We start from the raw sequence: 67,816 nt of genomic DNA on the forward strand, positions 1-67,816 counted from the left end.
ATATGCCTTAAAATCAATACTTTTATTTATTTTGTTACTCGAATGATCCCTAATAACACTGATTTTGAGCGTGTAGACATATGATCAGTATTGCTTTGAAGTTATTCTTGTAATTCTTATTAAAATAAAAGTTGTACTCCTAGCAAGAGCAGTCTTTGGTGTTAATGGTGTATGTTTTCTTTATGACGTCATCGTAAACTGGACGCGTCTGACCAGGACGAAAAGTTCACTTCGCTTTGTGGTCAAGCCGAAAATTGAAAAAAAATATAGATAAGGGTGAAGTTAAGAGTTTTTTTTAAAGGTAATTCAAATAAATTATTCCAAAAATGATATGTCTTTTTATTCCGTATAAAATAAGAAAAAAATAAATAAAAAGTTTTGTTACAACATTTCAAAAGATCGTGGCAGAATTAAAGATTCTTTGAAATTTGTATTTCCGTCACAAAACCAAAATCTCGCATATTTTTTGGAGCTCTTCAAAATTCGAACGAATGCTGCAGATCCAAACCACAATTTACATATCCACCCTTCCTGTGTCAAAATTATACAATAAATATACAACTTTCTATGTCTTCAATTCGTAAGTATTGTTTTAATTTTGTCCTAAATTGTTCATTCTATCAAATCCGTTGAAATGTCACACTCGCTGTTTTCTGACGATTTGGCTTATTTGTTAAGTTTCTTATGAAAAGTAATAGGCAGTTGCAGTCTTTTCGACGATATGAAATTTTGTTCAAACGTGAAAACTTTTTTTTAAGTGTATGAAAAAACATTGTGTCGAAGTTTTAAGAGAAAATATTGAAGAAAAAATAAACGCGATCTTTTTGTTTTTGTCTAGTTAATATGTAACAAAACGACGTTTTTTTCATTTTTGATACAAGTATGCCAAGTCATATTGTACAGTATTGGAGGGCGGAAATTTTGAAATTATAACAGCACAACAAATACTATATAACATTGAAATCTACTGTTCAGGGTTTTTTTTTAACCCTTTTTCGATTACAAAGTCATGTCGGAAGTATTAACGACACAGTCAGCGACTACTTTTGTCTAGTCATAATGTCACACCATGCTTTTTTACTTGTTTTGACGTTACATTCTGTAAAACTTGACATGTAGAACGTTGAAAATTGCGGCAGCCTTTACGTGCCATGCTAATTAACTTCTTTCAATTTGATATAACGAATTATGAACTTGATATAACAGAAAATGAATTTGCTAAAACAAATTATCAATTCGATATAACAAATTATCAATTCGATATAACAAATTATCAATTTGATATAACAAATTATCAATTTGCTATAACACATTATCAATTTGATATAACAAATTATTAATAAGAAATAACAAATTGTCAATTTCTCTACCAATAGTATGATTTAATTATAATAATGAGATTGGTTGAAACATTGCGTAACCCAAATTGGTGCATTTTTTGTGTATTGATTCATTGTTTATCTGACGTCCAGCGACAAATATGTCATTGAATGCTTATTCAAAACTTTCTTAACAGGTTTAATGTTTCTGAAACCCTCTCCCTCCCCTTTTATCTATTATTTGAGGCAGTTTGGGGGACTAGTTTGAATGTTCTCTATTCAGTACATTGGACCTGGTGTCTTAGAACGAACGATTATAATAGAAAAAGGATCAATTTATATTGCACAATTTCAAATCAGAAAGAAATGCATAATCGACATGGAAAATGAATGTTTATAGGAAGAAAAGGATTACAACTACCATGCATCAAAGGTGGGGTGTGGGTGGGGGGTACAATCTTTACGTCTTCTAGATTCGCCACTTATCTTATAAAGTGTATACCGAATTAAAATATAGTAAGAATTAAGAAAAAAGGAACACCCGAGAAATCGGATTATGTGTGTTTGATTATGTTTATTATAAACATTCTCATTGATATTTTTAAACAAGCGACACTAAGTGATTCGAATTCATAGCGTTTTGAACTATTTGTAAAAAGCTGCATATGTCAAAAGTAAGAAGGTTTGGCTGTAACATATACAAGTATGGGACACAGATCTAACGAATCTGTTTTCCTATTTGCCATATGTCCATTGCCCTTGACCTGATTTCAATATTATTTTCCTTTGGCCACAGACCTTCATCATAAATTGAATTGCGACCATTTAAGCATTTGTGACATGTCAGTGCGTACACTTAAATATAAATAATATGTCTTATTTTTTTTATCGGAAAAAAAAACGCCAGTAAAATTGTTTTGCTATGCCCGATCCGGCTCGTGAAATTTGAAATTTTCAGTTGTTACACATTTTTTTTTTTTAAATTCAAGAACGGTGTAATTTTGTTTGGAATTCTAGATTGTTTGTAGCTCACTTGACCCAACAGGAAAAATTGTTTTTTTCATCACTTGGCACCGGTCGACCGTCGTTCATTATCTTTCAATACAATTTTTTACATAAATGTTCACATCTAATATTACTAGGCTGCCTTTAATCATATGTCTTTTTTAATTATAATTAGGGTATCTAGTTTTAAAGTTTACTGGGACCCGCTTGTCAACCAAGATGGCCTTCATGGCTAAGAAATAAACAAAGGTGGGCATGCAAGTGCATGATGTCAATTATTTAAAAACAGCCGTAGACATTGACAATTCGAAAGGGCCAGATGATTATCTTCAAAATGTTGAGCTCTACCATTTGTCCATTTACTATAAAATTCTCACATTAGTTCTTAAAGGAGTTATTGCATTGCCCTTAAATGACGAATTTGAAGTTCCGTTTATCAATTTCTATCTATTAATTTCAAACATATGTATAAAAGTCATATAGCAAAAATGACTTAGGAAGTCAAGAAGACATACAAATAAATCGACTTGGCCGATATCCTAATAAAACTTATTCACCTTTAATTAAGAGGTCTTTTTTCCATATCATTTAAGAGATAACTGTATTGTATTTTAAGCTCCGACGGCATCAATTGGGGATTAGCGTTAGCGGAGACAGTAAACGGGTATTTGCGAACATCAAATCCCAAATTGATGCCGTTGGAGCTTAAAATACAATATTGTTATCTCCATTCTCATGAAACTGACAGAAAACAACGTTAAAACATGTATTTAAAATATGTCATATGCCGTCTGCGCTTGCGCGTACGTCCCATATCATCAATTGTCAATTGATGCCATGTAAGAAAGTGACGTTATCCAATCAAAATGAACGTTACAAACGTTGTTGCATTAGAATGCGTATTTACAGCCCGACACAATTTTGACAGGACTTATTATTGTATAAATCCGTCCGTTCGTCTGTTCTTCATTCCATCCGTCCGTTCCTCCATCTATCAGTCATTTTGTCCGTCCGTCCGTCTATCTATCCGTCTATCCTTCTGTCCAGAGTAAACATGTCGCACCGTAACTTGAGAACAGCTTATCTAGTTGTCATGAAACTTAACATAGTTATTTCTTGAAATGGTCATACGATCTGTAAACCTTTTAGTGAAAATCAAATTAAATCTTTTTGAGTTACAGAACTTTGTAAAACAGGAGTGTGGTTTTTTTAACATGTCGCGCCATATTTTAAAAACGATTTATCATAATTGCATCAAACTTTACACACTTCTTAGTAATATAAATCTTTACTTCTGTATACTTTTTGGTGAGGTTTTAAATTTTGTTTATTAAGCGCTATTTAGTGGGTTTTTTTGTGAGAAAAAAAATGGGGGTTCACATATTGCGATGTATCTCAAAACCTTTTTAAAAAATATAATAATGTTCATGTTAAAAAAAAATAGATATCAGTGTTTGCTATTGAGTATATATATTCCATTTAAAATTAGTTTGAAGATCAGTGAAATAACGGATTATACGCCTTTCATTAGGAAAATGTGTTGTACTATAATTACCTATGTAGATAAATGTTAACACGCCAAGTTTACTTTATAATAAATATATATTTAAATTCTTTCGAAAGACAATGATTAGATCCGTGTAAACGTTGCTTTTCATAAATTGTTGGTTTTAAAAAAATATAAAAAAACCCGATGATATGTATAGACGAAACCGGGTGATTGTGTAGAAACAACAATGACGAAAAATAAAGGCAACAGTAGTATACCGCTGTTCAAAACTCATAAATCCATGGACTAAAAACAAAATCGGGGTAACGAACTAAAACCGAGGGAAACGCATTAAATATAAGAGGAGAACAACGACACAACACCGAAACGCAACACACACAGAAACGGACCAAGCAACAGAAAAAACACCACGAGAATAACAAATATAACATCAAAACCAAATACATGAATTTGGGATAGACAAGTACCGTGCCACGTCTTATCTCAATATCTCAAAAATAAGAGAAAACACAAACGACTCAACTTTAAAATGCAGCACACACAGAAACGAACAATATTATAACAATGGCCATCTTCCTGACTTGGTACAGGACACTTTTAAAGGGGAATAAAAGTGGTGGGTTGAACCTGGTTTTATGGCATGCCAAACCTCGCACTTTAATGGCAAAGTTAAATATAACTTATATACCGGTGTATTTTAATTTGACATGACCCATCTCTTTCGTTCCATACACAGAAATACAAGTATTTAGATGCTCATAATTACAAGTTTTGCAATCTCCGTATCAGTATCTATCTTCCCATACATTTCTTTCCGTACAATGTGAACAATTTAACGAGAAATTAAACAATTTCGAGGCAAGGTTCACTCAATTCGTCATTTTGGCATGCATTTTTACTTAGTTCTTCGTTAATATAGAACGGTTGTAGAAAATGTTGCATACCACAATAGAAAATAGTTGTATATGTATATATTTTCAATCATCATTGAAAAATAAGAAAATAAGGAGAAACCTAGCTTTCTTCTGTCTATAAATGTTCCGTCATTATGCCGGATGTTAGATACCATCGAGTCCGAACAAATTTTGCCGGTGTTGTGGGTACCCTAAGAAACAACAAAATTTTGAAAAACGTGACCACGGGAGCATACTACATTCATGATTAAAAAATGTAATGATTTTCCAATCGTTTGCATATAAATACAGCCGTGTGTTATTCGTTAACTTAAATTCGTTTACTAGACATCTTTTTCGATACTGGGCACCCTACTTATATCATATGAAGACAGTACTTAAACGGTCTTACACGGACATTTTTTATGAATAGAATCACTCGTGCATGATTAGTGAGTTCATGGGGCACTTTCAATTGCAAATAGATTTGAACTTTTTGTTTCACCAACATATTTCTTCTTTTTCTTATTAAAATATTTACGTTGGCATCAATTACTGTATTTTTTCTCCAAACAATTCCAATATATTAATACTACTCATATTAGCACACTTAGGGATTTGACCATTTAACTTAAGAGGGGTTATGTTGTTTTTTTTTCCTCGGACCCCCAATTTTATAAGAAAAAAATATAAAGTGGTCAAGCAGATGTCAAAATAATGTTCTGATTCCTGATTTCCAAATACCGTATATAACACTTCTATTTTAGAAAAAAGTATTTGGGTGATAGCATTGAATAACTAATTGACTTTCTTATTCAGAAAAAAATGCCCCCCCCCCTTTTTTGAAGCTAAATGGTCGGTCCGTAAATGTGTTTTAGAAATACCCATACCATTTAGTCGGCTATACAAGACCATGACAAAAAATTACGAAACCGTTCAATATAGGAAACTAACGGCCTGAATAAACAGGCATAGCTGCCACTAGGGTCCTAGAGTCGTTAGTGGATAGATTGTTTCATTGGATATGACATCACATGTCCATTTTATACAGTCATTTGCTCATTTCAAAGTGCTCATCGAGAAATTGTTGGTTTTTGAGACATTATTCCAATACAACAGGAATTTATAATAGATAAAAATCTTTCTTGAAACCCCAATCCGTCTGTTGACGGATATAAAACAGGTATGAAAGGCGGGGGTCATAAGGAAGTTTGCCCATGATTCAATAATTTCTAGTTTTTCAACTTTACATTAACAAAAATATACAAATTTAAAACATCTTTCCATAGATATATTGCGATTGTAAATAATTATAGGTTTGTTTAAAAAAAAAGAGGCATAGTTCAAAATTTTTAATTAATCTATTCAAGGTAATCTAACAATGAATTGTTATAACGACTATGAAATAACCAAGTAAGACTTTGCTCCGAAAAAAAACCGATTAAGTTTTGTCTTAGTAATACATATAATTAACAAACAATTCATTATATTGGTAAAAAAACAGGCTCAAAAGTTTCATTTTTAAAGACACTTCAATCTATAAATCAGTTACCTTGTTTTCACTTTCAGTCTGTGTTAACGCACAATAGAGTCAAGTTTACTCCCAAAATAGTTCTTATATAATTTGTTACGCTTCCCGCAAGGTAAGATAATATAACAACACTTGAGAAGCAAGAAGCAGTTTCCTAAGTATTAAAATGGTATGACTGGTAAATACTTGCTGTATTATTCATGATCTGGAGTATTAACAGGGCATTTATCTGGTCGAAAATCATCAGATTCCTCTTCATCTAGAAGACCGTTAGGAATTTCGTTCCATGTTGGTTTTATTTCAATAACTAAAGATCGACCGTCATTTGATAAAGCTCCATGTCGATCGGTCGGTGTATTGACATCAATGACAGATTGTAACACTCGATTGTCTCGCCCAAAATGTGATAATACGGAGTCATTGCCATTTCTCGTGCATTCCCGACTACTTAACTCTATTTTCGTTTTTACCATTTCTAGATATTCTTTGTAAGCATCGGCTGATTTATATTCCTTGTTAAAATATGGGAAAACAGTTCGAAATGTTGAATGTTTCCTGTGAAGACGGGAACCATGAGGTCCCACTGTTTCGTATTTAAGTGGCCTTTCTGTTCGGAGCTCCAGAGGATGATTTGAGTTTCGATTATGAAGATCTGTTGGTTGTCTTACAGTAAATAAAAAATCATCATTCCCACTTTGAATCTCTTCTAAATGAGATTTTATCTTTTGTACTTTTAAAAATCCTATATCAACTGTTGTTTGAATATTCTTTTGTTTTTCGAGTTTAGAATCTAACACACAGTGTTCTTGAAACTTTTCTGGCATATGCTCATTATCTTTAAATGTTATCTTTTTCTTAGGGGAAGTTGTTTTAGTTTTGCTAACACGTGGAACGGCAGTTTTATTCTGACAAGCAATGCTGGGCAACGTGATTGAATGATACCTCAGATCAGGTGAACCACAGTATGTGTTGCGGTATAAAATATCTCTTGCATCAAGTTTTGGACTATGTTTAGATCGCTTCCATCTTAAATCAAGTTCACTTGCACTTCTAGAGCTCATAGCAGATTCGTCATGTGACCGTAACGATCCATCCGGAAGTAAAAACCTTATGGATCTAATCGTATTGCTTGATCGGTCGGAAAAAACGACGTTACTGTTTTCTTTCTCAAAAGGAATATGTGGTATAGCAGTTTTACGCCCGGGACTCTCAGGCGATGTGGTTTCGGTCGAATGTATTTTTTTGGCGGCTGGTCTGACAACGTCCAAACAACAAGACTGTCCGAAATTAATGTCGGACAGCAATGGCGCACGCACTCCATCGGTAAAATATCTGCTGTGTGATGATTCAATTGCGACTTTCCTATTTCTGTCTTTACTTTGTTTCAATCTTGATTGTGCTCTCTGTCTCTCCACCATTAATTCCTCATTCCCTAAATAAGCTTTGAATGGAGTGTTTGCCACCTGAGTTGACATTTTATTGTATTATTTCATATGACAAAATAAACTGGATTCTTCTTCTTCCATTTTTTTGTGAAAAATAAACCACAGCTGATTCACGACAAACAAACGAGTTTTACTATTCCATATCTGTTAAATTTTTCAATTTTAAAACTCCACTTTGTCTGTTTTAAAGTCCCTTTTCTTTACACCTGCAATTTAAAATTAAATTCTCGTCATATATGTGTAAAAGCATTGTAAACTAGTTGTATAATTCATAACCAAACCACTTTAATCTGCTAAAGTTATTGTCCCATCGTAAGCCGTCTTTTCAATGTTTGTAGTTACAAATACAAAGGGATATGAGAAACACAATGCAGAATATTAAATAAGTAATAGTTCTTGCACTTTGTATATGTTTGTCTGACCTTTAGAAAATAACACAACAATTTCACATCAAGAAGAATCAAAAACGTACGTGAAATGTATATATGTATATATTATGTTAAGAAAACAGCCAATCTCTCTCTATTCTTCACATTTTCATACCATATAGTTTGAAATTAAATATCTTATAAACCTTGCATCAAATACTTTAATACTTCTTTTCATTTAAATTGTTTATAAATGATTAATAAAATATTTGAATTTCCAACATTCGTCCGAGCCAGTGAGAAGTTAGATTTAACAACAAAAGATTGTCTACTATTTTGATATTTAAATAAACACAGATTGACTTTGTCATATTATTTATCTTCACCAAGTCTTATGATATTCACATTATATTTAAATCTTTTACGAAAGGACGGGTGTAGGAAGTTAAATAGAAAAAAATTAGACATGTAGCGTGGTTCTCAGTTCACTTTAGTTAAAAAAAATAAGTGGGGGTTGAAGGTAGGCTGATTTGACTGTAGACCATTATTCCGTCGAATAACTGTTTTCGGCCGTTGCAAAATTGAATGTATATATATATATAAACGAGTCTAAATTGAAAACTACGTTCAAACCTATGATTGCGTTGGATAAAAACCGCAATTTTTATACGTGTGCATGTAAACAAATTTCGTTGTAGAAGGGTCTAAAACAGCACAAACAACATTTTCCAAAAGACCATAAAGGTGAAAAGGTATATTTAAACAAAACGCATTTGACTAGCAGGTCGAACAACTGATGTTCTTAAACCCTGCTGACTGCCATTGGTGATTGCCAAATAAAATTGATCACAAGATGTAACAAAATGGATCTTAATATAAATTTAATACTAAACAGAAATAAAAGTTTAACTTGTGGCCACGATATTATGCCACAAACATACGGTGTCAATATTTTTTAAGTACACAAGATCCGGATTTCGACAATCAATGTCTCTTCAGTGATGTTAGGGATCGAAACGGTATTTGGAAGGCCATATAACAAGTACCCTCATTTTTAGAAAAAGTACCCTCATTTTTAGATAAACTCTTGAATTTTAAGAGTCAATATAAACTCTTGAATTTTAAGAGTCAATATAAACTCTTGAATTTTAAGAGTCAATATAAACTCTTGAATTTTAAGAGTCAATATAGGATGAACGGATCATATAAACCGGAGGGAAAATATGATACAAGCCCAAACAATATATAATATATATCATTTTTACGAATGCACCAAATTGATTCGTTAGACTTCAATTCCATTAAGGAATTAAGAATCTTCCATAAACATGATATAACAAACAAGGCTCCCCTCTCGATAAATTGATCCCAGCCAAACAATGTACAGTACCTGGTCAAAAGTATACGTCACTTGCAATTAATTTGCTTTTTTCATATTAAAGTACATTTTTTCAAAAAAATAAATTTTGAAGGCATCTTTTGTTACATTTTTATAAAACAAGCAGTTGAAAGACGAAGAATTTTCTCAAGAATATTTGTTTATTTGGCCATAGTTTTGTTTTGTCATGACCTCCTAGAGTTTGCCTACAAAATGTTTTTTTTTAAATCAATCTAAAGTGAATTTATGCATATTAGTTTTTCTTTAATGGTTCACTTCCTGATGATTGTTATTTAAATAAATAAATTAGCCGCGACTAGTTCGTTTGCACTCACTTTCTTATTTTCAAAATATCACTATTCATTGGTAGACTGAGCACGTTCGAGCTTTGCAAGCGAAATTTAAACTTTTTTCATCAGTAGCAAGTTGATTCTCTTTACCTTGCAACCCCTCGAATCTTTCAACATTTGCTTTTCTGTACGTAATAACAGGATACATCTATATGTTATGATAAAAGATTCTAGTTTAAATATATTTTCATATCTAAAATTAAACAGATATATCTTAAGCATTACCAATAAATATTTATTGATTAAAAGATTATGAAAAGGGCGATTAAATATCGTAAATATGGATTGAAATAATACTTATGTACATGAACTACAGTACTGCAGATTAATAAAGTATGTTTGATCTTTAATCTATATACACGAATTGGTTGATCTTTTAATCTTGTAATACCCCTATCCTCACACCAACTGCCTCCAACCCCTACATCATAAACATAACATAATGCAATTTTCCCTCTAGAATATATAAATGTATACTTGCATCGCACAAATACCTGCGCTTAGCTTATCCACGGACTGTCGATTGTAAACGCAGCCGCTTATAAACGTTTTTACGGTGGTACCTAACACTACATGTAGATAACTCTGTAAATTTAGCTTTACGTTTTAATCACGTTTTATTGTCAAGGATCTTTTATCAAAACTAGTGCTATTCTTAATCCTCTGATTATAGATATATATACACATCGTCTAAACATCAACCCAACAATGTAAGATCTGTAAATTTGCTTTCGCAAATTTTTGGTTCTTCCCTCGCCGGGATTCGAACCTATGCTACTGTGATATCGTGACACCAAATCGTCTGCACTGCAGCCGTCCCGCTAGACCACACGACAACCTGGGCTCTACAACAATAAAGCTTTCAGTGGCCGTGTGTTACCTTTCCTCGTCAGTTTTAATCTAGCGGCGTACTACAGTACATGATATATAAGGCATATAGATGTTATTGTTACAGATCAGCTCAACTATCTATAATAAAGGATCCTACAAATTAATGTAAGATACATTTACAGAAAATAATTATATTTATAAGTACGTCTGACTCAGACGTACTTATATATATATATATATATACATGTTAAGACGAGTTGTATATATATATATATATATACATATAACTCGTCTAAACATCAACCCAACAATGTTAGACCTGTAAATTTGCTTTCGCAATTATATAGTAATATGTAGATTGTGTCTCAATAATCACTAGAGGGGTTACGGAGAACTTTTTTGCGAGTATGGTCTTGAGGAAACGATGATAGTCCGTCGGACGGGGACGATAAATGGCTGGCCTGTGTTAAGAGAGAGCCATATCTCTTGCACGTTAAAGACACCCTTGTAGATTTCGAAAAAGAGTAGGCTAATGCCGCTACAAGGCAGCACTCGCACCCACAAAGTGGAAAGGGATTAATATAAGTTGTAAAACTTGTTTCCCAATCCACTATAAATAAATATGTTTAAACTAAAACTAAACTACGGAGAACTTAAATGCCAAAATACGCGTGAAAATTCAGAAATAGCCAATTTTGAATAATGAAATGGATATTTTGAGTAATGGAAGTGACTGCTGTGGACCCTTCAGCTTCTAATTACAGATATACCTTATACCTCATTCAAAAGCTCATTCATATGGCTGACGGGTCTCAGAAGTCCATTCCATTATTTGAAATAAGCTATTTCTCAATGTTCACCCGTACTTCGACATTTAGGTTCTCTGTTACTCCCCTAATAGGCGTTGCAGAACATACGGGCTGTAATCTTTTTGTATCTCTAGTGATAATCTTTCGAAACAAGAGGAACACAAAAAAAATAATGGTATTCAGTAATAATGTTGATATTGCATTGTAAGGTGCTTTTTAAATCACAATTGTCAACTAGATGTTTCAACAGTATAAATATTTACAGAAGGAAATGCAGTATTGGTTTATCTAAAGACTCATTAATAAGAGAATATTAACTGTGTCGTCCCGGGTCGATAGAAGTGTGTTTCTTTACAACAGCAATGAATCCTATGCTTTAGTATTGAACGGTAGGAAATCAACGAGAATTTGCAGCGTGATATGACAATAAAGAGTCGAGTTGGTCTTATTTGAATTGACTTCCGAACGCATCATCACCTGAATTGACTTCCGAACGATGATGCCTCACCATTGTCGTCACAACAGTAGTTAAGACTATTGTATTTCTGACCAAATATTTTACTTTTAAATAATCACCTATTAGCATTATATTTTAGAATAATTTGTTTGCGTAATGTAAGGTGATAGTATTGAACATAATAGAAAAAAATAGTTCTTTAGCAGTTAATGATCAACTGCATATGTGTACAGAAAATTCTAGGTTCTAATTGTATACTCAACCATCAAGTTAAATCAGAGACATATATACATGTGTATATATGTCTCTGGTTAAATTGAACATTAATTTTGAATAAAAGAACAACATGACTTAAATAGCCAATTAATATATAAAAAAAAAATAGTCAGTTAAGAATTGCATCCTTCACAACTGTAAACTTTTATTAAAACATTACTAAAAAAAAGACTGTCTATCTACTTACCCTTTTTCAAAAGAATAAATCATTTAGATATAATTTTATTTTGACCTAATATATGTTTCGATCAGTAAATAGTCAGGGTTAGATATAATTTGAATGAAACACGCACACGACAATTTCGACCATATCACGCAAGAATATTTATTCAAAACAAATTATATTGAACTTTCGATCTGAATAGATAAAAACACTTTCTATTTTGACATAGAAGATTGGTAATTTGTAATTAAAGAAAAATCACGCATGCCAAGACAGTAATGATTAGAAGTGATATCGTGTGACAAAATGGTATATGACTATTTATAGGGATTTACAAATAAATCAAATGCGAATAAGCAGCTATAGGGAGTGAGCTCCTCCACTCCCCTATATGTTAAATAAGTGGATTTGTTTAGTGCATCTGTCTTAGTTAGGACTTCCGCTGTCACGTCGAGGCTTTCAGTAATCAGTTCTAGTACAAGTCTGAGCAGAATTGTTTGTTGATGGTGATATAATCATTACCATGGAGTTGATCGAGAAAACCATAACCTATGAAAGTTGTATATGTCGTCAGACTTTTTGTTGATAATCAAGTATTAGAAAGATATTTACAAATGAAATTACATACCTCTAAGGAGTAGATACACATGATTTCCGAGTTGCAAGATATGTGCCTCTTTTGTTATTTTCATGTATAAATATACTTGTTTGGTTTATTTCCAATTTCAATAGTCAACAAAACTGTCGTCTTTTCAATAAGACTTTTATATTTTCCGTCTCGGCTTACATTTTATGTGAAAACGTTTAATTTGTCTACTTCAAACTAAGAAGATATAAAGACGGGAATTTAAAAGTTGTGATGAAATAAAATTGAGAATGGAAAGACTTTAACTGAAATATTATTTCTCTTAAATTTATTTTTTTAATTTTCGACAGTTAATAAGAGCTTTTTATGGCTATTTTCAATTACATTAAAAGTTTTAAACGATAAATGTTTAATACTTACAAACATTAAATGCATCGCTTCAATCCGAAATACACAAACAAGTCCTTTGATAAACATATATTGGATAAAATGTCATGTTTGTTACCTTATAAAATACAACATTATATTGCATGCAACAATTCGATCTCCGATCCAAATCTCGAAACATTATATTGAAGTTTTATCATTTGCGTGATAATTCAGTAATTAAAGTATCTATAAATGCATTACCGAACATAGCCAATACACATTTAATTATAATGATCTAATGACAAGTAAAATGTCAATAACAATCTGTTAATGTCGAAATACACTCACAATATTTTCTTTCAGCTAAAATTAAATGAAATCAATTCGTGTGAAAAATGTATTAAGACAAGTTTTAGTGATCATTAAAGGATTTTAAGGCCGAAATCGACCGATTTAGATTTCGTTTTATTTGATAGAATATGAAAATACAACATGGTTGGTTGTTCACGAAAATTACAATATTGAGTGTTAAAATGTTCAATTAAAGGTACATGTATTTAAATCTTCAATAAATATATAGACACAGAATTATCAATTCATTCTGCACAATTCTGATAAGTGTTTTTCAATGGATCTCGCAGAGAGGTTAAAGCGAAACAGGAAGATAAGAAAAAAATCTTTTTATTGGCATCTAAACTGAAATAAAACTGACAATTTATTTTCAATATATGTCAAACATCAAAACATCAATTATGTTTTAAGGGAGAGCTTGTCATGTTTTGGAATTTTGGTTAGATTTTCGGAATCCTCTGGTTTTATCCATTTGAATGCCTAAACAAATTTTGACCGGTGACCCCCATTTTTCTTTTTAGAATTCCTTTATATGTATAATGATAAGCTGCCTGTTAAAGCTTATAAAATTTTAATTATTTTTTAATAGTTTTTGAGGACTTAAACTTGTCAATGATAAAGCTATGAAAAGTCAAGAGAGAACATTTTCCCGCCAAAACTTTTATGGCTAATATCTCGAAAACAAGCACGGTGACCTATATATTTTTTTGGCTCTTTTGATTTCTTTATTAATCACTTATCAATATATCTATAGGTGTAGACATGTTGATGCCGCTGATTTATCGTCCAGTGGCAAATGCTGTAGGTGTATACATGTTGATGCCGCTGATTAATCTTCCATTGGCAAATGCTATAGGTGTATACAAGACTAAAGTTGATGCCGATGATTAATCTTCCAGTGCCAAATGCTATAGGTGTATACATGTTGATGCCGCTGATTAATCTTCCAGTTTCAAATGCTATAGGTGTATACATGTTGATGCCGCTGATTAATCTTCCAGTGGCAAATGATATAGGTGTATACTATACATGTTGATGCCGCTGATTAATCTCCCAGTGGCAAATGCTATAGGTGTATACATGTTGATGCCGCTGATTAATCTCCTAGTAGCAAATGCTATAAGTGTATACATGTTGATGCCGCTGATTAATCTTCCAGCTTCAAATGCTTTAGGTGTATACATGTTGATGCCGCTGATTAATCTTCCAGTGGCAAATGCTTTAGGTGTATTCATGTTGATGCCGCTGATTAATCTTCCAGTGGCAATTGCTATAGGTGTATACATGTTGTTGCCGCTGATTAATCTTCCAGTTGCAAATGCTATAGATGTATACATGTTGATGCCGCTGAGTAATCTTCCAGTGGCAAATGCTATTGGTGTATACATGTTGATGCCGCTGATTTATCGTCCAGTGGCAAATGCTATAGGTGTATACATGTTGATGCTGCTGATTAATCTTCCAGTGGCAAATTGCTATAGGTGTATACAAGTTGATGCCGCTGATTAATCTTCCAATGGCAAATGCTATAGGTGTATACATGTTGATGCTATAGGTGTATACATGTTGATGCCGCTAATTAATCTTCCAGTGACAAATGCTATGGGTGTATACATGTTGATGCCGCTGATTAATCTTCCAGTGGCAAATGCTATAGGAGTTTACATGTTGATGCCGCTGATGAATCTTCCAGTGGCAAATGCTATTGGTGTATACATGTTGATGCCGCTGATTTATCGTCCAGTGGCAAGTGCTATAGGTGTATACATGTTGTTGCCGCTGATTAATCTTCCATTGGCAAATGATATAGGTGTATACAAGTTGATGCCGATGATTAATCTTCCAGTGCCAAATGCTATAGGTGTATACATGTTGATGCCGCTGATTAATCTCCCAGTTTTAAATGCTATAGGTGTATACATGTTGATGCCGCTGATTAATCGTCCAGTGGCAAATGCTATAGGCGTATACATGCTGATGCCGCTGATATCCATACAAATATAAACGTTGCGTTTTAAACAAATTGACCAAATGACTAAACCAGATTTGTTACGCGCTGGATCACTATTAACGGTCTGCATTAAGATATGTGGCCCTACATCGACACATTATTACATTTATTGCTCTTTGTTCTTTCCCGAAATGCTTCGAGCATTATAGAAACATAAACCAATTTTAAGTCTTCCCTTTGATTAAACGTTTATAAAACCTCCAGAGCTAGCTTGTCTCAACATTTTGGAAAGCGTAGCCTTACGATGCATTGATTTTCACACGACGGGTGCCGTATATTGGGCAGGATCTGCTTACCCTTCCGGGGCACCGCAGTATTTTACTGGGGTTCGTGTTGAGTAATCTTTGGATATCTATATTGTATATTTGTATACTTTTGTTTTAACTTTTTGTCAGGTTTTTTTTTGTTATGGTATTGTCAGTTTGTTTTCGACTTTTGAGTTTTAATATCCATTTGGTATTTTTTCGCCTCTTTTATATCTGTTAACAAAACTTTGACTTGTTTGAAATATTAAGGATTTTCTACCCTCCTTCAATACATTCTAAATATATCACAATATAATAAAGCATATTATATATAGTTACATAGTTACGTGTATTGATGTTAAATATAAATGGGACCTCTGATAGTAATATAATATTTCAATTCTCCTTTACAGACAAAATGAGTTACCTCTCTTTCTTCTGAATTTTCATTCGACACAATCATGACAATTGTAGGATGTATAAATCCTATTATTTTTTTCAATATGTATTCGTCAGTCATGAACACTTCAATATTAAAATACGATTAATTTTTATCGTGAGATTTTTTTTTTATGTTTTTTATTAATAGTGTTATTTATCGCTATTTTGTGCATTTTTCCTTTGATCTTTTTTGTGATAATTTTCATAGCATGCTACTCGCTCGAGATGAAAAATTATCGCTAGAAACTAAGCATGCACGTGGCGTTGCTAACGAAATGACATGAAATTGACAACGTCGTCATAGGTAAAATAGCGATAAAAAGATTATCATTGTTTATCTCAACTCGATTGTCTTTCCCGCTTTCGCCGTCCCGGCTCAAGTGAGGAAATCAATCTCGTTGAGATGATCACCGATAATCTATAAATAACAGTATGTATGGTCGCATTATTTTTCTGTGTGTAAGAGAGAGTTTTCCCCCTTTTGTCAGTAATTTGTATTTTTGTTTGTAAGTCATCTTTGTCTGAATAAAATGTAGAAATGGAAGCAGATGTGTTTTTATCTGTCCGTCTATAATCGCCTCCATCCTCGCTACCAGAGCTATTCCCCTGGTCTGTAATATGGTGGAGACCCTAAACGATCGATGGATAACGAAGTATACATTTTTTTGAGTTTTATTTTCTTTGGATTTTGGACATTTTTACTTGTAAGTCGACCGACAGTTCCCGATAAATTCTGACATTCCGCCATGATGCTAGCGTTGAACACTTTTAATTATTTTTAAATTTACAGCTGAAAGTTTATTTTAGTGTTTATTACTATTGCACCAAAGTTAAAATGGATTTTTGGATAAGGGGGGTCGCGGGTATAAATCATTTTTTTTTTAATCTAAGATTTCGCTATATTTTTCTATTAATGAACTTTATCTTATACTTGATAGAAACATGAAAATAAAAAAATGGGGTCACCGTTCATTTACGCTCACAATCTGCCTACGAAAGAAGCATATATTTTTGTTAATGTCCTTTTTTTCTGTTGAACTAAGAGGAGAAATAGAGGTAATATCGAAATAAAAAAAAAACTAAATTACAGAAATCGCTTAAATTTTACTATTATTTAGTTTATGTACAGCTTATTCGAAAATAACAATAAATAATATAGGTCACCGATGAGTTAAAAAAGATATTGCGATTTAAATGCCAAAAAATGACATTTTGCACCAAAGGGAAATAATTTGGAGCTTTTTCAAAGATATCTTCATTTTAAAATTCACCTGGGGTCAACACAAATTGATTTTTTGGAATGTTTTTTGTACAATATGATAAAGTAACAACTGCTTAAGATAATAAATAAAATTTGTAGTGAAAAATAAATGTTTAATTTTTTTCTGAAAATTTTATACCCGCAAGCCTCCTTATTTGATTTCCGTAACATTTGTATCCTGTTTATACATATGATATTTTCATTTGACATTATTCAATTAGTATCGGTGAAAACTGTATCGGATTCGCCATGCATTCTAAAGTTCCGATTTCATAAGAAGAACCATTTTTTACTGTACAACAATCATTTTTCCCTAGTCTGTAAGAATAGGACGTGATATTAATGTTTAAATAATACATTGTAGTACAGCATATTCTCTTCTTAGAAGCTCTAAATCAAAATTTGACATACATTGAATGCAGTGAAACTAAAGAAGGCATTTTGTGCAAGATGATGGAAAAAAAGTTTTGACATAACATTGAGTTTGAACATGTCATAAGTATGGAAGGGAATATCCGCCAAAATTATACAATTTTCTTTACTAAAATCAATATGCATGTCGTTTATTTGAATTTGTTGGTTCGTTTTTTTATTTCTCTTTTTTATAACTATTTTTCGACTATTAAGACTGCACTCACCGTTGAAAATGATCCCAGGGACAACATACTTGCTATTACCCTCACACCCAGTCAATAGGTGTATAATATAACAACTTTAATGGATATAAATTGTAAAATATTGGGTGTGAGTTGGTAGAAATACGAGTTGGTAAATATTGGGTACGAGTTTGCGAAGTTACGAGTTGACATGGCTCCACAACGACCTCGTGTACTATTTTATTCTAGATTTGTAAAACTTCTAGACTTGTCAATTTAAACTTCTTGATTTTTAACATGTTGATTTGTTACTTGTATTTTTTCTTTAGAAACGAAACTTCTCATTGGCTGGTAGCGGTAATAATTACACAGACACATCTCACAAAACGTGACTCAAATAAAGTAACTACATTTCACAAATTTAGAAATGTAGAAATTCATGTAACGAATGAAGAAAAGACGTTAACAAATTAAGAAATTGTGTTTACACCTTAAGAAATTATAATTACATTTCACAAATCAAGAAATGTAAAAATTCATGTAACGGATGGAAAAAATACATGTTACAAATTAAGAAATTACATTTTACAAATTAACAAATTGCATGTTACGAATTAAGAAATTGCAATTCACAAATTAAGAATTGTATAGTTTTGGTGGATATTCCCTTCCATAGTATCATAAGAAAATGAATTTCATTTTCCACTCTATAGTGTTACATAATTTACAGGTTGGTGATTTTTGATGCAGGAAAACCAAAGATATGCCCTTTTCAAGAACATTTTCTGGAGAAAAAAAACGTGACAAATACGTAAAACATGAAAATTGTACTATTAGACCATGAACTGCTATCTGATGAAAAATAAACTACAAAAAATATATATGGCATTCAAATTAATATTTTGTGCTTATTATTTATTTATTGATATATGTTTAACCCCGCGGCATTTTTGCGCCTGTCCCAAGTCAGGAGCTTCTGGCCTTTGTTAGTCTTGTATTATTTTAATTTTAGTTTCTTGTGTACAATTTGGAAATTAGTATGGCGTTCATTATCACTGAACTAGTATATATTTGTTTAGGGGCCAGCTGAAGGACGCCTCCGGGTGCGGGAATTTCTCGCTACATTGAAGACCTGTTGGTGACCTTCTGCTGTTGTGTTTTTTTTATTTGGTCGGGTTGTTGTCTCTTTGACACATTCCCCATTTCCATTCTCAATTTTATTAATTGGTTTTTGAATCGAAGTTCCGTGATTTCGTCTTGATTTTGATAAATTTTGATGCAGGAAATATGATAACGAATACAAAATGCAGTATCATTGTTATTACTATTTGTAGATATAGGAAGATGTGGTGTGAGTGCCAATGAGACAACTCTCCATCCAAATAACAATTTAAAAATTAAACCATTATAGGTTAAAGTACGGCCTTCAACACGGAGCCTTGGCTCACACCGAACAACAAGCTATAAAGGGCCCCAAAATTACTAGTGTAAAACCATTCAAACGGGAAAACCAACGGTCTAATATATATAAACAAAACGAGAAACGAGAAACACGTATATATTACATAAACAAACGACAACTACTGTACATCAGATTCCTGACTTAGGACAGGTGCAAACATTTGCAGCGGGATTAAACGTTTTAATGGATCCAAACCTTCTCCCTTTTTCTGAAACAATAGCATAACATCACAACATAGAAAAACACACGATAAAATATCAATTGGCAGACTTAACTCAATCAAAAAACGTATGATTACACAATGAACGAATAAATTTGATCTGCGATATCTGAATACAAATGTTTGTGTTCGTTTTGTTTCTGCTTGAGATTTCTTTCAGATTCTTTAATTTTCCCGTACATTTACTCTTGCTCATAACAGCAAGACATAATGGTTCCGACAATGACAACATTTGGGTCAATCAGTGTAAAATATTCATAAAAAACAAAGTTGGTCTATTCTAAGGCTAAAGTCGAATTTTCAGAAGGGAGATAACTCAACAATTCTAGATAAACTATTTTGATAAACTGTGTTATACTTCTTATTTACGAACTATTCAGATGGATACAAAGTGGTTCCAGGTTTAAACTTCCGTACAGTAGAACAACCGGATGTGCCTTTTTGGCCAAAATGAATAAGGAAACTCTCCGTTGCACATCCAATGACATCAATGATTTTCGTGTACGTCAACTGAAACAAATTGCTTGTATTTTAGATTTACTCACGCTGTCCCAAATGTAACCCTTTTTTTGTCGTGAACCTTGTGGCCTAACTGGCCTCCTTTGCAAGCCGCAAGGTGAAGTCAAAAAGGCCAACGAGCTTTACGTTACGTTTTTAAATTAGCCATACGTCATAAAGCCAGTTTACGGGAATTGTTACATGGCCGGAATGCATATTCCAACTACCCGAATTTGGTTTTTGCCACAAGATATAATAGAAGAACCATAATTTGATATTGACCATGGCCAGAGGGAACTAATAAACCAAAAGTAACTCATCAGTATTCAAGAAGCAAATCAAGCATAAGTGTTAAGACCGTCTTTTCAAGGGAGAGGACATCATGGTTAATGGAATTCTGTATACGTTAAATGATAAACACAAAGATGATGTCTTGTAAAAGTTGTTGTTTTGTTTATGGGTGTTATTTCTATTTCTTCTTCTTCGTATAAATTACACTAAACAACCGATATACAAGTTACTCTTTTTATTGATATTCTTTTGAAAATAAGTATTCTGAATTTCATGTTTTTCACTAGTATATGAATGCATCGACACATTTCTTCATAATGCGTGTTCCCTCTGCAACAATACTAAATGCAAATTGACGTACATGAAGTTTAAAAGTGACGGTGGTACAAGAGTGAAAACAAAAAAACAGATCTCAAATGACAACAATTAAACAAACCAGACAAATTGTATAATTTACTTACAACAAAAACAAGGGCTAATAATATTTTGAATATCCTTGAATGAAAATGAATAAAATCTGTAATCAAATGCATATGGTATTACGGAGTGTCGGTGCCTTTTTGTATATTTGTGACTGGACAGAAAATGACTATTTTCATATGCATTTAACTTTCATATTTTGTACTAAATGTGCTTTGTGTACTTGCACATGTAATTTAGCTTCCGATTTGTCTATAAATGCCTCTTGCAAGTCGGATCACCTTATGAGATATTTTGACCCCTCTACACCTTCTTCTGTCCTTCTTCTTGTGGGACCAATGCATCCAAACCAATGCCATAATATCTTGGTCGCAAAAACCAATGGTCGAGAAACGTTGCCAACATCGATTTGCAACCTTACACAGTATAACTTGTATAACAATGCTTTTGTGTTTTGAAATCTGGGGACAAATTTTCATGCAATAATGCTAAACAAAACAAAACAACAAAAAAACGAACCGTAAACAAAACAATATCAGCAACATAATATCATCATCAATAAACAAATAAAAATATCAGCGCGTACTCTGTTGTCCATACTACAAATAGTTGTGTTACCGTTCAATGCCCATCCCATCTATTAGGTCACAGGAATAAAGAAATTGAAACCTTATTGTGTCCTTTTTGGAGCCCGAAGCAACTTACCAAAAAATAAGGCAGGATGACAATTTATTTTTAAAAAATCAGGATGAAACAAATAAAAAAAGGCAGGACCGAGCAGAGTGAAAAATAAAAAAGACAGAACAGAAAATAAAACTAACAAAATGCAGTTCATAATTTTTCATCCTTGCCCACCCATTAAAATCAATTAATTGGTAGCTTCCTAAAGAGTTTTTATTGGAGTGCAGTAATCACAGGAACATGTCTCTGAAAAAAACATTTCATATATAATACCTTAATATTACAGGTATATGGGATATTTTTTTCAGAGGCAAAAGCCCGTGTGGCAGTAAATTAATCCATCTTGAAGTTCAAATTCATGCATGTTTGAAATCTTAAATAACACTATTAAAACGGATCCCATTATAACGATAATATATATGTTCCGGACCATATGAGTATTTGGACCATACGCGTATGGTCATGACCATATGCGTATACTCATATGGTCCGACCATACGCGTATGGTCCGACCGTACGCGTATGGTCGGACCATTTGAGTATAATACTCGTTTGGTTATTAACGGGCCGGACCATATGAGTATTTGGACCATATAGGTATATATATTTTTTTCAAATAACATTATAAACGTTTCAATAATACAAAAACTTTATCTAAAAAAAACAGTGATGGTTTAAAACATGACAATTTTTTTAATTTTATTATCAAAAAAACTACGTAAAAATTTAATATTGATGCCATAGTTAGTTTTCATCGCTAGTTACATTCCTGCATTTAGGTTTGGATGACATTCACTTCCACACGGTATCATAGCTTTTTTGCATTTGCAAGAAATTTGTGCACGATCTTTTTCATTTACACATTTTGTTTGCGAGTGAAAAACAAGCCTTTTTTGCAGCTGCGTTCAGCGATACCGAGGTCTTTGGCAATTCTGATGTCTACGGTGTTTTTAAGAAGCTCTAGATCTCAAATATCTTCTTATGTAACAGTGCATTAAGAAATTTTTGGAATTTAATTTTTTAGTCGACATATTGCCATTACTCGTAATAACAAATCGGTAATGACCATCGGTATAAAATGTGTTTACTATAAATTTGACAATTAAGTAAAATTAAGTAACAATGTGAAACTTCTTATTATTATTTAGCTTATCTTTTTATTATAATATAATGATAAAATTACCTATATGATAGCGTATTTTGAATAAACGGTCATACATTGTACCATATGAAGAGTTTAGAAGTATGAAAAGTAAACTGTAACAGAGTGTTAATTACCCCGACCAAACGCGTATGGTCGGACCATATGAGTATATACCCATATGGTCATGACCATACGCGTATGGTCCAAATACTCATATGGTCCGGAACATATATCTTAGTTTATATTATCTGGAGTCGTGTATTTGTATATGTATAAAATTTAGCGATATATGATATTTTCAAGATTTAAAGAATTTGAGTGGATTAATTCCGGTCTTGCGCAACAATATAACAAGGTATATAACAATTTACTGGCCTGTAATGCTTAATAAGCATGTATTTGATCGGATTATAAAATTAAAAGATTTATCAAATATTAGTTTGGTTAAGAATTATATTATTAATCAATATTTTTTTTAAATCGTATGGGAACGAAGCATATTTCCTCATCTTCTTTTCGGTTTACGAACATCCATGTTTTAGATGTTCTAGATGCATCTAATTCACCACTACTCTTTATTTATTTAAACAGATTTTGCATATGTTTTATGAATTTAAATTACCGTGTTTTGTTTTTATTCATTGTAGTAGCAGTTTGTATATTTAAATGAAGAATGTTGTATTATATTTAAGAGATATAAACGCTTTATCAAGATCTGGTCTAACTAGTCACCCATCATAAACAGAACGCTACGGTCTTACAAATATCTTTATAATGCCGATAGCCGACATGTTCCGCTCTATGACTCCCAAGACAGACCATCTTGCCAATAATATTTTAAATCTGTTATTTGTAACTAATATTAATCGTTAAGAGGGAATTTTCTTCAGATTAGTTGCCACACATTTATTTCAAAATCATGGTTATGGCGTATTGGTATATTTAGCGAATTTTAAAGATTTCTTTTTAAAATGTGAAATTTGAACGAAAAATACAAATTGGAAAATTAAGGATATGGACATTGAAAATGGATATTGTTTGTAGTTTCCGGTTACATTTTCAACGGTGAGTGCAGTCTTTTATCATACGTTAACTTAACAAGAAAAGACAAAATCAAAATAGTCGAAAAATAGTTATAAAAAAGATAAATAAAAAAACGAACCAACAAATTCAAATAAACGACATGCATACTGCATATTGATTTTAGTAAAGAAAAGTTCAAAGACGAAACAAATTCAAGACCACCATATATAATAATATATTATACTAGAAAACACCCGTGATATCGTGGGTCCGTGACTGAATTAAAGTCTATAACTATGCGTATGCCTTATTTTAGTATTGGTAATGCATCTGATAAAGTCATGCCGATTATAAGATGCACAGTTTTCTCTGCTTTCAAAATCTTTCTGTTTGAACCCGTCGACCTGGAACCTATCAATTATTGGTAATATTAATTATTTGGAAAACGAAAGGGCCTGGAATTGAGTACTTTTTAATCAACACCATTGTCCTATATTTACTATATATAAAGTTGAATTTTTTGATTTGTCGTTTTAACCCCATGACGGCTGACAAATTGGACCTCGTTATTTTAGTATCACAGATGCATGCACTTTATCAGCAGCATATAAAAAAATAGTATGTCCAAAATAGGCATGAATGGAAAACAAACAATTTCATCGACTCATTTATTAACTTTTAGGTATTTTCCATCTGAGACAGCTTTTAATATGCATGGTATAGTTTCTTACCCACTTACTGAATCATTCTTAAACGTAACGACTATAATCACTTGTGAGGATATCATATACTAAATGTTCTGTTACCCTTTTATGTTAAAATTCATGTGTGTCCAATAAATTAACATGAACCTGTTAATCTTTGATGAAATCTAAAACACTATATACATTGATCCATATACAAATGCAGTGTTTCGGGAAAAGATGTTTTAGTCTTCAAATTGTTGGGATTCTGTCGCATCAACGTTTATCTCTCATATCTATAGGTGGAGTTAAGGGGACTCTTATGGAGCTACAATTATTTACTGCATATACTTTTCACCACTCCCACACGGTTATCTTGACAGAGGGCACTTCTTTGTCAAAATATAGAATCAGCATCTGATTTTCTTTTACAGCGTGCTTGACAGTTACAAAACAACACTGTATAAACATTTGAAACGACGTACAGAGACAAATTACAATTAGAGAAAATTTAAAATATATATTTTTTATCCTTCAATATCTAATACTCTGTTGGGCAGGCTAATCATCGAGTATCATGGCATATATGAGATGGTTTCATTATAAACGAGGATGTATCAATTTATGGTCACATTGTTAAAGTTTTCAATGGGCGTATGGTTGGCATTTAAGTTCTAAATCTGATATAGAGATAAATACTTTACTCTATTTGTGTATCTTATCTTCTTTTACGTTGATGTAATTAAAAGATATAATCTTTTGACAATACCTTGTCAATGTTAAGCAAAAAGGATTGCATCTTACAATGAAGAATAACAATACATGTATATTATTAAATGTATATATTAATCTCAGAATAATAAAAAATGGAAAGAAATATATAAAACATAGGACAGCAATGTACATTCATTACTGTGCTTTTGTTAACAAGCCCCGCAAATTACTATATAAAGGATATATCGGGTGTGTTTTTGTCGTATTTGTTTTATTGTCCTACCCCTATTTTACAAAGCACACACAAGACATTCAGTATACGAACGAATGCAAGTTCAAAGCTTAATACTAAGCATGACTATGTGCATTTAGGAACTGCTCGCGAGTATATATACATAATCAAACCAGTAAACGACCATGGGTCACAGCAATTTAAATAAAACAACCTAAGCAAATTTACAGATCTTACATTGTTTTTATGAAGCCCAGGTGGTCATGTGGTCTAGCGCGCCGGTTACAGTGCAGGCGATTTGGTGTCACGATATCTCAGTAGCATGGGTTCAAATCCCGGCGAGGGAAGAACAAAAATTTTTTGAAAGCAAATTCACAGATCTAACATTGTTGGGTTGATGTTTAGACGAGTTGTCTATACAAAATGTACACAGCCATGTATCACCATCACTGCTGGTGTTCCGATGGATAAATCTGTTGTAGAGTTGTCACTGGTTCAGACGTACTTATAAATACAATTATTTCTGTGACTGTATCTTACATTAATTTGTAGTATCCTTTACTATAGATAATTTAGCTGATCTGTAAAATTAACATCTTCATGCCTTATATATCATGTACTGCAGTACGACGCTAGATTAAAACTGACATGGAAACACCCGGCCACCGATAGCTTCATTTTTATGAAGCCCAGGTGGTCATGTGATCTAGCGCGCCGGTTACAGTGCAGGCGATTTGGTGTCACGATATCTCAGTAGCATGGGTTCGAATCCCGGCGAGGGAAGAACAAAAAATTTTTGAAAGCAAATTTACAGATCTAACATTGTTGGGTTTATGTTTAGACGAGTTGTCTATACAAAATGTACACAGCCATGTATCACCATCACTGCTGGTGTTCCGATGGATAAATCTGTTGTAGAGTTGTCACTGGTTCAGACGTACTTATAAATACAATTATTTCTGTGACTGTATCTTACATTAATTTGTAGTATCCTTTACTATAGATAATTTAGCTGATCTGTAAAATTAACATAGTCATGCCTTATATATCATGTACTGCAGTACGACGCTAGATTAAAACTGACATGGAAAGGTAACACCCGGCCACCGATAGCTTCATTTTTATGAAGCCCGGGTGGTCATGTGGTCTAGCGCGCCGGTTACAGTGCAGGCGATTTGGTGTCACGATATCTCAGTAGCATGGGTTCAAATCCCGGCGAGGGAAGAACAAAACATTTTCGAAAGCAAATTTACAGATCTAACATTGTTGGGTTGATGTTTAGACGAGTTGTCTATACAAAATGTACACAGCCATGTATCACCATCACTGCTGGTGTTCCGATGGATAAATCTGTTGTAGAGTTGTCACTGGTTCAGTGGCATGGGTTCGAATCCCGGCGATTATATATACATCCTCCCTCATTTTGCCATATATGCCATTACTGATTGCTCGCTTTATCATATAATAGTGTATTACAATTAGAGAGGTTTTTTGTATGTCTTATAGGTTAACTGTTTTGTATTCCTTCAAATGTTACTAATTATTCCCCTTGATCATACATATTAATCACACTTCTACAGTACTCGATTAGTCCCATTCCATATAGAGACGCATAGTTATCTATTTATTTGGATTTCATTTTAGATTTATCTTTAATAGAATAACTAGTGGATACTTTCTCATTGACATATTAGCATTTTACAGCAGAATGCATTGAGTGTGTAGGTAAAGATAATATATTTGGTTAGCTTGCTTTTTTAGCTGAACCGTGCAGTCATTAATTTGTTAGATAAACTACCCTCCTTTAAAAGTAGACTAGTCCGACATATAACCAATCTATATATGTATGTAGGACAAGACTACTCCCTTTTACATGTAATAATAGGTCTTAAAGTACAAAAAAACATTAGTTAAATAGACGACAAGTGCTAACTTTTAACAGACACATACACATGTAACAGGTTTCATAAAATCATATAAGCCCTCGACCCTCCCTCTTTAAATAAAGATAAGTTCTTTCACTGAGTTGTTGCTTTTTAGGCACAAATATGTCATGACAATAAAAAATTTGATAACACACTACTTTTAAATTATATTTTGCAAAGGGGGCGAATCAAGACGAATCCATCAAACGGAGGCTTCTGTTATTTTTCATTGTTTTGTCACAGGTCGTGAAAAGACATATATTATGCTCGAAAAAAAATTAGAGAATTGCTTTTCTTTTTTTTTTAGATAGGGTTAGTATTTTGTTGGCTTGGTGTCTCATTTTCTCAAATAAAAGAGAATTAATCTGAATAAACTGGAAATCAGTCTGTGTAAAAAGAATCAAGTTTATAAATATATATATATATATAGAAATATTGTGATTATGTATTGGTTGTAAATCCTGTTAAAGCTCTTTACAATATTCAAACAATAAATATTTAATACTATAATATCATTACATCTTAAATGTCTTTGTGCATGTAATACGTCCGGCGGAATGTATTATAATAATTATTTCGAAACTTTGAGAGCTAAAGTTGAGTTTTTTCTTTGTCAATTAATATTTTAAATTTAGTCTGCTTCGTGTAAGGTAATATTTGTTTCACATTTCAACTCATATCTTTTTTCGTTATTTTCATTTTCATCCTAATAGAATATAATAATATTCATTGTATCTTCTTGCATAAAATTTTATGGCATACTGCTATTAAGAATCATTTAGTTACCATGCTATTGGGATTGAAACTCATTTAATATGAAAATGTTATGTACGCAATTTATGGGGAGGAAACGGGAATAGCCGAACGTTTCTAAAGTATCCTCGTTCGCTTCTATCTATGAAAATACTGTATTTGTCCTATTACAATCGAAATAATTCCTTCATGTCATGCTCTGTGCTTATTCAACATACAATTGGGTAGGCTTATATATAACCATATTTTATATCGACAAAGTTAATGCCTACTCATGTTAAAATAACCATAGAGCATGACATGAAGGAAATATTTCTTAATAAATCGTTTTGTACATACAATTCAACCCTTATGTTGGTTTTGTTGTTTTTATTACGTACGACTCATTTTGTAATCGGGGCATTTTAAAGGATATGTATGTCCTTGCTCTGATTTGATTAAAAAAATCTCTTTGGTAAGATTTAACGGAAAGGAAAGGGATACAACTATTACAGACCGTGTACTTATTATCCCATTTCTCATACAACTTATTCTAAAAACAAAGGGTACAAAATAAATGTATTAGGTCTCATTATCTTTTACAGTCCTAAACAATTCTTATATATGGCTTATTTTAGTATTGGTATTGTCATCTGATCAAGTCATGCCGATTATAAGATGCACAGTTTTCTCTGTTTTCAAAATCTTTCTGTTTGAACATGTTGAACCCGTCGACCTGGAACCTATCAATTATTGGTAATATTATTAATTTGCAAAACAAAAGGGCCGTGGAGTACTTTTTAACAGTATACAGCAAAATTCTAAATACACCGTTTGGTGGTGCGCCTGTCAAATGCGGAACATACAGATCATGTAGGAATAGGTAACAGTTGAATATACTATTGGTATCGGTGTCGGACTCGACTCGGAACTTCTTATTTATTGGCAGTATTAATTACGTGGAAAACAAATGGGCCTGGAGTGGTGTAATTTTTAATCAACACTATTGTACTATATTAGTTATATATAAGGTTGAATTCTTTGATTCATCGTTTTTACGTGATGACGGCTGACAAATTGGACCTCGTAATTTTAGTATTATAGATATATTGATACATGTACTTCCATTTCCAATGTAAACATTTGTGAACCTCTGGTCTTTGTTAGTCCTGTATGTCTTTTTATTTTAGTTCATTTATATGTTTTGGAGTTTAGTATGAAGTCCATTTCAACTGAATTAGTAAACAGTTTTATTAATGGGCCAGCTGAGGCCCACCTCCGAATGCAGGATTTTCTCGCTGAATTGAATACCCATTGGTGGCCTTCGTCTGTTATCTGCTCTTTGGTCGGGTAGTTGTCCCTTGACATATTCCCAATTTCCATTCTCAATTTATTCTATTTGTGAAGCATGATGTGACTCAAATCCTAAACTACAAAACACCATAACTTTCTTAAAAAAAAATATTTTAAAACAAAAACGCACTTCAACGTTCCTTAATGTAAAACCACAAGATTAGCAAAACGGAATTTAAAATTTGATTTAAGCAAAATAGTTAACTGATCGACTTCGTTAAATTATTAACTTCAAGCGACATAAGGTATTTTTACTTGTTCTGTATCAGTTTGCAATGCAAAGGAGTAGGTCATGTAAGGGCCGATTTTGGCCTCAAATTTCAGGTTCATCTGACGAAAGATTTTGGACACTTTTTATCACGAGGGTATCACCAGCCCAGTAGTCAGCACTTCGGTGTTGACATGAATATCAATTATGTGGTCATTTTAATAAATTTCCTGTTTACAAAACTTTGAATTTTTCGAAAAAATAAGGATTTTCTTATCCCAGGCATAGATTACCTTAGCCGTATTTGGCACACCTTTTTGGAATTTTGAATCCTCAATGCTCTTCAACTTTGTATTTGTTTGGTTTATGAGCGTCACTGATGAGTCTTATGTAGACGAAACGCGCGTCTGGCGTACTAAATTATAATCCTGGTACCTTTGATAACAATTTAAACACTTAAGTTTCTATTTCAGTTGATTCAATTAGTTTATGTGAAACATTTTAACCGATTTACTCATTAAAAACTCTCCGATTCAAGCTTAAATATGAAAAATATATCAAATATGCAAAAAAATGTCATTTTTCAGATCTTTTTTTTGGTCAAAAATGAAAGTGGCCGCATCCGAGTTCATCCTCAAGCTTTACATTTGCTATGTTTTATCATCAAATACAACTTACATTTCAATATTAAGAATGAACACAAATGAGGCCAGGTTCATTCGTCTAAAATTTAACTAAAATGCTAAAATTGTGAAGATTACAGTAATTAAGCATGACTTAATTATGCTAGTACCCGATATATGTGCATTGTATTGTAAAAAAAACAGCCCATATTTATGTAGCAGAAGCATTCTAATATTCAATGAATAACTAAAAGTTTACATTGAAATAATTTTGGAAAACTGCTATATTTGGGGCCAAAAAGGGGTCTTACTAGATCTACTTCATTTAGTTATTGATGATATGATAAACCAGTACACCTTTCTGTAATTTCGTGCATGTCGCATACTAATATATGATACCGTAACGGTATTGGTTAGGATTACACGATAATGGATGTTGATGATAAAACTAAAAGTGAAAATATACAGCAGAGGATAATATATTGCAATCCCTTTAACTCCCTTCATATCTGAACAGATGACGTTATTACACAGAAAGTGTCAGACGACATAAATATGAGACCGTTTCAGTTCAGCTGATGGAATTTATGGATACATCAAAAATAAAAAATAAAATAAAAATTGAAGTTTAGTATGCAACTTACCCTCTTTAACAATGGAGTGGATTCTTGTGTCAATAATGGTGTGTCTGTACATTTCATTTGCGTTAATAACCTGACTAAAGATTTTAAAACAGAACTATACAGATAACTATGACCGACAAAAGTGTCTGATTTGGTTTAAATATATTGTTTATGGTTACAATGCTATTCTATTTTTTCCTTTAAGATATCAATCCACTCAAAAGCATTTATTATCATGTTGATCCTGTATTAAAAGATGATGATAACAAATTAGTCATGCATGACTATTGAGAACTCTTATAATTCGGTCAGGCGAATGTTTCCCAAAATACAAAAATATGATTTTGAGATGTAAAGGACAAGTCTATACCATGTGTGAATCGTTAAAAAGCATACTGCTCATAACAAAATATTATATAAAGTTATAAAAATATGTTTTATATGCAAATTAAACAAAGCTTTCTAAGGTGAAATCGCTTCTTGCTTCTCTTTTATTTGAGACTTGCTTACCCATCAGGTGCACCTCGGAACTACCCCAAATTTTAAGAGACTTCCTTATCCATCCGTTGCAACTAGTATCACCCCAAATTAAAAAAAAATATATTGAGAATTGCTTTTCTTCAGGTGAACCTGGGATCATTCCAAATTTTTGCGGGTTCATGTTACTCAATCTTCAGTTATTTGTTGTTTTGTAGAATGTTGTTTTTTTGTCTTTCTTTGTTTTGTTTTGTTTTTCTGCAATGGTTTTGTCAACTTATCTTCGACCTACAATATATGAATTATGATGGTCCCTTAAAGCCCCTTTGGCATTTGTTATCTCTTTTTAAAATGACTTTTTTTCTGTCTGTTATCAAATAAAATATATACATTTCCCAGAAAAAATCTTTTCCACTGTGGCTTTACAAAAGTTTGGAATGTACATGTACCAACCATGATGAATTAGGAACCGTCCGGCAACTTTTATGTAAAAGACATCATCAACTTTTACTTCATTTTGGTCTTTAAAAATACAAAATAGATCTATTATTTTATTTGTCATACATATGTCCGTATTGCAATCCCTTACAAAATAATAAACATTTGATGCTTTTTAATATGTTACTAGTTCTTATTTCAATCTATTTTCTTTCTATTTTTTTCAGAATTCATCAGGATGTAAAAGTGTTTTAACGAAACATTAAATCATGAGTTGCAACCAAGTGGTATTGGAACTTGCCCACGATGTCGTCAACAACGCTCCTAATAAAATGGCGACTGTTATTGAAAGGTTGCGAGTCAAAGGAGCTCCAGCTCCAAGAAACACTCCAGCGTCGCCACTTTTATCAAGATCGAGCAGAGCAATACCCAGCACTGTTATTGCTTTAGACAAATCGTATGAAATAGTTTTGAAAAATTCTAACAAACAACTAATTGAGGCGGGAAATACAGTAGCAGTCAGACGACAGGATTTTCTAAGTCGCTTGCAGCATGCAAATCAAGGCATTACTTCAATGGATTCACCTTATGACTCAAGTGAGGTAGGCATAACAGAAGAAAAGCCCAGTTTTGTTCTATGTGGAAAACCAGTAAATGGTTTCACTACTAAAACAATTGATAAATATTTAAAAGACCAGAGAGTTGGCAACTACAAAACGTCTGCCCATGAAGTTACACGAGTTAAGTTACAAAATAAAGAATCCAAAACCAGAAGTGAACCTAACAGGTCTGCTGGTCTTGAGAAATCTGTAAATTTTAATGAATCACTGACAATACAAGATACTAATAGTATCAAGTCAAATAATGGTGCAAACAACCCCCCACCAACGACACCAGCGCCCTCTATTATATCATTATCGAAGCGAGGCACAAATATGTCGTCATTTGAATTGACAGGGAAAAATTTCAGATCAGCATCTTCAGCTGATTGGAGAGAAATGATTGGCTCTTCGGATCAGAAACGCTCGAGATTAGACAAGCAAGCGAAATCAGCTGACAATCCTTTAAAACATTATCTACGAATAAACAATAAGGAAAGAGCTCGAAACCAATTTTCAGATAACTCTGCCAAAAGTTTTAGCTTGCCTAATTCATTTTCTACCAAGGGAATCAGAAAGTTCAATAACCCATATAGACTTCTTAAATATTCAAAACGGCAAATGCTCCTGCATCAAAAAGAAACCACGGATCATGACCATCTACAGAGAATAACACATCCGCCGAAATCTGCACCTCATTACAATGGGAAAAGCATGGATCTACCAAAATCAATATTGCGCGTGCCCAATCCTTGTTCGGAAACCTTTTTGCTGCAAATGATGCTAGATTCAAATACAATGTCTGGAAGAAAACACACAAGTTCTAAATATTCAGATATTGCCGTACACAAGGATTTGGAAGAATTTATAATGATACGTTCACCGTCTTCGCAGAGTAAAGGCATGTCCAATGGACCTAAATCATCCAAAAGTGGTAAAAGTGTTTTGAATGGATTAGATGAAGAGTCCATTTGGCCAGGAAACGATGTTCAAGAGGAAACATTACATAAAACTGGCAGACTTTGACATTTAGTAATTTTTTGCCTTGAAATTAAATTGAAAATAAGCTTGTTAACATACATTAAGGTTCAAATCTCCTTCTACATACCAACATTAATGTATGTCGTCTGTCCAATTGAAAGTTGAAATAATAAAAGACAGATAATATAGAATGGAATTGAGGTATAATGTTGACAATTATTCAATGCTTTATTTTGAAAGAACTATTATCCCGATATGAATAAACGACTTATTTCAAGACGTTGTTCAGTGCACTGTGCATCCGATGGACTATAGAAAGGAAATATAAATAAAAAAACCTAACCACAAAAAGAGAAAAAAAAAGATAGAGTACATTATACACAAAAGGGCCTCTTTTAAATCTTCATTAATCTCCAATGATGCTTTTTATTGTCTATGAAAATTAATTTTGAATTCATTATCATGAATTCAAATTCGTTTTACACGTAACTTTTATATAACGAATTCTTGAAATGTACTTTAATTCATGCTTCGATTTCAATCTACAACTAAAGCTACAAAGAGTCAAAAGTAATGCTAACACAGAAATATGTTTGTCTAAATGTTATTGATTTTGACCTTATTAAGTCTATGGATTTTTGAACATCTGATTTTTGCCATCCTCCTTTTGTTTAGTCAAAAATCGTCACCAATTATTCATCTGGTACACGTGTTTAAACAATGAAATTATTATAACGTGGTACCTAAGAAATTACACCTTATGTTTGCGCGAATTAGTCACACATTTGCACGAAAAAAAAACACGTTTGCGTTTACCTGTTGAAAAGTTACTACATTTGCGCGGATTTATACAAAAACATATGAAAATGAAATGCATAACTTCTTATAAAAACTACAACTTAATATTGTAAAATAAACTGAACAGTTTTGCTGACGATATAATGTCAAATGCTCCTGTAAATGAAAATTGCAACAAATTTGCCGACTACTTAAGTAAAAATAACGTTACCAACAAGTCACAATTTTCACCAGCAATGTGGACGGCTGTGCCCAATAAGGAAGAATTATAACGCACAGACGTTGGAGAACAATGGGCTATCATTAATAATGATAGTCTTTTCATAGCCATAACAACGTACAGTTTTATACAACTCATCCAGCCAACTACAAAAATGTACACTTTCGTTGAGATTTTTCTACAGGTTCAGGTGACTACTCAAATTTTATTTTGCGTCAGCGATAACCGAGACCTTGTAAAACGCATGCATAGAGAAAATTCAGTTTACCGTTGATTTCAACAATTTCTGAAACTTCAAACTGGTGAAATTGTCCGTCAATGCTATCTCAAATCACTAAGATACAAGTACTTAGTACCAGACAATGACTGATCTATAGATGATTCCCGTATAGATATCATCCGCATGTTTACTGCATTTATTCATGACTATATACATGTACTTTGACTCCATGTTTACTGCATTTAATCATGACTATATACACGTACTTTGACTGCATGTTTACTGCATTTTAATCATGACTATATACATGTACTTTGACTGCATGTTTACTGCATTTAATCATGACTATATACATGTACTTTGACTGCATGTTTACTGCATTTAATTATGACTATATAAAATCATGTACTTTGACTGCATGTTTACTGCATTTAATCATGACTATATACATGTACTTTGACTGCATGTTTACTGCATTTTAATCATGACTATATACATGTACTTTGACTGCATGTTTACTGCATTTAATCATGACTATATACATGTACTTTGACTGCATGTTTACTGCATTTAATTATGACTATATAAAATCATGTACTTTGACTGCATGTTTACTGCATTTAATCATGACTATATACATGTACTTTGACTGCATGTTTACTGCATTTTAATCATGACTATATACATGTACTTTGACTGCATGTTTACTGCATTTAATCATGACTTTATGCATGTACTTTGACTGCATGTTTACTGCATTTTATTCGCCAATTTATGTTCTAAAAAATAACCGAAAAACAAATTACAGGTTAAACAAAAACTCGGGTAAATTCGCACAGACGTGATACCATTTCTCCGTGCAAATATTATGCGTATCACTTTTAAATCCTCGCAAATGTAGGTCGGCCCTTTTACTGTATGATTTCGGGCAGGACATTTTAGCGAAAAATTTTGAACTACTAGAGGACATCTGAGCGCCGACATTAGAGCCCATTTTAGCGCCGGATTAATCTGTTCGCCTGTATTTTCGATCGCCAAATTTAGCGAAAACTTATCTGGTTGAGTAATACTCACTAACTGACTAAGCTTTGGCCAGAGGTTCAGTGTAATTCAAAGCGAACAAATAATAGTATCGAGTCGTTCGTTGACCATCGTAATGATCATTGTTTACTTATATACTTTTAGTTGTCACCCTGCTTTTTGCGTTTTTCGTAAAGATACGTTTTGCAATATCTATGAAAATACGAAGTACAGACGAATGTGCACCAAAATCTAGACAAGATAATAATAAAAACAGTTCCTTATGCAATTCAACAGACATTTAGTACTGTATTTTAATGGACATCATTTGTTTTATATTGTGCTGTCTTGAGTCTGTTAAAGTTTTTTATTTATTATATATTATAATGGGTTAAAAATATCTAGCTAAAATGGTCATTGACAATTTTAATTTTCGATAAAATCGGTTAAAAATCAGGCGTCAAAACGGGTTATACTTTGGCGCTAAAACGTCCGATTTTTTTTCGCTTAAATGTCCTATTGATGCGCTTAAGGTGGTATGGGAGTCTAAAATAAAAATGAAAGAATTTGTTCATACTTTGCCAAAACGTAGTATTTATTGATACATGTTGAACAAGAATGTGTCCATAGTACACGGATGCCCCACTCGCACTATAACTTTCCATGTTCAGTGGACCATGAAATTGGGGTCAAAACTTTGATGTGGAATTAAAAGTAGAAAGATCATATCATAGGGAACATGTGTACTAAGTTTCAAGTTGATGTGACTTTAACTACATCAAAAACTGCCTTGACCAAAAACTTTAACCTGAACTTCGCACTATCATTTTCTATGTTCATTGGACCATGAAATTGGGGTCTAAACTATAATTTGGCATTAAAATTAGAAAGATCATATCATGGGGAACATGTGTAATAAGTTTCAAGTTGATTGGACTTCAACTTCATCAAAAACTACCTTGACCAAAAACTTTAACCTGAACTTTTGCAGTATCATTTTCTATGTTCAGTGGACCATGAAATTGGGGTCAAAACTATAATTTGGCATTAAAATTAGAAAGATCATATCATGGGGAACATGTGTAATAAGTTTCAAGTTGATTGGACTTCAACTTCCTCAAAAACTACCTTGACCAAAAACTTTAACCTGAACTTTTGCACTATTATTTTCTATGTTCAGTGGACCATGAAATTGGGGTCAAAACTATAATTTGGCATTAAAATTAGAAAGATCATATCATGGGGAACATGTGTAAAAAGTTTCAAATTGATTGGACTTCAACTTCATCAAAAACTACCTTGACCAAAAACTTTAACCTGAAGTAGGACGAACGAACGGACGAACGGACGAACGGAGGCACAGACCAGAAAACATAATGCCCCTCTACTATCGTAGGAGGGGCATAACGTAGGTGGGGCATAAAAATGTAATAAAAATGATAGGTCACCGCGCATTTTCTCAAGCTACAGGGCGTGACAAAATGACACATTTTGTATGGATTATACAGGAAAAAACACAATTTTCTGATTAGAAACTAAACAAAATGATAGAATTGTTAAATACTTGAGGAAAAGATAGTTTTCAGACAATGCTTTGAGAATATCAAAATAAGAGATAGGGTCACCGTACGTTTTTCCGGCTAAAATACAAAATAGGAAAATTCCATGTAAAATCCTTCAGAAAATGCAGTTTTAGAGCTACCTCCCCTTTAAATGCCATTTTTTTTTAAACTTTTATTTAAAAACAACCAAAAATAATCATCATTTGCAAAAATGTCAATATTTATAAGTTATATTCTAATAAATTGGTTGTTTTAAATGAAAATTCACATTAAATATCTGCATTCCTGCATCAAATTTTGCAAACTTGGTAGAAAATCTGGAACTTTGGTTCTCTGTTTTTTACAATCCAAGATGGAGGAAGACACTGCAGAGCTCCAGATAAGCTGCGTTTAAAGATTGCGTGATCACGCAATACAAATGATAAAAAAAACCAATGCAATTGCCCATTGCAGGATTCAATTACCCAACTAATTCAAAGGAAAACCCAATTATATGCCAAAACCATGAGTTCTCAACCCTTGTATTGGCTACTGTTTGCGTTATTTACCCTTTTATGTTTACAGTCGTCGCGTTAATCTATTATTATAATATTTATAATTGGAAATTTCCTTTCGCTCTAAAAATAGATCCCCGCATCAAGTAGCTAAAATGGGTCCCTGTTGGAGTTTTCAGTTGCTCAATAGGTACACTTGTTTTTGAAAACATTTCGATCATTTCGGCGTTTATCTAATTAGCGTGTGCCATGTAGTCATATTCTTTTCGCATTGCTCGGGAATTATCATAATATACATTGAATTAAAACGAAAGTGAATGTCTGGTAAAAATATTGAATAGAAGCATGTTTTCTGCTTCTTTTGAAAAGCTGAGGGAAAGTTATAATGATAACAAGACTCAGCTACTGTTTTAGGAAGCGTCCATCGAACGCACGGGCGCGTGTGCGTACCTTAACAAGAACATTGCTAATAAACACAGGGTTTCGCCAAAAACAAAATCAGTTGGGAAAAAAGTGAAAAGCCAAATCAATTATGAAATTATAAAGCATCAGAAACTAAAAGTTCTAATAAAAGACAACTAAACCCAGATTTAGGTAAATTGAATAAAACAAATCATTCAAGTATAGTTAGATTTATATTCTATTTATTTTTTTCATTTTACAGTTTTTTACACTTAAATAATGAATACACACACAGGTACTGGTCTCAGAATTTATTATATAAAGGTTAGTCCGAGATTACTCTGACGTCCGACGGCTGTTTAGCCAGACACGGCCCCAGCTTGTCTGGCTAAACAGCCGTCGGAGGTCAGAGTGATCTCGGACTATATAAAGGTATAAGACGAGTGCCTGTGAATATACATATCCGTTTTTGTGAGAAAATACAAAACTGGCAGAATGTTTTAAACGGGACACACATTAAACCTACAATTGCTCCTCAGTGAACACACTAAATAACACAGCTAGCAAATAACCCTTACCCTAACCCTAAACCAAATAAAACAGCAAAACAAAGAAAGAAACATTCTTAAGATGGAAAAAAATCTGGGGTTGATATTACCTAAATGTTCAATATTGTGTTGATGAACAAACTCAATACATTATAATTAAGGAGCTTGGTGGTGAAAAACCCAATTTGATATTAACCTGAGGGGTGAATTAGAATTGATAATGCAATTAACAAACTTTCTAAGTTCATCCAATTATATAAGAAAATGGTGGGTAAAAACCCCAATTTGTGAATTCTTACCTGGAGCTCTGCCGGCCCATACCACCTTAAATGTCCTCCGCCGATGATTTCATGAGAAGATACGAAACACTGCTGACGCAACGTTAGATATTGCTACTACCACGAAAAAAAGCGTTAAGTAAATATTTGACGGGAACATTTTTATAGAAATGCTGAAATAAATATTTCAAATTATACATGAAAATAAAGATTGATTCTTAAATTTTCACATAATGATAAAGAAAGAATAAAACTATAATATCCATAGGCTAAGGAAGACACAGATTACCTGAAAAACGTTTACTAAATAAAGACCAACTCGAAACATAAAACTCGGACAATTCGCGAAATGTTCACGCAACTCTACGAAATTTTGCATGAACATTCTATGGCGTGATATATTTTAGTATTGGTTAACATGGCTGTCTTTATTTAAAATTTGCATTCATAAATGATCCATTGGAAATTTAATTTGGAAACTTGAAACATTTCAGTTCAAAAGTATTCACATATTCTATTCAAAACAATAGATTTGCAATGTCTTGCGGAAATGTCTGAGTTAAACTTGCATGCCTTCACAAAAGTTTAACAGGACGCTACAAGCGTAAAATGCTAGGGACGGCATGAACTGCATTCGTGTTCCTTCCTCCACTAAATATAAATGTCCTTCCATTCTCAATTTTATTTCAACAAGCTTAACTTACTTTTCAGTTATGATGAATTATACTATTGTTTTATCTTGTTATAATCGTTCGTTCTATACTTTAATGACTTTTTTCATGTAATTGTTTAGTACGATTTCAAATGGAACAAGATTAAGATTAAATATTCGTTAAGTAGAAGGTGGAATGTTAGGATGTATGGATGATCACGAAATTGTTAGGTCATTGATAAAAAAAAGTAGAAATTCAGAACAAAACAAAAAAAGAGAAAATATAGCAATTGTTTTTTTCAAAGTAATACGTGTTAAGCAAGCTAATTCTTTTAGTTTTCACAAGTACAAATTTATTTAAATGTATTATTTCCAAGGAAAGTAATGTACTGTCATATCTAAATGAAATATGATCGTAGGGAACTTTTAATCAAGATGTAGTAGCTAGTTGTATGCTTATGTGAACGCTCAGTGTAAAAGATCAACAAATATAAAGCCTACCCATGTTAAAATGAGCATAGAGCATGACATGAAGGAATTATTTCTTAATTATATTTTTTTTTATACTTTTGTACCCATGACATCCTACACTCGAGATCGAACAATATTATTGTTCGACACATTCAAGGCCGACTACTTGTCTATCGACAAATACGTCTGCTTATTTCCTTCATGCATGCTTGTAACTGCATGCAACGTGTACTACATGTACAATCGAATTTACCGAGCAGTGTGTATTTCACTTTTTAATAAAAGAATATAAAGACATGTTTTACAGGGATACTTAACCATTCAGACAGTGTTACTGTGTTTGGGTCCTTGTTTGTTTAAATTAAATACAAATTTGTCGATTTAATTTCAACACAAAACCTAAGTTAATGTAGATGTTTTATTCAAAAAGTCGTTAACTACAAATTACTAGAGCAGAAACAAATTATCTTCCAAAATTAGAGCAACCTTAAAGAAGTGACACGGACATTTGTTATTATTTACAGCATTTAATTACAGAACTATATATACTGACATTGTATATTATAAATACCTTAAATACTTTCCTTGATAAACAAATGTACGTATATAAAATGATACAGTTAATTTACCTTCTTGACGATTATTTCACTATATAGAACGTGACAAGGGTAAGCAAGAAAGTGGTCTTCATGGATTGCATTCTATTATAAAGGGTAAGTGATTTTGTTCGACCTAATGACCACACTTAAACCTGCAGATATATATTTTTCATGAAAAATTGTTTAAAGGAACTAACCTAAAAAAAAATTAAGATGAATGATTATATTAGTTAAAGAAGAATACTTTCAGAAATTGTCGTTTATGGTTGTACATCATATTTGTGTGTCTTTTATTACTTTGTCTGATTTTCCCTCCGGTTTATATGATCCGTTCATCCTATATATTGACTCTTTAAATTCAAGAGTTAATCTAAAAAATAAGGGTACTTTCTCTAAAAATGAGGGTATTTTTATATGGCCTTCCAAATACCGTTTAGATCCCTAACATCACTGAAGAGACATTTATTGTCGAAATCCGGATCTTGTGTACTTAAAAAATATTGACACCGTATGTTTGTGGCACAACATCCTGTCCACAAGTTAACAATTTTTTTTTCTGTGACGTATAAAATTTATATTAAGATCCATTTTGTAACATCTTGTGATCAATTTTATTTGGCAATCGCCAATGGCAGTCAGCAGGGTGAAAGAACATCAGTTGTTCGACCTGTTAGTCAAATGCGTTTTGTTTAAATATACTTTTTCACTCTTTTGGTCTTTTGGAAAATGTTGTTTGTGCTGTTTTTAGACCCTTCTACAACGAAATTTGTTTGACATGCACACGTATAAAAATTGCGGTTTTTATCCAACGCAGTCATAGGTTTGAACGTAGTTTTCAATTTAGACTCGTTTTTATTACTTTGTATATATACAGTAAATCATTTCACTTGTTTTGTCGTTTGACTTTTTTAACTTTTTCATATAGGGTCCTTTTATTATAGCTTGTTATGTGGCATGGGGGTGTTTTCATTATTAAAGGTCGCACGGTGACATATGACACTTTGCTAACCTTCTACGTCATTTGATCTTTGGTGCTTTTTTTTTAGTGTCAATGATACCATATTACTTAAATTTTTATTAATATCCGTGCAATTTCAATTTTTTAGAATGTGTTCTGAAAAACCTCTCGGAACTTTGGGTCTTAAATTTTTCATCTTCGTTCTTCGCTTTATTTGACCTATAGCTTTTAAACTGTTTAATTCGAACGTCGATATAAATCAGGCTTTCGCATCACTGGTACAACTTTAAAACATGGTATCTCATGGAGAATTTTTCTAATTGGCCCTGATCTATCTATCTAGGATGCGTTTACTCACAGAGAAAAAAGTTAAATACTAGAAAGACTAATATATAGACTTGACCGGGTCTAGGTTTGCCTTTACCTTTTTTTTTGTTTTTGTTTTATCAGCTCTTCAATGAACTTCGTATATAGAAATAGGAAGATGTGGTGTGAGTGCCAATGAGACAACTCTCCATCCAAGTAACAATTCAAAAAGTAAACCATTATAGGTTAAAGTACGGCCTTCAACACGGAGCCTTGGCTCACACCGAACAAAAAGCTATAAAGGGCCCCAAATTACTAGTGTAAAACCATTCAAATGGGAAAACCAACGGTCTAATCTATATAAACAAAACGAGAAACGAGAAACACGTAAATATTACATAAACAAACGACAACTACTGTACATCAGATTCCTGACTTAGGACAGGTGCAAACATTTGCAGCGGGATTAATCGTTTTAATGGATCCAAACCTTCTCCCTTTTTCTGAAACAATAGCATAACATCACAACATAGAAAAACACACGATAAAATATCAATTGGCAGACTTAACTCATTCAAAAAACGTATGATTACACAATGAACGAATAAATTTGATCTGCGATATCTGAATACAAATGCACAGTTAATTAAATATTAGAGACAAACATTCATGACCAACAAGCTAACAAACAAATTCAAACAAAGCCATGGTAGGACATCACTGAGAAATATTTAACCAATCAAAATTCACTTTAGAAAAAAAACGGTTTTTAAAAAAAATAATTATAATCTTAAGAATAAGTGAAAAATTGAAGATATTACAAATAATCAAAGCTGGTGTACAGACAAGATCCATATAAATAAAAAATAACAAAAAAGCATTATAAACAGTATCAACAGGTCGAATTAACAAGAAAATACGATTTGAGAGTACTCGCAGTTACTGACAGCTAGTTAAAAGCCAAAACCAATTAATAATAAAAAATCATGCATCATAGTTTGGGCTTTCGAATAGATTGAAATCGAGCATCAGCGAGACATACATTGTAGAAAAGCGTAAATTGGGCACTTGAATTGTTCTAGGGAAGCTAGCTCACATTTCTGGGTAGGCTGAGGAACAATATAAACAAAACGTTTTCTCATCAACATTTATAGTCTTTCTTTTTTCAAATTCTAATTACAAAATAATATCGGAACATAATTTTATTGTATAACACTATACAAAGAACGATAACTCTTATGAACACTCACTGAGTCTATGGCGTGTTTGAAAGTTACTGCTGCTCTGTTAATAATGACGGTTTTGTTGTATTATCACGCTGGGAAATAAATAATTTTAGTGAACAGGCGTATGTAGACCGCCTTTTTACATTTGAAACAATATTTTCTATGACCATCATGTGGATCCGAACTTGTTATCGAACATTCGTAACGAATTTCTGTACTCAAATATGCATTTATTTCCCTAGCGGTATCATACAAAGGGGAATAAATACTTTAAAAATTATTTTTTCAGATTTTTAGACGTTCTCAAATTATTTTTTTTGAGATCGTAGTTATATAATGGTATGATGTCTTGCTTTTTGGGTCATAACCGTTTAGGAATAAGGGACCCCAAAGGGAACCAAAAGAATCATTTTTCTAGTTTTAGGATAATAATTTGTGTATAAGTATTTCGATTGCTCTGAAATTGTACCAAAATGATAAAATCACAAGAAAAAGGTTGGGATTTATTTCAACAGTTAAGGAATTATGGGCAAAAAAGGGGCCAAAACAGACTTTTTTCCAATAACAATAACTTGTGTGTAAATGTATGAATCTCTCTGACCTGTTTAAGTGTATGGATCTCTCTGAAATTTTACTACAATGTTCCATATTACAAAGGAAATGCTGGGATTGAGTTTTTGGGTTATTGTTTCAAGAGGGGTTTCAAGAAATTTTCCACCCCACCCCTCCCAATTTATTAAGGGGATTCCTTTTTTTCTCCAAATTTTTCAAATTTCGAATATTTCAAAAATTCAAAGAAGAAATCTTCAATTGCACAGTATTGCGCAATAGATTAGTAAGATCTTTTACCACATTTATTTTGTCACGGTCAGAAACTTATTTTATGTAAAATATGTGACCACAATTCAAATTCAGACAGTGAATATATAAGTTGTGTCAAAATTTGCCCTAACTGCTCAGGGTTTCGACTTCTGTCGTCTTATCAGGCTGCGCTCATTAATTTGAATTAATTTATTACCGAAGAAACGTATGAATTCTGGTTTTATTCAAAAGAAGGTTCTGAAAGTGTGTGGACCATCATTTCATTATGATTTTATGTCCTCCCTGTATCATTTGTAAATGTATATAAAGGAGTATTCAGCGACACTATTTCACTTAAGGGTACACGTTATAAACATAATCTACACGAAAATCACTGTATTAGTAGAAAATATTATGTGATAACAGGAACATCTATATTAGAAATACATGTACATGCATGCTGTTCAGTGATCCATGACGCCTGTCATATTTATTATTGATATGTGTCCCACCCAACATAAAAATTGTTTGATCATTCGTCAATACACAGCAGACTTGTGTTTGGCGGCAGATCAGTGTATGAGGATTAATATATTTCACGGAAGATAAATTTAAAACTGCAAGGTAAATTCATCTATTCATTAATATCAATTTTAGATTAATTTAGGTTGTATTAGTAATTGATTTTTTTTGTTTTTTTTGTATAATGTTATGCAATGAATTTGTTTATTGCCATTTGATAACCGACTTTCCGTTTTGAATTTTCCCCGGAGTACTGTATTTTTGCTATTTATACTTGTAATTAGACAGAAAGGGACAATTATTAAACATTAAATATGGACAGACATTTTTGAGCTTGGGGCCGATTTTGGCCTCAAGTTTCATCTGATGAAAGATTTCGGACAATTTTTAAACACTTAAGTGTCTTCTCCAGTTGATTCAATTAGTTTATGTGAAAGACTTGAACTGATTAAAGCCGAACAAATTCAAGCTAAAAAATGAAAAATATATCAAATATGTTATAGTTTTTCATATGTATTTTTTCTCTCAAAAATGAAAGTGGCCTCATCCGTGTTCACTCTCAACCTTAATATATATATATATATTATGTATTATAATCAAATACAACTCGCATTTAAATATTAAGAATGAACACAAATGCAGCCACTTCCTTTAAAGACGTCAATCAACAAAAATTTAACTCAAATGCTAAAATTGTGAAGATTTCAGCAAATTTATCATGCTAAAAACCTATATGTGCATTGTATTGTCAAAAACAGCCCATTTTTATGTAACAGAAGTATTCTTCTTTCCAATAAATAGCTTAAAGTTTTCATTTTTTCAATTTGTAAAACTGCTTTATTTTAGGGCCAAAAAGGGTATATATAACTGGACCCACTCTTTCAATATCCATTCTTCACTTTTGTTCTAACTAAAAACTGCGGTGTAATTTTGAGAGTACAACCAAAAGATGTTTAGTGTCTGATTTTTCTCATAATTAATTATAATTATACATCATTCTCCTCAATGTTTCTAGTACATTCAATTGCTACCTTTTTTTTTAATTTTAGTTTCTCAAATGCTTCATGAAAACGAATTGTTTTACCACTATATATATAACCGTATTATTTATTGTCAAAAATATAAAGAATTTACGGAAGCCGATAAGGGTCATAAAATAATTATGTTGTTTTATTATGTAAAATTGATTACGACATACTTTGATTACGACATAGTATGTCCTAAATTAATAAAGACATATTATGTGGAAATAACGACATCGCTATGTCGTAATAACGACATCCATATATCGTAGTTACGACATCGCCATATCATTATAACGACAACCTTAGTTAAACATGTTAGCGGGATCCCAACCCTCCCCCTAAGTTTGTAGGAATAGTTGTTCTTGGCAACATTGTTTAAAAAAAAATAGTATACAAAGTTTTAATAAGGCTTTAATGGGGAGGATGATTGAAGAATATCATTAAGAACCAACAGTAGCAATGCAGTTATAATTTGCATCAAGCATCAGTAGGACCCCAAATTCAATTGTGTACAAATGCAGGTACAGAGGTCCATGGATCTCAGGATTAGGAGTCCAAAGTTTAACATAGTCTTCATTGGGAAAAGCTTAAGATTCATCTTCTTTAATTTAGAACCTGCAATGGAAATGCTGTCTAATTTACACGAACCTGTACATGCCAAACATAACTAGAGGCTCAAAGGAGCCGGAATTGCTCCCCTATTCAAATGGGTTTCATTTGACTTGATTATAAAATAAAGTTCTAGTATGTGCAAGTAAATTTACAATATTAGGTCAATGTCAGGAAAATATAAACCTTTTTTGTATGAGGCTGAGAAACTGTGGAAGGGCGAAGTTCTACCGAGCCCTTCCCCGGTTTTGGGCCAAGTACAAAAAAGTTTATATTTTTATGAAATTGACCTACTATTGTTTTTATACTGCAACTTTAATGAATAAATTGATAGCTTTTTAAATCGTAACACAGATGTCAATTTTATTTTCATCCCTTAATGGACCTCTGATTGTGGAGAAAGTGTTCCATGATGAAATTGACATTATACAAAATATAGCTATGTTACTATATTTAGGAAATAAAAAGAACTAGTTGCAGTATAAATAACTTTAATTAACCTATAGCTGTACAATGTAACCTATGGAAGTTCTCAATGACCGAAAATTATACCATAGCTATCCATGGTACAATTTTCACAGTTATACCATGGTTTTGTTGTATAAGGCATTGAAAAGAAAAAAAATGCCAAGACCTGACCGCGGCCGCCTGAAATTTTTGATAGAAACAACAAAGTCAGTGTGGGGCCACTAAGCTAAACTGCCCGCTTTGCACGAGCTGAAATAAATGATTGCTTAGGGTGGGAATCGAACCCACATACACCAACTCTGTTGTCCTATATTTTAAATGAACCAAGAATCGCTCCCAGAACAAACAAATAAAGTTTAAAAATATATTGATTTTTGGTTATTAAATGGTAAATTTTCAATAGGCTCCACTGTACAGCTACATTTACATGAATCACATCTAACCGTTTGTTAGGCAAGGAGGGTTAGTTTTTAGGGAATGGAAGGAACAGGAAGCACGTCCCTTTTAGTTCTTTAAATATGGTTAACAAATAACCTATTCAATAGTATTTTCAAATGTTTGCTTGCTGTACCCCCACCCCCACTTTAAAAGTGTTTGTTCCACACCCGGCTTATTAAACACTGCTGACATCTGGACACTTTTAATAAGACGTCTTCCGATCAAACTAAGCATTGTTTTTATAAATACAAATACTTCCCTTAAAATTAAAGGAATAAAGAAAATAAGCCCCCCCCCCCCCCCCAATCAAGTATCGTTCAAGTTAACAGTTGAACAAACATTGGTGAGGATATAGAGGATTGACAATGTCTATTGTCTTACTATTATCTTGACATGTAGTTAAACTTAAAAGTTAAATGTTTATCAGAAATAATTTGCTGATTATATAAGTTAACAATAAATAAGGTGGTTGATTTATTCAGTATGTATAAATAATTATTTATATCGACAATTTATTACCAACGAAGGTATGAGAAACAATAAACGCCGACTAGTAATGTGTATTTTTATTACTATGAATAAATATCTTGTTGTTTTATAAATATTGTGCTATGCTGAAGTAGAGTGAGTAATCTTGCATTTCATTTTTTCAGCCCAAGGACATCTTTAGATATGGGGAATGGTATGTATATTCTATTGTTTTCCAAAACAACTTAACCTTGCACTTTCGGAACAATATGAAATGCCGGTCGGTGCCAACCCCTCTTACTTCACTGAATCCGCCCTGTTTTGCGACATCTATATTTTGTCAGCTGTGTTCTAGAGCCCAATTTGTGACTTGTCGTTTTCAAAAGATTTATTTGTCAGCATGGTCACCAAAATCTTTTCACCAAAAACTAAACAAGCTTTTAAGAATCGTGTTTATATCCGTAAAGATAAAAACCATGACATAAGTAACTATCAAGGCCATATATCAAATAAGTTAATTTATAAAAAAAGAAGATGTGGTATGATTGCCAATGAAACAACTATCCACAAAAGACCAAAATGACACAAACATTAACAATTATAGGTCACCGTACGTGCCTTCAACAATGAGCAAAGCCCATACCGCATATAGTCAGCTGGTAAATCGACTGCTATAAGTTATTTTTTTGGTAAATCGACTGCTATAAGTTAATTTGTTGGTAAATCAACTGCTATTAGTTAATTTGTTGGTAAATCGACTGCTATAAATTAATTTGTTGGTAAATCGACTATAAGTTAATTTGTTGGTAAATCGACTGCTATAAGTTAATTTGTTGGTAAATCGACTGCTATAAGTTAATTTGTTGGTAAATCGACTGCTATTCATCCCATTTTCTTTATCACATGGGATTGTACTCTATCTCGAATACATCACTTCGTAAGTGTTACCTATTATATATCCCTGTACCAATAAAGATGTCAATTTGTGCATGATGTTATTCAATTATGACAGAAAATAACACTATCAAATGGTTTATATACAATTATAGATAGATTAGAATAGTCCATTTCTCATTTCTTTATTACGATATTACGGGATGTCCGTCGGGACATTTACTAGATTAATGACACACTACTTGTCAGCTTATATGACAAATTAATGCACTAAACTAGATATCTTATTACGTTTTTATGTTATAACAGTGGTCAAACATATATTTTGCACACTACAAGTAAAGATAAGCATATTAAACAATCTTTCTGAGAGAGATAAACAGTGAGAAATCCGTCCGCGTACTGAAATTCCAAAGCATTCATAATTGTTCAGCAAAACTTAAAAAATAAAAAAGAAATTGAACATTACAATATTTGTGACATTCGCATATTGGTAACGCCCTCTTAAATTTTTTTTTCAGAAACCTCCAAAAAGTCTAAAAATTCCTATGCCTTCGAAATAATAGATGAGCACGATGAACTTAATCCAGAAGAGGTCAAGCAAATCGTTGCAGCAGAAGTTGAGAATGGTAAGTTTATGAAGGGTAACGCGTAAAATAATGATCTGTAACCATGGTTTCGTAACAGGGGCGGATCCAGGATTTTGGAAAGGGGGGGCGAAGATTTTCAATTCTGCCGAGCGGAGCGAGGCGAAATTTTTTTGGGACCTTTTTTCGGCTAAAAAACATAAAATAAGTGTAATATGCACAATTTAAACGGTTCCTGGCTTGGGCATGTATATTTTATAGTTGCTGTATTAAAAGTTTAAGGGTTGGACATTTTTTTATGGACATGGACATTCGATGAAATTTACAGTACGACCAACACGAGTTAAAAAAGACAAACAAGCAGTTTTTATCAAAATGTTTAATTGATATTTTTCACCCAACATAACTTAGGGAACCGAAGTGAGGGGTTCCAAATCCCCCAAAGATTACAAAAGTGTCTGAAATGACAACAAAGTTAGAATGATAGTCGACAAATGGAGACATTAAGGTCACACCCAGTAGGCAGGTTACAAAGTATTCAATATATATAAGTCCGGCGAAACAGACATTCAAGTCAGACACGCAAACCCCGGCCACAAAAAAACTACGCCCGTTTTATTCATCATGTTCATTCCATGCTAAATAATTTTGTTGGAAATTTTCGTTTTTAATAGCAAAAAACTGGACAAGACTATTGTTTTCAATCCAGATACGGTTCAGAATTTTTGTTTAAGGCAAGAATCAGAGTCAATTTTTCTCTCTCAAATATCTAAGACTACCTCCTCAAATCAAATGGTTCGTACCTGAGACTTGAAATTTTTCTAGAGCTTATACTAAAATTGAGAATGGAAATGGGGAATGTGTAAAAGAGACAACAACCCGACCACAGAAAAACAACAGCAGAAGGTCACGAACAGGTCTTCAATGTAGCGAGAAATTTCCGCACCTGGAGGCGTCCTTCAGCTGGTCCCTTAACAAAAATAGTTCAGTGATAATGAACGCCATACTAATTTCCAAATCGTACACAAGAAACTAAAAATAAAATAATACAAGGCTAACAAAGGCCAGAGGCTCCTGACTTGGAACAGGCGCAGAAATGCGGCGGGGTGACTGGGGTTCATTATTCAACTTTGTTATTTATAAAATAAGCTGGTGCATTTGGGGTTAAACATGTTTTCGTAGGTAAATAATATTGTGGAACTTTCTTTTCCTGAGAGTGCAATAGTCTATAGAGTATTTACTATTACTTTCTGTTTGGTGGAATAGTGAAATAGAAGTCAATACGTTCTTGCTCAATCTTGTGTTGCTTTGAAGGTTTCCTGATTGTCATGATATCCTCAGCCTAAGCAATGTGTATTACTGTAATTTTAATTTTAAAATGACCGTGTGCCGTTTTTTCAACGCACTGGTCAACTCCACCATAGCAAATCAAATGACTTGGACAATCAGAAAATACCACCGAAAAATATCTTTATAAGTAAAAAATTGTCGTATAAAAATTAAATACTCGGGAAATGGCAAAATTCACGAAGTCTAGTCTGAAAAATAATTTTACAAAAAAAAAAAAAAAAAAGTCCGAGCAAAGGGGGGGGGGCGTACGCCCTCTACGCCCCCCCCCTGAATCCGCCACTGCGTAAAGTAATTTTTTAAATCTCTACAAGAGACTTATGTCCATATACCTCTATTATTTTTCAGTCTATGGTCACATGAAGAGATTTATATATGCATATGCACACAAAATTAGAAAGAAATACCAGTACTTTGTCTAATTTGTCTCTTTATCGATTTAATAACATATTTTCTTGTACTAGCTATATTATTATGTTGTCATGTGCAAATAGATTAACTTATGTGTATTCTTTACTGTTTTTTCTTTTGTTATGTTGCCATTATTGCCCCACTTTTGTCTTATGCAAAGGAAAGGTGAGCACATACAAACTTCTTTAACAACGCACCATTCTTAGTTTTTTTTCTTTTCAAGATGACTATTTAGATCTATTTAAAATCAACTACAAAAACATTCATCAATATAAAAAAAAAAGAAGATGTGGTATGATTGCCAATGAGAGAACTGTCCACAAGAGACCAAAATGACACAGACAACTATAATATATCACCGAACGGCCTAAATACCCATTTAAAAATAAAATATTGTGCATGTACATGTATCATAGAACTTTCAAATAAGGACCAGAAAACTTGAAAACACCTTGATTTTTGTATTTCCACTCGGTACCTTTTCTAATTTTTCCTGTGACTTTTTTTTTCATTTTATGATATAAAGTATATGTGGTATTTATGATAATATACAGTGTAAATATAAAACAGAAGATGTGGTATGATTGCCAATGAGACAACTGTCCACAAGAGACCAACATGACACATACATTAACAACTATAGGTCACCGTGAAGCCTTCAAAAATGAGCGAAGCCCATACCGCATAGTCCTCTATAGGGGGGATCGAAATGACAAATGTAAAATAATTTAATAGAGATAACTAACGGCCTTATTTGTATAAAAAAAAATGAACGAAAAACAAACATGTAACACAAAAACAAACGACAACCACTGAATTACAGGCTCCTGACTTGGGACAGACACATGCTTAAATGATGTGGCGGGGTTAAACATATTAGCGGGATCCCCGTAACCTGGGACAGTGGTGTAACAGTACAACATAAGAACTAAAGTTTGAAATGTGGATTTATTAAAAGGTAAAATGCTTTTTAAAAAATGGGAGAAATTATGGTGTAATATTTGTTCTGTCAATTCGAAATAAGTGCACCTACATTTTTTATGTTATTTCTTGATAGACAGAAAAAAATATTAGTCATTCAATAAATAGATATAAGACGTATATTTTAAGTAAACTAGATGCTATTAAGGGCCTGTGTCGCTCACCTTGGTCTATGTGTATATTCATGACAAAATTGTGTTTTGGTGATGGTGATATGCTTGAAGTTCTTACTTTACTGAACGTTCTTGCTACTTACAATTATCTCTATCTATAATGAACTTTGCCCATTAGTAACAGAGGAAATAATTTTGTACAACAAATTGCAAACAAGAGGGTAAAAATGTCACAGAAGTCTCAAAAAAGGAAAAAAGCAATTTTCTAAGAGTGATACCTTTGCTGGAACCTTAGACATTTATCAGTCAAGAGGTCCAAACCAAATCGTATGCATTTCTTCTCGTTTTTCCATAAAATTGAATTGAAGAAAAAAAGCGTCAAATCTTTGTTAAAAAAACACCTCAATAATTTCTTGACCTATTGGCGGTACGGATAGGAAACTACGGACTGTCAAACAGGAAAATGGTCAATAAAACATGCTAAGAACAACATAAACGTTCATACAAACCCACTCAGAAGGCTGTATTATTTTTCAACTATCTAAAAATCAGTTTTATTGTACAAAAACTTTAATATTTAAAATATTCACATGGCCATAATTCGAAACGAAACTTCTAACTGTGTATTGCTGTCTTTAAAAAAAATGAAGTTATTAAAATACATTAGTTCATTCAAAATGTTCAAGTTGACAACTTTCATTTTTAATACAACAAGGGTTCATTCCTTTTAGACATATTTCGACAATTGAGATCTAAGAATATCCTGCTCAAGGGAATTCCGAAAAGTGCTACATGTGCATTCATTAAGTATATCCGATTCTTTTTAAAAACTCCGTGACTTCCTGGTGTAATGCGTACAGACAGATGTTAAGAAAATAGTATGAATTAGATATGTAACGTATAAGTTTGGATTAAATTTCAAAATTGAATAGTATGTCCATTCCTGAGTCATTCATAAAATGTGTATATTTATCTTTCAATGCGTGTACAAATGGATGATTAAAACTACGAGTATGTACTCGCAAATACGAGAACTACATGTCTGTCTTAACATTGATATGATTATATAAAATGTGTGTTGTGGATAAATTATGGGTTTTTGCACGAGACACTCCTGATATGGGTTATCAGCCCGGGTGGGAAATTATGGCTTGTGTATACTGTTTGTGGCTAGCACATTCGGATTGAACCTGATACTGGCTTACAAACAAACACCATTGAAGGTACATCATTTATTACGTAACCGGAAACTCAGCACATTGTATATATAACAGTACAAAGGGAGACAAGCAGTTCACATACATTGTTTCAACATATAACAGAGTTATCTCTCTTTCTATACTCATATACTAAAGCATACATAGCAAACACTACATCGTGTACTTCCGCTCATTACACATAAGCAAAAGCTATCATATCAATGCCAAGTATATGATAAATATTGGTATTATGAATGTAGGTCACCTAGTGACTTTGATAATAAAAATATTAAATCTACAACTCATTGCACAATTGTTATTTCATCAATCAGAATAGTGTATGCTTGTTAATTCTCTTTTGAATTGTCAAAACGTTTGCCGCCCATGCACCCAGTGTCTTTTTTGACTAACTATTAGTTTTACTCATTGTGGAAGGTCGTGTTTTAGTTGTTGATAAGGGAACCTTTTCTGTAAGTCTATTATGGATATACTTCATTTTCTTAATTGTTAATTGTGATATTATGTTTCATGCTACGCCAGTATAATAGTACTAATCTTGTTATCTATAAAGTTAGTATTGATATAAGATAAAAACAACAAATCCAACAATTCAGTTTTTTTTTTATAATACCTTGATACTAGAAAGTACCAAAATATATACACTGGTCTGATAATCTCGAAATAACATAATGTATCAAATTATGCGATCAGCTACAGCGTTTAGGGTTGCACTTTTTGTATGTACAATTGCCCTACTTTTTAAAATGTGCTTTCTATTTCATTGTTTGTTTGTTTGTTTGTTTGTTTGTTTAAGTTAGTGGTACATGCTGCAATGTATATGTGATACCATATTTATGTTTCACGACGTAATGGTCTATATACACAAAAGGAGGAGCGCGCATAACTCGTTTAATTCCTCTACATTATGTGACTGTTCCAAAAATGCGACCTGGAACATATATAACATAAGAAGATAATTTATGTTTGCATACGACAACTCTCCATTAGAGACCAAAATCACGTAGAAGGCCGCAGCATATATTGCTTTTGTTTATATGTCTGTTTTATGGGTTTGTGTGTTGGTGGTTGTTGCGGTCTCTTGAACTGATTGCTATTTTTGCGATTTCTGCTTTAACCCATATTAACTATTTATATTCATATTCGATTAATGAGTATTTGTCAATTCTTTTCAGCAATTTGTTCAATCGAAACACACATTAAACTAAAGAATGAACCGCCTCTTCCTGACACCAGCCCAACAGAACTAGGTGATAATGAAAATCATGAAGAACAAGGAATTATAAGTAAAGATCACCCTAAAAAAGAGCCAGACGAAAATTCGTCACATATAAACGAAAAGACTAAAGAAAATGAATCAGACATTAGTTTGACCGAAGTAGTGGATACTATCAAAATCGAGACACACACTGCTACAGTCGTCCATTCGGCACTGTCCTGTCAGATTCCGGATGCTGCAAACAGACTAACATCTGGAGAAGTCAACCACGAAAACCAAGAAACTGAAGAATGCACGTTAGTCGAAGTAAAGACCGAAGATAATGTAAAAATGAAAGAAAAGAAAAGGTCTAAGAAAGAAAAAGATTTTACAAAACGAAAAGAATCCAAGAAAAAAGAAAAATTATCAAAGAAAGAGAAAAAGCTTAGTAAAAAGGTTTCTCTAAAAGAGGGAAAGGAAACAAGCAATATGATAGTAAACGAAAATTATGCTAATGTCAATTATATACCTTGTCAAGACACAATAGGTATTGCTACACGTAAAGATTGCGGCGACAAATTTCAAGATAAAGCTAACACAAAGAACACCAACTTTTCCGAAGATATTTATCAGGAACGTACACAAGTGGGCGATAATTCGGTATTAGCTTCTGCGAATGACATATTGACAAAAGAATCAGACGAAATAAAACACATCGACGAACAGAGAGAAATATTACTTAAAAATAAGATTGATGCTTCTTTAAACTCGTCTATTTCTACCACAAATACCTGTGCAACAATCACTGGGAATATGGATATGAACCGACAGGGATCAGTTCAAAGTAGCGACAAAGAAAGAACAATTTCGGACTCAAATATTAATATGAAAATAGAAGGTTCCAGCAAAGAAGGTAAAAACTACCTCCAAGAGGCATTTGACCTGATTGATGCAGTACAAAGTTCAATTCCCTCTACAACTGCTAAAAACAGTGAAACATCGCTTGGGGACAGTGCTCCGAACGCAGACATAGCTCTGTCAGCGAGAATCAGACGAGAATCTCAGACAATATTGGGTGAATCAGTCATTGAACATACCGTATCTGATGAATCATACAAACTTTCCAATGCCAAGGAGGAAAAATTAAAAACAAATGACACAGAGAACAATGGAACTTCCCAAATTCACCCAGCGAACAATGGAACAGCTCAGATTCACCAAGAGCAGCCACCAAATATTGTAAATCGAATATTTAACAACAATAACAACACTATTACTGAAGTTGTTAGTAATGGCGATAGTGTTAATATTACAATAACAACAATCAACAACCTCAGCGATGGTGTTAATGATACCGTGGTTCTTAGTCATGTTGCATCAACAATTAACAATAATCAAAATGACAGTGTTAGTGAGACGATTATTTTGAATCCTTCTACTTCAACCATTAACAACAACCCAATTGTTAGTGATAACACTGAAACAACAGATATGATAGTTTCAGATCAGTCAAGTATAACTAAAGAATCGAAAGAAACCAGTCAAAGCTATGAGAATAAGAATGTCGAATTAAACACTGACAAAAACAATGTTTTTAAAAGGCAAAGTTTAGAGACAAATCCTGATGATACGGGAAATAAACCAAGTAATGAAAATAACCATGATGACCAATGTTCAGTGACCGGGAATGATGTTTTAGAAAGCATAAATAGTAATGCGTGCTCAGAAATTGATAGTTTAAAAACGGCCATGGTATTGAATAGAGGTGATCAGGTTGAAAAAAAGAAAAACAAAAAACAAAAGGAGGAAGAAAAGAAAAAACTAAAGGAAAGCAAAAAGAAACAAAAAAGTACGAAGAAAAAAGCGAAAACAGACAAAGAAAAGGTAGACGATGAATGTAATTTTGAGACTCCAGTAAGTAATGAGAAATTAAACTCGTTCTGCGTGGAATCTGTTGAAAAAGAAACACCAACATCAGGGGAGAATGGAGCTAACAAGCTAAAAGTTACTCTTTCAAAATCTTCAAGTAAATCTGATGATGAAAAAAAGAAAAAGAAAAAGAAAGAAAAGAAAAGTAAAGACAAAACAATAAAACCGCCATTAGTAGAAATTCATAGGGAGATCCCTATAACTAATAAAGGTAAGTGCATCCCTTATCAGGGCTTTTTAGAAAAAACTAAAAAAAACATTCAAACGGGAAAAACAATGGTCTAATCTATATAAAAATGAAACGAGAAACACTTATATAAAGTACATTTTGTACGTGAATTGAACTAAGAGAATAATGGCTAATGTTTGTGGAATTTAATTTCATTAATGTTTTAATATAAGGTATATACAAGACGACATCTTATTTTGTTTTGTGTATCACCCTTAAAAGCCCTCTAGTAAATATTACAACATGTTATTTAAGAAACAAGTTTTAGGTCAAATATACAAAATATTTTATGTATGAATTTGACTGATTAGCATGTTGTATGACCATAGGCCATGTAAAGTTTGTTTACTCTTAGGTCAAAGTGTAATATGTTCTATCATTCCTTGAACTAATAAATTGTTTATGAGAAAACTTCAAAAATAAAGCTTATCTTGTAGATTCGAATGATAAATTTTGCAGTTTGTAGCTACATGTACATATTAATAGGTTTAATGTATAGGGAAAGGTACATGTATTTTCTGTGATTTTCATTAGTATTTTTACTCTTTTAAATAACAACATATTTTAAATAACTGAATTTTCCCGAACATGAAAGTAGGATGGAAAACATGGGGGATCTAAATGGAAAATCTAAAGTCAAAGTAATACTAACACCACTAAGGCCGGTTTCATACGAAATCTTCAAACTGTAAAGCCCCAGTCACATAGTGACACTGTCACGTTTCAAGAGCTACGTTTTACTATGTTTTGAAAGCGTTGCGAAACGTGAATATACGTAACGAAGCGTATCGAAAAATAGTGATCCTTTGTTCAAAACTGGACCTGCCTTGTATGTTTTGAACATTGACACGAAGTAGAAACCTAGTAAATATGTATACCAAAGCTTAGAGGAACGCATCAAAACGTGCTTACTGTGTATCGAAACGTGTCAATGTGTGGTGAAAACGGGGATTGACACGTATGTGCAATAATATGTAGCAAAACGTGATTAGAACGTAGCACAAACCTAGTAAAACATAGTTTTCAAGATAATGGAATATTTTTGTTCAAAACGTAGTTGAAACGTAGAATTTTAAAACGTAGTAAAACGGATGTATTTGGCCAAACATTTGTGAATTTTTGGTCCTCAATGCTCTTCAACTTCGTACTTCATTTGGCCTTTTTAACATTTTTTTATTTGAGCGTCACTGATGAGTCTTTTGAAGACGAAACGAGCGTCTGGCGTAGTCAGAAACTTCACGTGTTTACGATGTAAAGATAACGATGTCATCATTTTGGCATTGGCTTTCAATGTTTTGATTAAATGCCATCATTGCATTATTATTATTGTTGTGAACAAGTTTTACGATTAATTCAATAAATACTTTCAGGCATTTTTGATGATGTCCCAATAGAAATAGAAGTCAATGATGTTGATGTCGTGTCGCTGTCTTCACTCTCCTCAGGTATTTATTATCAATACCGCAAACATTTTAATATTGTACTTTTTTTCTATATGATTTATATACATGTATTAGCTGTTTCTATAAACTATTCGATGTAGAAGTTTTCGCTTCTTTTTAAATTTGGTATCACTTTGTCATTTGATGCTTAGAACAATCAGTTTTGCAGTCTGGCTCCAAATGTGTTTTCTCTCTCTTACCATTGAGCAAAATACCTTTGTTTGATGTTTCCGGTATTATATTTTTTTATATCTAAAAGTCATATACAGGCTTTAAGAGGGTATCCAACACTTTGACTTAAACAGATTTGAATAGTTTAATTTTCATTAAGTTATGACAAAATAGTTACTTTGATCTGTTTACGAAAACATGAAAATTTCTAGAAATTTGAACCGCACATTTTACAAAAAATATTTGGTTGGATATATAGCAGTATATATTATAACAATAATTTTGATCGATGAAAACTTGATTTCCCCTTCCTAATTGTATGTGACTTAAACGTTCAGCTTTATTTTAAGAGTTAACTCCCTTATGTGTTCTGTATGTGCGTTCTGTATACCCCCCTCCCTTTAACTCAGCAGTGGTGCTATCATATCGATGAATACCTTGACATTTTTCGTTGACTATTCTAAATGTTGTATCAATATCTGAATTTTTCTTACAGTTTTAATTGTTTTTAGGGGAGGGGTATAACTTTATTAAAATTAATGTAGTACTCCAAAATAATTACTATTGATTGATAATTTTTTAACATACTTTCATAAATTATACTTTCAGATGAAACAGAAATTACGCAAAAAGGGGATTCAAAAGAAACGTCTACGGACACTCATCTTCTAGGTGTGAACGAAGTTAATACTAGACCAAAAAGTGACGAATATGTTACAATAAGTGTTATAAAAAATAATCAGGCGATTCCAACTGTTGGAACACAACAGACAAAATTAGAAGATATATCTAAAATAACGGATTCCCCTCTGAGTGACGCGACGACTGACGTAACTAAACTGGATGTGTTAAACGATATTCCTAAAACACCAGAAGTTACACCCGATATTTCAACTTCCGACTCCGCAACCTTTGCAGAAAGAGAAATTTCAAATCCAAAGAAAAAATCAAATAAAGAATCTAAAAAGAAAAAAAGAGGTTCAAAATTATTACTCTTTCGCAATAATTCTGACGTTTCTAAAGCTGAAAAGGACATTGCGACACAGGAAGTTTCATTTGAAACAGACCCAACAACCGATTTGCCAAAAGAGAGAAGAAGGTCTTTTTCAGAATTTCTTCGACCGGTTTTTGGTAATATCTTTTCCAAAACAAGTTCTACCTCATCTACAAAAACAAAGCCGAAAAAGACCGGTAAGTAGACTATTATAAATAAGAAAATAAGAAAAAAAGACTGTAAAAATTATAAGCTTATATATTACCTTTTCATGCAAACTTTTGGTCCTGAGCGTATAGTCGCATTTGAGGGTTATTCAAGAAACACGTGTGAAGTTGCCACGTTTGTTTTTTTTTATTATTTTTTTTTGGTTTTAGTTTTATACTTCACTGAGCTTAAAAGAAAGTTTAAGATGCCAAAAATAGTACCATATACGTTTTGTACTAATATTTGATCTTATACTTTTAAACAGTTACTTACATTAGTGTTAACTAACTGACAAAACAAAGCATTTTATTTTCGAACAGTGAAAAGTATACAAAAAGACATACGCGCACATTATAACAAGTGAGCGTTAAGTTTTTAAGTTTTATTTAAACAAATTTAGGACCATAATTTATGTCTTCACTCAAAACATTTAAATCAGCTCGTGTGATCACTGCTAGAAAAAACCTAGGAGAATGTTCATGGACATACCTTAGTGCTAATTGAACTTGTCCTTTGAGCATAAAAGAGGGACGAAAGATACCAAAGGGACAGTCAATTGGTGATTCTCTTGTTGTTTATGGCCATACGGATAACTACAATTGTTAAATTCTGTGTCGTTTTAAAAGTCTCTTGTAGAGAGTTGTTATCAAGCAAGCAAGCACATCACGTCTTCCTATCTTGTTGTCATTTTTTATTTTCATTTTTTTATTTTGTGTCACATACCGTATAAATATGTAGTTTTATGGCAATAAAGATTTGATTTGAATTGACTACATTCATTTACTTTTAACGACTTTTATGTTCACGAGCAGGAACATTCACCTTACTTTTTTCAAAACGTTACTGTGAGGCGGCACGTACTTTTCTTTTCTTTGCCAATGTTCCAAAACAACACTTTCCGTACAAACAAAATGGAGATTCAGAGTGATTTTCCACGTGACAGCAACTTGCCTATTATTATTTATAACTTGAATTGTGATGTTTTTATTGAAATATATTTTTAGTAATTAACATTACTTAATTCTAACTAATTGTTATCTTTCAGATTCAGTAGAAAATCAGCAGCCAACTGAAACAGGAGATATTGAAATGAAGGAATAGGCATTACCCTGAAATTACTGTACACTTCTTGTGTAGCATTTCTGCTATCCCATTTATGTTGACATCTTAATTTTATGTTGTTGTTATTCGTTGTCGGGTTTTTTTTGTTGGTTTTTTTTTTTTTTGGGGGGGGGGGGGGGGATGCCAGGTTAATTATATACAAGTATGGCCTCTTCAGATTGTAATAACCTATGTAGAATCGAGATAATCATTGCGTTGCTGTGGAATATTTTCTAAATAAGGACTGCAATCAAGTATTGTGGCTGTCACAATCTGTTTCATCAGACGACTGTTCAACTGGTTATTTTTCGACTTGAAAAAGCGCGCCGAATTCGACTTCTTGCATAATCACAATCATTTTGTTTAAGGGCAGCTTCCCCGGAGTTTTTGTCTTCGTGCAGTTCCCCGAGGGAAAACGATTATTATTTGCGATTATTTTTTGTGATTACTTCAGTCAAGTATGGTAAATACCTGGATGCTATTTTTTTCATACCGTTATAAAGTTGTAATTTTGTTCCAAATATTATTCCAAGTTTTCAAAATGTTCTTACTTCAAAAAAATAATAAGGTGGTGTGTGCGCACGAATCATTTATAAAAAAAATGTATATAAGCGAGAGTGTGTGTGGTGAGGGTCAATGTGTGGGTAATTACCTTTGTCAATGAATGATTATAGTTCATTTAATTCATTTTCCATATGTATAATACACTCCAATCTGCATAATAAAAATATAAATTGTATTTAGTTGATAAATAAATCAGTTTTCCTCATTTTATTGGTAAAAGTGTCTTATTTTTTCTTATCGTGTCCTTATCTTTTGTTTAAAGCCAAAAGAGTAAGTGGTCATGGGAAATAGAAACTGGCACTTTAGTCTTATTTCGACCGGCAGTAAACTTGTTGCTACAGTAGGGTGTTCGATTTGCTATGCAGGATGTATAAGTACAAATCCACGTACGATCAGAATGAACACGATAAATCCCGATGTCTCGTGTAGAAATGCCATAACGCTCTCTTCTGCAAGTAAAGACCATTTGAAACAACTCTCTGATGGGGGTAACTGTGTCCTTTCAAGGGGCAAAATTCTGTCTCTATCCAATAAACTCTCATTTTTAGTGGCAAGCAAACTATCTCCCCAAACCAGAATGAACAGTTTTTCAACACCGGCAACAATAGGACAGACAGTAAATATTTTAAGGATGAATAGTCGTACAAATCCATACCAACAAATTGCCTCCGTTGAAATTTTGCAACCATCCCGTATAGAAAATTACACAGATGATTAATATTGACCATTTGGTATATGGCCATGTTCTAAGCAACACGTACATGCAGGTCATAAATAATTTTGTTGAAAGAAATCCAATATTTAACTACTTATATGTGCCGTAAGAGGTCAACCGGAATTTTAGCACATATTTCTTTACATGTAATGTCACCTAATTCACTATCTCCTCACACACAATTGTTAATAATTCAGTATTGATCTTATGAGAAAGTTTTGGCGCTCATGTCTCTTTATTTATTACTAATATATTAATTCCAATGATTATTGCTGATATCGCACTTGATAAATATGCCAATTGGATGTAAACACAACCAATTATGATAAATGGTCGCCGAATGTTACCACAGTGATTTGGTTAAATCACACTTTTACAGATATGATTGAACAAGAGCAGATGAAAAATAAAATGTGTTTTGTATGAACCATCTATGTAGACAATTCCAGTACACCGTTACGATTCAAATTTGATGTAATGGTATAGAAAAACCTTGCAGCTGAGTAAGTAGTGACAAAAACATGCTACATTTGAGTAAAATGACTGTAAAGATTTTACCTATATCTGCCGTCGCCATATTGGGATAATCGTAATTGCAGTTACTATTATCTCTTTAATACCAGTGGCTTGTGGCGATGTCAAATTATAATAACGGGTTTACAGACTTGCAAGACATTTTCATTTATAATCAGTAGTTTTTATAGATAACCCTATAATTTTAATGTTATTTGGTGTACCGAATTCAACTTTAAAAGCACTTTTTACTGGTATAGTTATCAAAGCCGAAAAAAGTCTTCACGAAATCAAATCTCTGCTTTTTAGGCCATTAAAGTTTTGTGAAGGCATAAAAGTTTACTCGGACATTTCAAATCTAGTATAAATTCTGTATGTTGTATCCTTGTACGTCAAGAAACATAAGACACTATGGATAAAGTGGAATAAATGGGTAAAATGCATTTGTTTGAAGAAAAGATGATAAGTGAACATTTGAATGGCATTTTAGCACAAATAAATCATTAAAGATTTGAGCAAAAAAATAACAGGCGAGTGATTCCGGCTCTTGGGAGTCTGTTTTTAGTCATGACATTGTCAGTTTATTTTCCATGTGAGTTTAAATGTCTCTCTTGTATTTATCGTCTTTCCTTTACACGTATTGCAAATAATAGCATCTTCGAAATAGGAGTAGCACGAAGAACGTTTTTATCCACACGCTTATTTGATCTGATTTCTCTGGACACTAACATGTTATTTGTACATGTCTACCACAAATGATCAGGTCACAAACAATTTAATCCTTTTTTTTACTCGTTAAATATTTTAAAGATTTAAAAAAAATAATCTGTAGTTCATCATTAACAACTTTCAGCATGATCAGTGACTCCTAAAACACCATATACAATATAGAATTAAATTCATAACTGTGTGGTCGACGGTAAACGTTTGTTAGTAATTATACTGTAAAATTCACCTATAACTTGTTTGTCGTTGGCGATGATTTAATGCTCACTCAGTCTATCAGAGGCCTTCAAGTGGGGACTTAAATAATCACTTGTTAACACATTTTGATACATAAAATGAAACTTTCTTTACACAAATCAAGGAATAATTAAGGAATTTGTTTTAAATATTTTTTTTACCATCACTTACTACAGTTTCACTTTTAAGAATGATAATGTTCAGAACTGATATCAATAAATAATGATAAAAAAAAGTTTATTCATTGTAAAAAAATACAAACTTTTAAGTAATGGGGACCCGCGTTATTTCACAAAATATCTTATTGATTAAGAGAACAAAATCATTTAAGAGTGACCTTCTATTTATTAAATGCTAACCATGTGGGCTTTGTTTGTGAAGAGTTCCAGATGACAAAAAAAATCATTTTTTTGTTGTTGTTATAAACCATAAATCGATCCGTTCATTCAGATATTTGTAAATTTGCCTTGGCTCTTAAGTCCAACACGCAACTTTTCACGAAATTGGTATTTTTCTGACAAAAAATACACTCATGTGATGTATTCTTTTGATGGAGAATGAATGTTGCACCTTATTTTATTTTTTGTCGTTTTTTTTGTGTGTGTGTATCACGTATAAGACAACCTGACACCCCTTTATTCAAAAACATACGAGATGGCATTAATGAAAAAACAACTAAATTAAACTTACAGCAGAAGAAAGATAATGAACACCTCCTTTATAATCTACTAAAGATCGAAGTCACTTGTCTTTTTAAAAATGATGTAAACTTATAAAGGAAACAACAAACAAAATAGTTCAAATATTTATATTGGAAAAAGTAACGGTGTGTAAATTATAACAATTATTTTATTTCAATTGAAAATCAAACTGTTGAATTTTTCCGCTGCGAGCAAATTTTTACTTTTGGTCGTATTTGAAATTCAATATTAATCTTGTATTCTTGTTGGAAGTTGCACTGTGTAGTTTATACTCTTGTATTTTTTGATGCCACACAAATCCAACACAGACAAAAAAAATGGTAGTTTTAAGAAATAATTGATACAAACTATACTTTATTGTAGTTTTAACATGGGTAGACATTATATTTATGATTATTTTTGCCCGAGCGATATCGAAAAAACTATTATAAAAAGTGTACGTGTTCAGTGAAAATGTACGCCGTACTTAACTCCTAAACAAATAAATAATAAACATACAAGACTTCCAGAGGCCAGAGGCTCCTTACTTGGGACAGGAGGAACAAATGCGTCCTGTATGATTTTGTAAATAAATGCATCTTTTAAAAATAGTCGAAAACAAAATTGTCTGTCCAATGGAAAGGTCGAGGCCAAAAAAAGGTGAAAGGTGCATTATAGAAACATAGAAGCTGGTTGCAAAAGTTGACGACAAGATCTATTTACAACTTGAGTATGACCTTATATTATTAACCTGAAATAAATATATTTATAGCAATTCCCTTGATACGAATACATGTTGTCTTGGGCTTGTTTTGCTCTTTGGTTGGGTTGTTGTCTCTATGACAATTCAATTCTCATTCTAATCATAGACATAACTGCATGTAAAAAAAAAGAATGTGTGATGTGATAGACAATCATACAAATTCTTTCCAGGGACCAACAGGCGTTAGCAAACTATGGGCCTTCGTATGGCCTTCAACCATTAGCAAAATACACACTTTATAGAATGAAAGCTCCAAGAGGTCTTGGCATGTTAAAACAAACACGAAAGTTGAGCAAGAGAAAAACAATAAGGATATCGCATGAAAATTGGAAAATGGTCCGTAATATTACTTTAGTCAACTCACTAAGTTGAAATTAAAGACCTGGCAAATATTAGCCTTTTCAATGGAAAGAAAAAAATGAATAGACGACCTATAACGCACAGAATATCATGTATGTGTTCGGGCCGTATGAGTATTTGGACCATACGCGTATGATCCGGAACATATTTTATTTGCGATCATAAAACGCATTTCTATGTAAATTGGGTAGATTTGAATATAAATAAGATGAATGCGTTTCTGTTGCCAAGTGTTTTTCACAAAGTAGTAGCAGTATAGCAGAACAGTTTTACCAATACAATATCGTAAATGCATTCAAATTTCACAAGGTTTAATCCAAATAGCTTTCTTACTATCCAATAACTTTCAAGTACGAAAAAGACAGGGCAGAAGTATATTTTGTCTATATGTTATGTATTTGCACAACTTTTGAAAGTGGATTATGCATTCGTTCTAAAATTAATTTTTAGACCAGATAAAAAAGTTAAAGATGACATTATTCGACAACCGCAAATGTTAAATAGCTTTGAAGTCCGAAAAAGATAAGCAATCAACACATGCATTGCAATTTTAAAGCCAGTAAGCCATTCTCTTTTAAAAACACAAATTTCTGATTAATATTTCGAATTATTTTATTTAGGCGTTGAGAACCTTTGGTGACCCCACAGTTTAAATGTCTATACTAAGGACGTCGTGATCAATGGGCGTTATAGACGTCCGTTCACCTAATCTGTCACAGTCAATGGGACATTAAAGTGCGCCAATCAATGTCCACAGCCACACTGTTATGAATTCGATTCTATCTAGTTTAAGAATATATGGCGTGACCCGGCCAACCAACAAAGATGACTGCCACGGCTAAAAATAGAACATAGGGGTAAAACGTAGTTTTTTGGCTTATAACTCAAGAAACAAAGCATATAGAGCAAATCTGACATGGTGTAAAATTGTTGATCAGGTGAAGATCTATCTGCCTTGAAATTTTCAGAGCGATGTTGTTAGGTTGCTGCCTCTGAATTGGTTATTTTAAAGAAATTTTGCCGTTTTTTGTTATTATCTTGAATATTATTATAGATAGAGATAAACTGTAAACAAAATTAATGTAAAGTAAGACCTAAATATAAGTCAACATGGCCAAAATGGTCAATTGACCCCCTAAGGAGTTATTGTCCTTTATAGTCAATTTAACAATTTTCATAAAATTTGTAAATTTTTACTAATATTTTCCACTGAAACTACTTGGCCAAGTTCCTTGTAAATAGAAATGATTGTGAGCAGCAAGAATGTTCAGTAAAGTAAGATGCACAAACACATCACCATCGCCAAAACACAATTTTGTCATAAATCCATCTGCGTCCTTTGTTTAATATTCACATTGACCAAGGTGAGCGACACAGGCTCTTTACAGCCTCTAGTTTAACTTTCGAGGTAAAGTGTTGAATAAAAAAAAGATAATAGCTTTGATGTTCATCCTTATCAAAATAGTTACAGGCTTCAGCCACTTGCAGATTTATCAAATGGTAAAAGAAATACTGATTTCTGATTACTAGTATTAAGTCTGGTCACGCATTTTCTTTCACTATCGAAATAATACGTTGCCTGATCTTTCACGACCAAGTTTGATTGAAATTCAACAAATTCAAGGTTTTAATAAACAAATTAACGCTTATAATGGAAGAATATACTTTAATTTTACTGTACTATCAGATACACCAAAGAGTAAATTTCAAATATATCATGATATTCTGAAATATGACCATTATGGGTACAAAAAACGTGTTATTTGTAATCAATTTCATAGACACGCATGGCGCCTTTTGTGTTTTTTTTCAAAAAGTACTTCATATTTTCTTTATCTTCTTTCACAGTTATGTTAAGGAAGTTAAACCATTTATTATGACAGACATATTTTTTTTGTGCGGGTTAATTCCGCGTTTTGAAAATTAAGCGATTTTTTCAAAGATTTTGAACTTGAATGTACATTAAATTAAAATGTCTTTCACGATCCGGGACCAGAACTTTCACGATCGTCTCTCAATACTTGACCGCCGTTGGGTATTCTTTCACGATCATTTCTCTCGATAAACCGAATGACACCCGTGTATGAGGCTTCGTTGTTTAATTCCAAATAGTTCTAATAGCCCAAGTAAATAGGTATGCATGTTACCGTTTTCCCAATATATGGAAGCACGGTAATACAAGACTATCTGTACACTTAAAAAAAGATGACTCATTTCAGAGAAAATCCTTATATTTAACCACTACCTAATTAATGTTTCTTATTTTTCAGGTTACCTGACAATATATCAAATCATGATATCTACTCGAACCAGAATGAGATTCATACTTATTCGTCACTTGTGGATACAGAAAGAGTTCACAGGCAGCACACTGCAAGTCGTGATAGCAATCTTAGCAATGTCTCAAAAACAGCACCTGGATCAAGTACTGCCATTGACAAAAGAACGCAATTGGCAGATATACACATACACAAGATAGTCAGAGGTTTAAGTGATACCTCTGAAACGTATGAAATCGTAAATTAAAATTCATCACAATCATGCTTGATTATGCATATGATAAAAAACTATTTTGACAAGTTACATATATGCAAAAATGTTTAAGAAAATATATTTTTGAAATATTTATAAGTCAATAAATGTCACCAGACTTTATCTATGAAGTATCTATGTATATAGATATAAGAAGATGTGGTATGAGTGTCAAGACATCACTCCATCTAAGTCACAATTTTTAAAAGTTAACCATTATAGGTCAAGGTACGGTCTCCAAGACGGACCATTGGCTGAAACCGAACAGCAATGTTTAGATTATATATATTTCTTTTGA

At 32.7% G+C, this 67,816-nt stretch overlaps 3 protein-coding genes across 4 annotated transcripts; 2 read left to right on the top strand and 1 right to left on the bottom strand.

Moving 5' to 3' along the window:
- Window positions 1–6,064: 6,064 nt before the first annotated feature.
- LOC134687021 (uncharacterized) lies at window positions 6,065–20,552 on the bottom strand. Of its 2 annotated transcripts, none has more exons than XM_063546941.1 (2): window positions 20,423–20,552; window positions 6,065–7,909 (listed from the first exon to the last, which is right to left on the bottom strand). In XM_063546941.1, exon 2 carries the CDS (start codon window positions 7,731–7,733, stop codon window positions 6,453–6,455), a length of 1,281 nt encoding a protein of 426 aa, XP_063403011.1. In that variant the 5' UTR covers window positions 7,734–7,909; window positions 20,423–20,552; the 3' UTR covers window positions 6,065–6,452. The 2 variants fall into 2 exon arrangements, with proteins under 2 accessions (XP_063403011.1, XP_063403012.1); XM_063546942.1 differs by lacking the exon at window positions 20,423–20,552 and adding an exon at window positions 13,342–13,359.
- A 3,193-nt stretch (window positions 20,553–23,745) lies between these two features.
- On the top strand, window positions 23,746–34,611 carry LOC134687022 (uncharacterized). Its single transcript, XM_063546943.1, has 2 exons — window positions 23,746–23,976; window positions 32,170–34,611. Exon 2 carries the CDS (start codon window positions 32,212–32,214, stop codon window positions 33,565–33,567), a length of 1,356 nt encoding a protein of 451 aa, XP_063403013.1. The 5' UTR covers window positions 23,746–23,976; window positions 32,170–32,211; the 3' UTR covers window positions 33,568–34,611.
- A 9,918-nt stretch (window positions 34,612–44,529) lies between these two features.
- On the top strand, window positions 44,530–60,556 carry LOC134687023 (uncharacterized protein MAL13P1.304-like). The gene is made up of 7 exons (XM_063546945.1): window positions 44,530–44,701; window positions 47,793–47,821; window positions 49,023–49,130; window positions 54,333–56,495; window positions 57,884–57,958; window positions 58,736–59,317; window positions 60,373–60,556. The coding sequence occupies exons 2-7, from the start codon at window positions 47,812–47,814 to the stop codon at window positions 60,426–60,428; spliced, it is 2,994 nt and encodes a 997-aa protein (XP_063403015.1). The 5' UTR covers window positions 44,530–44,701; window positions 47,793–47,811; the 3' UTR covers window positions 60,429–60,556.
- Window positions 60,557–67,816: the final 7,260 nt, after the last annotated feature.

This window comes from Mytilus trossulus, chromosome 10, assembly GCF_036588685.1.
Source record: "Mytilus trossulus isolate FHL-02 chromosome 10, PNRI_Mtr1.1.1.hap1, whole genome shotgun sequence".
NCBI classification, from domain to species: domain Eukaryota; kingdom Metazoa; phylum Mollusca; class Bivalvia; order Mytilida; family Mytilidae; genus Mytilus; species Mytilus trossulus.

Coding starts and splice junctions, on each gene's coding strand:
- LOC134687021 (XM_063546941.1), bottom strand. CDS start 7,733: ATGTCAACTCAGGTGGCAAACACTCCATTCAAAGCTTATTTAGGGAAT.
- LOC134687022 (XM_063546943.1), top strand. CDS start 32,212: ATGAGTTGCAACCAAGTGGTATTGGAACTTGCCCACGATGTCGTCAAC.
- LOC134687023 (XM_063546945.1), top strand. Junction 56,496..57,883: donor GATCCCTATAACTAATAAAG/GTAAGTGCATCC, acceptor AAATACTTTCAG/GCATTTTTGATGATGTCCCA. Junction 57,959..58,735: donor GCTGTCTTCACTCTCCTCAG/GTATTTATTATC, acceptor TTATACTTTCAG/ATGAAACAGAAATTACGCAA.